At 42.5% G+C, this 71,067-nt stretch overlaps 1 protein-coding gene across 2 annotated transcripts; it reads left to right on the top strand.

The window, feature by feature from the left end:
• The first annotated feature begins 35,959 nt into the window (after positions 1–35,959).
• Positions 35,960–67,390, top strand: fkbp1b (FKBP prolyl isomerase 1B). Of its 2 annotated transcripts, none has more exons than XM_070885059.1 (5): positions 35,960–36,138; positions 36,791–36,838; positions 62,668–62,780; positions 63,425–63,583; positions 65,797–67,390. In XM_070885059.1, exons 1-4 carry the CDS (start codon positions 36,102–36,104, stop codon positions 63,551–63,553), a joined length of 327 nt encoding a protein of 108 aa, XP_070741160.1. In that variant the 5' UTR covers positions 35,960–36,101; the 3' UTR covers positions 63,554–63,583; positions 65,797–67,390. The 2 variants fall into 2 exon arrangements, with proteins under 2 accessions (XP_070741160.1, XP_070741159.1); XM_070885058.1 differs by lacking the exon at positions 65,797–67,390 and adding an exon at positions 64,995–65,784.
• Positions 67,391–71,067: the final 3,677 nt, after the last annotated feature.

Below are 71,067 nucleotides of genomic sequence, written 5' to 3'. Positions count from 1 at the left end.
AAGTAAGTTTTTGCTGGCCAAAGTGGCATAAATAGCCAAAACTGTTGTAAGTGTCTGGGAACGCCCCCTTTTGAAAAAAAAACTGACCTAAAAAAAATCGGACCTAACTTTTTGGGGAAATCTTTTGGGGAAAATGGCATTTTTTAACTAATGCCAGAAAAAACAATTTACTCCAAAAAAATTGATGCAAGTCATGGACAAAGTTGGTCCCTATATATCATTGATTTTGATGAGGGGACCAAATGTAATATATCCAAGTTTTCTGATGATACAAAGCTAGGTGGGAATGTAAGTTGTGAGGAGGATGCAAAGAGACTTCAAGGGCATATAGACCCAGGCTAAGTGAGTGGGCAAGAACATGGCAAATGGAGCATAATGGGGAGAAATGTGTCATTATCCACTTTGGTAGAAAAACTCAAAAACCAAGTATTTTTTTAAACGGTGAGAGATTGGGAAATGTTGGTGTTCAGAGGGACCTGGGTGTCCTTGTACACGAATCACTGAAAAGTTAACATGCAGGTACAGCAAGCAATTAAGAAAGCAAATGGTATGTTGGCCTTTATTACAAGAGGATTTGAGTATAAGAGTAAAGATATCTTACTGCAATTATATAGGGCCCTGGTGAGACCAACCTGGAGTACTGTGTACAGTTTTGGTCTCCTTACCTAAGGAAGGATATACTTGCCATAGCGAGAGTGCAACGAAGGTTCACCAGACTGATTCCTGGGATGGGGGGATTGTCTTATGCTCTTATAATCTCCTGTGGTGTTGTACATGGAGAGTCAAGACTAAAGGCACTTTTCAGGTCAAGCAGGGAGATAATTCCAGTCAGCGTGAATGGGGTGCCAGTTGGTGTTTTTTTAAGTCAGCAGCGGCAGTGAGGTCTGGTGTGCAAATGCTTCCTCAGTTCAAATTTGGTGGGGTCTGTTAAGTGTCCCTGTATTAAGCAGGCTTGGAGGTTGCCAGATCACACTACTTTACCAACTCGGACTCTAAACCATGAGATAATTCATAATTTATATTCTTCATCAAGTTGTCCATTAAAATAACTTTCTTATTCTCACATATTCTCCATATCTCTTCACAGGGAAAACTGTCTTCTTATGCTGACCTGGTGATTTCCAGTGATCCCTAGTGTTGGCTTTGTCTTTTTTACATTAAAGATGTCTAACCAGAGTCGCTCATCGTGTAACTTTCCACCACAGCATCAACTTCATTTACGTCCCAGTTTTTCTTAAATTAGATGCTACACCACCTTTTTTGAACATGCTATAATCCCTGAATGTTATATTTGTTACCATACTCTGGAGTATCATTATCAAAACCAGAAAAATGTCTTGGTTTTGGAATTCTAGTTACACATTAGGTGGCTCAACTTAATACTGAAAATCTAGTTCAGGTTTACAGTATCAGAGCCTTAGCTGGATTCACAACATTGACACAGAAGAGGCCCATCTAAGCTTGTCCATCAAAAATACCTTATAGTTCCCCCCAATCTCAGGATGAATCTATTTCTTTAATGATTCCAGGGTTTAGCCCCATTATCTACCATGAAAATCCAATCCATGTGGTAATCGCCTTTTGTAAAGAAGACCTTCCTCCCATCAGTCCGAAATTTATTTGAAATGGTTTGAACTTAAGCCCGCTTGTCCTAGTTTGAAGTTGCCCCCAGTTTTCTGATACATGCTGATGGCAGACAAGGTACCTCACTGCCAGTTCAGAATCTGATAATGTACTGCCCATTGTTCACATCCCTTTCTTGAACCAATTTCTGACTTTTTAACCTGATGTAAAGTTAAAATAGTAGTAGGGTTCTATGCTGCTTGGACTGTTTAGGGATTCATCTATATAGTTCATAGTACAAATGATATCTTATTATAAAACCTTTTTTTTCTTAGTCTCCCCCTGCCTTTCCGCACCACTTCTGCTTTGCAAATGCTTTGGCCTCAGTCACCACTTTCGACTCTAAAATCCCCATGAGGTTCACCACCACTTTCTGTATCACACTGCTGCTGACTGGAAACTGTTCATCAATTGTGTGGCTTACACAAAACACTACTCTGTTAAGGATCATAAACACATAAGACCTGGAAACTCCCTCGCACTAAAGTTAATATCCAGCTAATCCGGCAATGAAACAATCTGACTTGTCAGTTGATATATCATCAGATTCCGCTGAATGAGATTGAATTGGTCCAGTCGGAGGTTTCTTATTGCAGTCGGAGGTTTCCCGCAGGTGGATGCCTCCGACCGCAATAATTTCTACGAAAGTACCTGGTGGCCACGGAGTTTCGGCGACTTGCTGTCCTGGGGCTCTACGCGAACGCCAGCGTAGGGGCCCACGTATCCCAGGATCATATGGGTTTCTTACAGATCTCTGGGATCACGTGGACCAGACCAACCTATCAGAGTTGGGGACCCCCATTCATATTTATAGTAAATCCCCAAAAACACACAAACACTGAAAATAAATTTCAAAAACACATAATGTCGAAAATTGCGGCCTCGCCGGGTCCGTACGAAGTGCACACGGACTCTGCGAGGCCTCACAAAAGCCGGTTTTCGGGGCAAGATGCGCATGCGCCAAAATAAACAGCTTTTCCGATCTGTCAAGATTTCTCGAGACAGATCTCTGCCTTACGGAAAGAAGGACATTCGTGCAGGAGAGATTGGGCTATTTTCCCAACTCATGCCCAGCGAATGTCCTTCAAACTCTTACGCCTGGTAAAAGCAGCCGCATAGCTTACTTTTACCAGCGTAAGAGTTGTAAACATTCATTTTTATATTAAAAACCTTGTCCATAAAGGTAAGTTTATTTTTAACACTATTAAAACATATTTTTCTAAAAATCCAAAAAATATATATTTTTTCTAAAACATTTAATTACATTTAATTTCAATTCATTTTAAATATGTGAGGTGTTTTATTTATTTATTATGCTGTGTTTCTGTGTTTTAGGGGTTTTTCTCATTGATAGTAATGGGAACTCACAAAAACAGAGTTACCATTATTATCAATGAGAATTCTACCTAGTGATTGGTGGTCCAGGCCCACATTTCCATGGAAGTCAGGAGCAGGGTACCGCTGGTGTCAACCGTGAGGGACTAGCTATGGAGCGTCCTCCTCGGTTTCGGCTGCCCCCAAATGTTTGTCACCATCCTCTGCCTGTTCCATGATGACATGCAAGCCTTGATCCTGACCAGCGGATCCACCACAGACCCAATCCACGTCCGGACCGGGTCAAGCAGGGTTGCGTCATCGCACCAACGCTCTTCTCGATTTTCCTTGCTGCAATGCTCCATCTCACTCTCATCAAGCTCCTCGCTGGAGTGGAACTAAACTATTGAACCAATGGGAACCTGTTCAACCTTCATCACCTCTAGGCGAGATCTAAGGTCGTCCCATCCTCTGTCATCGAACTACAGTATGCAGACGACGTTTGCGTCTGCGTACATTCAGTGGCTGAACTCCAAACCATCGTCAACATCCTCACCGAGGCTTATGAAAGCATCCATAAGACAAAGGTCCTCCACCAACCTGACCCTGCCACACAGCACTGCCCCCCGGTCATCAAAATCCATGGCGCAGCCTTAGACAACATGGACCATTTTCCATTCCTCAGGAGCCTACTATGAGCAAGGGCAGACATCGATGACGAGGTCCAACACCGCCTCCAGTGTGCCAGCGCAGCCTTCGGTCGCCTGAGGAAGAGCGTGTTTGAAGACCAAGACCTCAAATCTGGCACCAAGCTTATGGTCTACAGGCTGCAGTGATACCCACCCTCCTATATGGCTCAGAGATGTGGACCATATACAGCAGACACCTCAAAGCACTGGAGAAGTACCACCAATGCTGCCTCTGTAAGATCCTGCAAATCCACCGGGAGGATAGATGCACCCACGTCAGTATTCTCACTCAGGCCAACATCCCCAACATTGAAGCACTGATCACACTCAACCAGCTCTGTTGGGTGGGCTGCATCGTCTGCATGCCCGACACGAGACACCCAAAGCAACCGCTCTATTCTGAACTCCTACATGGCAAGCGAACCCCAGGTGGGCAGAGGAAATGCTTCAAGGACACCCTCAAAGCCTCCTTGATAAAGTGCAACATCTGGGAATCCCTGGCCCAAGAACGCCCTAAGTGGAGGAAGAGCATCCGGGAGGGCGTTGAGCACTTCGAATCTCATCACCAAGAGCATGCAGAAATCAAGCGCAGACAGCGGAAGGAGCGTGCGGCAAACCAAACTCCCCACCTGTTATGTATTTAACCCTTGGCAACCTGTATCACACCACCACCAGAGGGCCTACCTGTTGGAGTCCCAAGCGATCCCAGCAGGCCATCCACGCGGTACCTGCATTCTGGAGTCGAATTAAAGGAGCTAAGGTCACACTTACTCATTGCTTACAGTACTCAGTTTCATCCTTCATTATGAGCATAATAATTGGCGATGAGGTAACAAACAATCGCGCAAAAATGCAAAGAACAGTTGGTATCCTGGAGAAGTTCTCAGAAGGGGACAATTGGGAGGCCTCCGTGGAGAGACTCGACCAATACTTGGTGGCCAACGAGCTGAAAGGGGACAAAAACGCTACCAAATGAAGGGCGATCCTCCTTACCATCTGTTGACAACAACCTATGGCCTCATGAAGAATCTTCTAGCTCCAGTAAAACCAACAACCAAATCCTATGAAGAATTGTGTACGCTGGCCCGGGAGCACCTAAATCCTAAAGAAAGCATTTTGATGGCGAGGTATCATTTCTACACGTGTCAACAGTCGGAAGGCCAGGAAGTGGTGAGCTACGTCGCCAAACTAAGGCACCTTGCAGGACATTGCGAATTTGATGCATTCCTTGAACAAATGCTGAGAAACTTTTTTGTGCTTGGCATTGGTCATGAGGTAATCCTTCGCAAACTATTGACTGTTGAAACACTGAATCTGAGCAAAGCCATAACGATAGCCCAGGCATTTATGTCCACCAGCGATAACATCAAACAAATTTCGCAGCATAAAGAGGTTTCAGCCAGTACTGTGCACAAAGTAATGTCGTTTTCGAGCAGGAATATACATGGCAGAACGTACACGCCGGCTGCTGCACGACCTCAGATGACCCAGAGTCCACCATCAATTGTTAATGAGAGGCAGTTAACACCTTGTTGGCGTTGTGGAGGTGATCATCGGATCCATCAATGTCGCTTCAAGCACTATGCGTGCAATGGCTGCAGAACAATGGGACACCTCCAGCAAATGTGAGGATGAGCTGCAAATCCTGCAAACCACCACATTTCAGAGGAAGATCGATCCATGGTGGATCAGCTTGAACTAGAGACTCGAACCGAGGAAGCAGAAATGTACGGGGCACACACCTTCATCACGAAATGTCCACCAATAATATTAAAAGTTGAACGGAATTCCAGTATCCATGGAACTGGACACAGGTGCGAGTCAGTCCATAATGAGCAAAAAAGCCTTCGACAGGCTGTGGTGCAACAAGGCACACAGGCCCAAGCTCAGCCCCATCCATACCAAGCTAAGAACTTACACCAAAGAACTGATCCCTGTAATTGGCAGTGCAGAAGTCAAAGTCTCCTATGATGGAGCAGTGCATGAACTCCCACTATGGAGCGTGCCAGGGGATGGCCCCACACTGTTTGGCAGAAGCTGGCTGGGAAAAATCCGCTGGAACTGGGACGACATCCGAGCGCTTTCGTCCGTCGACGACGCCTCAGGTGCCCAGGTTCTGAGCAGATTTTCATCGTTATTCGAGCCAAGCATTGGAAGTTTCTCGGGGGCGAAAGTGCTGACCCATTTGGTTCCCGGTACATGACCCATCTACCACAAGGCATGGGCGGTACCGTATATGATGCGAGAGAAATTGGAAATTGATCTGGATAGGCTGCAGCGAGAAGGCATCATTGCGCCGGTGGAATTCAACGAGTGGGCCAGTCCGATTGTCCCGGTACTTAAAGGTGACGGCACGGTCAGAATTTGTGGGGACTATAAAGTAACGATTAACCATTTTTCCTTACAGGACCAGTACCTGCTACCCAAAGTAGACGACCTATTTGTGACCCTGGCTGGAGGAAAGATGTTCACCAAGTTGGACCTGACCTCGGCCTACATGACGCAGGAGCTGGAGGAATAGAAACATAGAAAATAGGTGCAGGAGTAGGCCATTCGGCCCTTCAAACCTGCACCGTCATTCAATGAGTTCATGGCTGAACATGCAACTTCAGTACCCCATTCCTGCTTTCTCGCCATACCCCTTGATCCCCCTAGTAGTAAGGACTACATCTAACTCCCTTTTGAATATATTTAGTGAATTGGCCTCAACAACTTTCTGTGGTAGAGAATTCCACAGGTTCACCACTCTCTGGGTGAAGAAGTTTCTCCTCATCTCGGTCCTAAATGGCTTACCCCTTATCCTTAGACTGTGACCCCTGGTTCTGGACTTCCCCAACATTGGGAACATTCTTCCTGCATCTAACCTGTCTAAACCCGTCAGAATTTTAAACGTTTCTATGAGATCCCCTCTCATTCTTCTGAACTCCAGTGAATACAAGCCCAGTTGATCCAGTCTTTCTTGATATGTCAGTCCCGCCATCCCGGGAATCAGTCTGGTGAACCTTCGCTGCACTCCCTCAATAGCAAGAATGTCCTTCCTCAAGTTAGGAGACCAAAACTGTACACAATACTCCAGGTGTGGCCTCACCAAGGCCCTGTACAACTGTAGTAACACCTCCCTGCCCCTGTACTCAAATCCCCTCACTATGAAGGCCAAATGCCATTTGCTTTCTTAACCGCCTGTTGTACCTGCATGCCAACCTTCAATGACTGATGTACCATGACACCAAGGTCTCGTTGCACCTCCCCTTTTCCTAATCTGTCACCATTCAGATAATAGTCTGTCTCTCTGTTTTTACAACCAAAGTGGATAACCTCACATTTATCCACATTATACTTCATCAGCCATGCATTTGCCCACTCACCTAACCTATCCAAGTCACTCTGCAGCCTCATAGCATCCTCCTCACGGCTCACACTGCCACCCAACTTAGTGTCATCCACAAATTTGGAGATACTATATTTAATCCCCTTGTCTAAATCATTAATGTACAGTGTAAACAGCTGGGGCCCCAGCACAGAACCTTGAGATACTCCACTAGTCAATGCCTGCCATTCTGAAAAGTACCCATTTACTCCTACTCTTTGCTTCCTGTCTGCCAACCAGTTCTCAATCCACGTCAGCACACTACCCCCAATCCCATGTGCTTTAACTTTTCACATTAATCTCTTGTGTGGGACCTTGTCGAAAGCCTTCTGACAGTCCAAATACACCACATCAACTAGTTCTCCCTTGTCCACTCTACTGGAAACATCCTCAAAAAATTCCAGAAGATTTGTCAAGCATGATCTCCCTTTCACAAATCCATGCTGACTTGGACCTATCATGTCACCTCTTTCCAAATGCGCTGCTATGACATCCTTAATAATTGATTCCATCATTTTACCCACTACCGATGTCAGGCTGACCGGCCTATAATTCCCTGTTTTCTCTCTCCCTCCTTTTTTAAAAAGTGGTGTTACATTGGCTACCCTCCACTCCATAGGAACTGATCCAGAGTCTATGGAATGTTGGAAAATGACTGTCAATGCATCCGCTATTTCCAAGGCTACCTCCTTAAGTATTCTGAGATGCAGACCATCAGGCCCTGGGGATTTATCAGCCTTCAATCCCATCAATTTCCCATCTTCGAAAGGCCTCACCTGCATCAACACACACAAAGGTCTGTTCATCTATAACAGATGCCCGTTCGGGATTCAGTCGGCCGCGGCAATTTTCCAATGGAACATGGAGAGCCTGTTAAAGTCGGTCCCACGCACCGTGGTTTTCCAGGACGACATACTGGTCACTTGAAGAATCTGGAAGAGGTTCTAAGTCGACTAGATCGCGTGGGATTCAGGCTGAAATGTTCGAAGTGTGTTTTCCTGGCGCCAGAGGTTGAGTTCTTGGGAAGAAAAATCGCAGCAGACGGCATCAGACCCACCGACGCCAAGACGGAGGCCATCAAGAACGTGCCGAGACCACACAATGTGACGGAGCTGAGGTCATTCCTGGGACTCCTCAACTATTTCGGTAATTTCCTACCCGGGTTAAGCACCTTGGTAGAACCCCCTACATGTGTTACTGCGCAAGGGAGACGACTGGGTATGGAGGAATTCAAAAGAGGCTGCCTTTGAGAAAGCCAGAAATCTGTTATGTTCAAACAAACTGCTTGTTCTGTATAACCCATGTAAACGATTAGTGCTAGCTTGCGATGTGTCGTCATACGGGGTCGGGTGTGTGTTACAACAGGCTAACGAATCGGGGATTTTGCAACTGGTCGCTTATGCATCCAGGAGTCTGTCCAAGGCCGAAAGGACCGACAGCATGATTGAAAAAGAAGCTCTGGCGTGTGTTTACAGGGTGCAAAAAATGTACCAGTATTTGTTTGGTCTCAAGTTTGAGCTTGAAACTGACCATAAGCCGCTCATATCGCTATTCTCAGAGAGCAAAGGGATTAACACCAATGCCTCTGCCCGCATCCAAAGATAGGCGCTCACACTGTTGGCATACAACTATGTAATCCGCCACAAACCGGGCACAGAGAACTGCGCTGATGCTCTCAGTCGGCTACCATTGTCCAGCACCGGGGTGGAAATGGCACAGCCTGCAGACTTGCTCATGGTGATGGATGCATTCGAAAACGAAAAGTCACCCGTTACAGCCCGCCAGATCAGGATTTGGACCAGCCAGGATCCTTTACTGTCCCTGGTAAAAATAACTGTGTCCTCCATGGGAGCTAGTCCAGCTTCCCAGCGGAGATGCAGGAAGAGATTAAGCCATTCCACAGGTACAAAGACTAAATGTCCTTACAGGCGGACTGTTTTTTGTGAGGTAATCGCATGGTCTTTCCTAAGAAAGGCAGAGAAACGTTCATACGTGACCCATACAGCACCCACCCAGGCATTGTAATGATGAAAGCCATAGCCACATTCCATGTGTGGTGGCCCGGCATCGACTCAGATTTAGAGTCATGCATGCACCAGTGCAACACTTGCTCTCAAATGAGCAATGCACCCAGAGAGGCACCACTAAGTTTGTGGTCATGGCCCTCAAAACCGTGGTCTAGAATCCACATTGACTATGCGGGCCCATTTCTAGGCAAAATATTCTTGGGTTGTTGTGGATGCTTATTCAAAAGGAATTGAATGTGTAATAATGTCTGTAAGCACGTCCACCACCACCATCGAAAGCCTACGAGCCATGTTTGCCACACACGGCCTGCCTGATGTCCTAGTCAGCAACAATGGGCCATGCTTCACCAGTGCTGAATTCAAGGAATTCATGACCCGCAATGGGATCAAGCATGTCACATCTGCCCCATTCAAGCCCGCATCCAATGGCCAGGCAGAACAGGCAGTTCAGACCATCAAGCAAAGCTTGAAATGCGTGTCGGAAGGCTCCCTGCAGACCCGACTGTCCCGAGTTCTGCTCAGCTCCCGCACCAGACCCCACTCGCTCACCGGGGTTCCCCCATCTGAGTTGCTCATGAAAAGGGCGCTCAAAACAAGACTCTCTCTTGTCCACCCTGATCTCCATGATCAAGTCGAGGGCAGATGGCATCAACAAAGCATGTACCATGATCGTGCAAATTTGTCACGCGATCCTATGTTTATTCTCAATTATGGACATGGTCCCAAATAGCTCGCTGGCACGGTCATAGCCAAAGAAGGGAGCAGGGTGTTTCAGGTCAAATTGGCCAATGGACTAACGTGCAGAAAGCATTTGGACCAAATCAAATTGCGGTTCACCAACAGCTATGAACAACCCAAAGAGGACACCACCAACTTCGACCCTCCAACACACACACAAGTGGCAACCGACATCATGGTTGACCACGAAGCCGAACTCACCATCCCCAGCAGCCCGGCAAGGCCGGCTGCCCAACAGCCCAGTGAAGAACTAACCAACTCACCCACACTCGCATTTGTACCGAGACGATCGACAAGGGAGCGAAAAGCCCCATATCATCTCACCTTGTAAATAAGTGTACTGTTGACCTTACGAGGGAGTGATGTTATGTATTTAACCCTTGGCAACCTGTATCACACCACCACCAGAGGGCCTGCCTACCTGTTGGAGTCCCAAGCGATCCCAGCTTCCCTTGGTAGCACTGTATATAAGCAGGCCACCCACGCGTTATCTGCACTCTGGAGTCTAATTAAAGGAGCTAAGGTCACACTTACTCATTGCTTACAGTACTCAGTTTCATCCTTTATTATGAGCGTAATACCACCCACTCCTTCCTTCAACCACTGTCTGTCCTACCTGTGACAGAGACTATAATTTCCATATTGGACTGTACCTGAGAACTCACTTTTAGAGTGGAAGCAAGTCTTCTTCGATTTCGAGGGACTGCCTATGATGACGATGACGTACGGGGAAGTCATCTCCCCGATCGCTGCACAGCGAATCTTGGCCTCCGACCGGAATCGACGGTGCCTCCGGGACCACCAGGTACTTTGGTAAAAAAAAATTCAGGTCAGAGGCGTTCGTCCAAAGGAAGCCTCCGACCACAATTTTCCTCCCATTACATATTTCAAATTAATGAAAATGCAAATTAATTAAATATTTTTTCAAAATTTATTTTTTTTGAAATGTTTTTAATATGTTTTAACAGGGCTAAAAATAAACTTACCTTAATGGACAGGGTTGTTAATATATAAATGACTGATAACATTTTATTTTTCTATTTTTTAAAACTCTTATGCTGGTAACAGCAGGTCATACGGCTGCTTTTACCAGCATAAGAATTTGTCGGACATTCGCTGGGCAGGAGTTGGGCAAATAGCCCAACTTTCTGCTCGCCGAGGCCCCTTTCCTTCGTATGCGTGCGATCTGTCAAGAGATTTTTTGACAGATCACAAGTGCCGTGTTTAGGCGCATGCACTTCGCATACCTAAACCCGGAACTTGCGGGGACCCCACGGGCATGTGTGCACTTCGTATGCACCCGTGGGGAGCGCGATTTCAAGTCCATGTATAGCTTTTTATTAGTTGAAAAAATTTGAGCATCACTGTTAAAAACATGTGAGTCGAGTATGACCTAACTATAGCACACTCAGAGTGAGTCATTTGTAACCTTTATCAAAACTGTAAAATGTCATACAGTACCCACTCACTGAGAAATATGCATTGTAACTCCTACTTAAGTCATGAATTCATGATTCAGCTCATGGGATAACAATCACAGAATTATAATTTTACTCCATATGTCAGTCCATCAGAACACGGCCACCGTTGCCTAACAACTTTACTCATGAGCTGGAAAGAAGGAAAACACAATGAACAAACATTTCCTAATTGAAATGGTCAGAAAATCATATACAGCATGCACCCAAATTTCCAATATGTACTCCCAGCCAGAGGCATGAAGTTTCATATACCCCTGCAAACAAACCCACTAATAAGTCACTGCAATATCAGAACCATGTTTTTTGTTGATTTAAGGTATTATTTATGGGGTAATTCCACAATCTGATGCCTGGAGTAGGGAGCAACACTTGTAGACTGGATCACAGGAAATCTCTTGTGGCCACAGCTTCATCCTGGGAATACTGGATTGTGGAAACAGCCCTTATGTTCAACAACACTGCAGTTAGATTCTGTTAAATTCTATTCCTGTTTTCTGTCATATTCTAAGCTAATAGTTTGTCATTTCTATAGATTTCTCATTTTTATATATGTTTTGTATAATAATTATGTAAATTTATGAATTTGCACTTGTTGAGATTTACCTGCAGGAACTGTGAGTTAAAAATTTGGGTAATGAATTAAAAATTCCTAATATGCATTCCAGTGGGAAAAGCTCTGTGTCAGGAATGCAAATTCTTAAAATTACCTTCATGGTACAGACAGCAAACAACAACAACTTGTATTTATATAGAGCCTTTAATGTAGTAAAACATCCCATGGCGCTTCAGAGGAGTGTTATAAGACAAAACAAATAAATTTGACACTGAGCCACATAAGAATGAAATTATGGCAGATGACCAAAAGCTTAAGGAGCGTCTTAAAGGAGGAAAGAGAGGTAGAGAGGTTTAGGCAGGGAGTTCCAGATCTTAGGGCCTAGGCAGCTGAAGGCACGGCCACCAATGGTTGAGCAGTTATAATCAAGAGGGCAGAAGTTGAGGAGCATAGACATCGCGGGGGGTTGTGAGGCTGAAGGAGATTACAGAGACAGGGAGGGGCGAAGCCACGGAGGGATTTGTAAACAAGGATGAGAATTTTGAAATTGAGGCATTGCTTAACTGGGAGCCAATGTAGGTCAGCGAGTACAGGGGTGATGGGTGAGTGGGACTTGGTGCGAGTTAGGACACGGGCTGCTGAGTTTTGGATGACCTCAAGTTTACGTAGGATAGAATGTGAAAGACCAGCCAGGAGTGCGTTGGAGTAGTCAAGTCTAGAGGTAATAAAAACATGGATGAGGGTTTCAGTAGCAGATGAGCTGAGGCAGAGGCGGAGATGGGCGATGTTACAGAGGTGGAAATAGGCGGTTTTAGTTATGCCGCAGATATGTGGCCGGAAGCTAATTTCAGGGTCAATTATAACACCTAGGTTGCGAACATTCTGGTTCAGCCTCAGACAGATGCTAGGAAGAGGGAAGGAGTCAGTGGCTAGGGCACGCAGTTTGTGGCGGGGACCAAAGACAATGGCTTCGGTCTTCACAATATTTAATTGGAGAAAATTTCTGCTCATCCAGAACTGGATGTCGGGCAAACAGTTTGACTATTTAGAGACCATGGTGGGGGTCAAGAGAAGTGGTGGTGAGGTAGAGCTGGGTGTCATCAGCGTACATGTGGAAACTGGCTCCATGTTTTGATGTCGCCAAGAGGCAGCATATAGATGAGAAATAGGAGGGGGCCAAGGATGGGGGACACCAGAGGTAATGATGCGGGAGTGGGAAGAGAAGCCATGGCAGGTGAGTTTCTGGCTACGATTAGCTAGATAAGAATGGAACATACTAGAAATCCAATATGTACACATCATAACCTCTTATTTCACCTAAGTTGCCCATTGAAATGAGCTCCCCTCATGTATCCTATTCCCAGTAAGCACCATTTGTGATATTGTAAATTCCACTAAATATTTGTGGAGAAGACATCAAATCACATTGGGCAGTTTTCCATTGGAGCTTTGCATGAAGAAAATGCTCAAAGTGGAAACATTGAAATGAAGCACTGCATGGTGCAGTTGGAAGCAGGTTATCCTTTTACCTCTGGGACCTGAATTCAAAATCAGCTAAACCATGGGAGGAAAGTCTACTCGCTGTGCCAGTTATCAGAGTCCTACATAAAATGTGTAATCTTAATCTAAATCCTAATAGGTGCAGCCCATACATAAAACTGCTCACAATTTGGAACTGATTGTGGCATAAGCATAGCTGGTGTGAAAAGTGGAAGAATTTCCATTGATGCATTAAGTTGGTATCTGAGATTAGGGTTAAGGCATACCATTGAGGCAAAGTAGAGGGAATTTTAGTTTGCAACTCTTGATGCTGTTGCTGACACTGGATGCTCAAACGAGAAAAGTGCTGCATTCCCAGTACTGACACTGCACATGATGAGTGCAAAGAACAAATTCTAAACCCATAACTTACAACAGCATGTGGGGGAAATAATTAAAACTTGCTCTGAGTATGGATATTTATATTGATGGTTTCACAATCTTGTGATTACCAGAAATGGAATTCTATTACTTGTATCCATAATCAAATTCACCATTAAACCATTTTTAAACTGCTCTGTCTAATTCATTTCCAACATATTTAATAAAAAGAATACATCATCACCTGCACATTGGGGCATGGGCGGTAATTTCAACTTGCTGCCTGGGCATAAAACAGGTGTTGCTGATTGCCGCCCATTATAGAAAAGAACCAATTTTTATTTCTATTGGATGACTGTCCTGCAAGTCCAGTATTATATCTGGGTGGCAAATGGAAGATTTACCCCATGGTGTTCCTCGTTTACCTTTTTAACTGTAATAATCTATTGTCTTTTGTCTTCGGGTGTACAGCCTTATAGATGGTTCTAGATTGGACTCCCTCTCTGTTTCTGTTTTGTCTCATGAATGCATTTCTTTATTATGCTTTGGGGTTATCTACTTGTATCATTGGGCCCAAGTTTCCACAAGAAAAAAAACGGGCGCCCAGCGCCTAAAACGGCGCCTAAGAAAATCCTCGGTAGTCTGCACCTACTTACAGGTCCTCTGGCCCTTGGCGCAGTCAGCACGAGCTGTGGGGGGCGGAGCCAGGTCCCTGCGCTGAAAACAGTGCCGGGACCTCTGCACATGCGCGCTACAGTTGGCACGCAAGTGCAGTAGCTCCAGGCGCCGAACTGTGTGGGAGGGGCCCGAAGCACGCAGCCCCTAGCCCTGGCCCAATGGCCTCACTGGGGCTCCTCCCACGGCCAGCTCCTGTTCCCCGCCTGACCAGACCCGACACTCGCTCCCCCCCCCCCCCGACGACCCGAGCCCCGACACCCGCTCCCCCCCCCCCCGCACCGACCCGACACCCGACACCCGCTCCCCCCCCCCCACTGACCCGACCCGCGCTCCTGTTCCCCGACCCGACGCCCCCCCCTCTCTCCCTCCCTCCCTCCCTCTCTCTCCCTCCCCTCTCTCTCTCTCTCCCTCCCTCCCCTCTCTCTCTCTCCCCTCCCCTCTCTCTCTCTCCCTCCCTCCCTCTCCTCTCTCTCCCTCCCCTCTCTCTCCCTCCCCCCTCTCTCCCCTCTCTCTCTCTCCCTCCCTCCCCTCTCTCTCTCCCTCCCCTCTCTCTCTTCCCCCTCTCTCTCTCCCCCCTCCCCCCTCTCTCTCTCTCCCCCCCTCCCCCCCTCTCTCTCTCTCCCCCCCTCTCTCCCTCCCTCCCTTCCTCTCTCCCCCTCCCTCTCTCTCCCTCCCCTCTCTCTCTCTCCCTCCCTCCCCTCTCTCTCTCTCCCCCTCCCCTCTCTCTCTCTCCCCCTCCCCCTCCCCTCTCTCTCTCTCCCTCCCCCCTCTCTCCCCTCTCCCTCTCTCCCTCCCTCCCCTCTCTCTCTCCCTCCCCTCTCTCTCTCCCCCTCCCCCCCTCTCTCTCTCCCCCCCTCTCTCCCCCCCTCTCTCTCTCCCCCCCTCTCTCTCTCCCTCCCTCCCCCCCTCTCTCTCTCCCTCCCCCCCCCCCTCTCTCTCTCTCCCCCTCCCGCTCAGCGGCACGAACGGCTGCAGAATTCTCCCTGGCTGAAGCACTTTCACACAGGTAGGAAGATGGTTTATTTAATCTTTTCGTGGCTTATAAATGTTTATTCAGGTTGGATTTATTTGTATAATATTTGTAGAAGTATAAATAAGGATTTATTGTCGAATTTAATGAGTTCCCTTCCCCTCCCCTCCCCCCCACCTCGTTCTGGACGCCTAATTTGTAACCTGCGCCTGATTTTTTAATGTGTAGAACAGGTTTTTTCAGTTCTACAAAAATCTTCACTGGCTCCATTCTACTTTAGTTTGGAGTACATTTTCACTGTGGAAACTTTCAAATCAGGCGTCAGTGGCCGGACACGCCCCCTTTTGAAGAAAAAATTCTGTTCTAAAGTAGAACTGTTCTACCTGACTAGAACTGCAGAAAAAAAAATGTGGAGAATTGCGATTTCTAAAATAGTCCATTCTCCACCAGTTGCTCCTAAAAATCAGGCGCGAATCATGTGGAAACTTGGGCCCATTGAAACTACAATAAAAGTAAGGTTTTACAAAAAATATCATAATTTATTTCTGACTTCTTTAGAATAGAAACATCCAAGATGATGTCAGTGAAGCAGAACAACAAGACAGCACATCTTTCACCACCGCACCCATCTAAAATCCAGGAAGATAAGTAATGACAGTACAAATGCATACACAGGGCTACCTAGTTTTGACAAAGTAGTTTTGTAACATAGGAACAGGAGTAGGCCACACAGCCCCTCAAGTCTGTTTCACCATTTAATTAGATCATGGTTGATCTGTATCTCAACTCCATTTACTCGCCTTTGTTCTATATCCCTTGAAACCCTTACCTAACAAAAGTCTTATCAGTCTCAGTCTTGAAAATGTCAATTTACCCAACATCCACAGCCTTTTGGGGGAGAGAGTTCTAGATTTCCACTACCCATTGCATGAAAAATTGTTTCCTAATTTCACTGCTAAATGGCCTAGCTGTAATTTTAAGGTTATTCCCTCTTGTTCGAGAGGGAATGTCCCCACCAGAGGAAATTGCTTATCTTTATCTACCCTACTGAACCATTTAATAATTTTAAATACCTTGATCAGATCATCTCTCAACATTCTAAACTCAAGCGATTAAATGCCAAATTCATGTAATCTGTCCTCATAGCTCTTTATCCCCTGGCATCATGGAGGTTCTCCCTCCAAGACCAATATATCTGTCCAGAGATATAAACAGAAAATGCTGGAAATACTCAGTAGGTCAGGCAGCATCTGTGGAAAGAGAAACAGAGTTAATGTTTCATGTCGATGACCTTTCGTCAGAACTGGCAAATGTTACAGAAGTAACAGGTTTTAAGCAAGTACAGAGGCAGGGAAAGGGGGAGAGGAGGAAAGAACAAAAGGAAAGGTCTGTGCTGAGTGGAAGGCAGGAGTGATTTCAATGACAAAAGGGATGATGGTGCAAGTCAAAAGGGAATGGTAATGAGCCAAGTAAAGAAACAGATAATGTGTCTAGAATGGCAACAGCAGAATCATTACCAGCACCTGCTGTCTGAAAAAATGGGAGCAGTGGTTATGAACTGAAATTGTTGAACTTAAGCTTGAGTCCAAAGGCTGTAATGTGCCTCACCGAAAGAGGAGGTGCTGTTCCTTGAGTTTACATTGAGCATCATTGGAACAGTGCAAGAGGCCAAGGACAGAGAGGTCAGAGTGGAAGTGGAGCAGAGAATTAAAATGGCAAGCGTCTGGATGCTCGGGGTCACGCTTGCAGGCTGAATGAAGGATATGTTGATAGGGTTAGATGACGAGGGGTGGGAGGAGGCTTATCTGACATAAGATCATAAGAAATAGGAGCAGGAATGGCCATCTGGCCCCTCGAACCTGCTCCGCCATTCAATAAAATCATGGCTGATCTGATCATGGCCTCACCTGCACTTCCCTGCCCTCTCCCCACAATCCTTGACTCTCTTATCTTTCAAAAATCTGTGTATCTCCACCTTAAATATATTCAATGACTAAGCCTCCACGGCTCTTTGGGGTAGAGAATTCCAAAGATTCACGACCCTCTGTGAGAAGAAATTCTTCTTTATTTCCGTTTTAAATGGGCGATCCCTTATTCTGAGACTATGCCCCTTAGTTCAAGATTCCCCCATGAGAGGAAAAATCCTCTCTGCATTACCCTCTCAAGCCCCCTCAGAATCTCATACGTTTCAATAAGATCACCTCTCAGTCCTCTAAGCTCCAATGAATATAGGCCCAACCTACTCAACCATTCTTCATATGACAACCTCTTCATCTGAGGAATCAACCATGTGAACCTTCTCTGAACTGCTTCCAATGCAAGTATATCGCTTCATAAGTGAGACCAATACTGTGCGCAGTACTCCAGTTGTAGCAGGACTTCCTTACTTTTATACTCCATCCCCCTTGCAATAAAGGCCAGCATTCCATTTGCTATCCTAGTTACTTGACACATGAACACTAACATAGACCAGTTGGGCCAAATGGCCCGTTTCTGTGCTGTACATTCTATTTTATTTATAAGGGGTCATATTTACAAATTAAGGACAACAAAAGAAAATAGGAAACGCAGGAGGAATTTTTTTACTAAGTATGTGGCACAGATTACCAACACAGGAAGTGAAATAAGAAACAAGAAACCGCAACAGGTTTCAAGAAGGAACTAGATAGGTTCTTGTCAATAAATTGGATTCAGGGTTATTAGAAATGCATCAAAGAAATACTGTGGATAGTGGGCTAGATGGACTGATGGTCTTCTGTCTAAAACTGTTACTATAGGAGCGATTTTATCCCTGCCTGCCTGGCGGAAATTGGGTGGTCGGGCAGTTAAAATCTGCCGGAAGACATTACTGTGTCAGCTATGGTTCAGTTGGTAGCACATTCGCCTCTGAATCAGAAAGTTGTGGGTTTAAGTCCCACTCCAGGGACTTGAACACATAAATCTAGGCTGACACTCCAGTGCAGTGCTGAGGGAGTGCTGCACTGTTGGAGGTACCGACTTTCGGGTGAGCCATTAAACTGTGGCCCTGTCTTCTCTCTCAGGTGGATGTAAAAGATCCCCTGGCACTATTTCGAAGAAGAGCAGGGGAGTTATCCCCGGTGTCCTGGCCAATATTAATCCCTCAATCAACATATCAAAAAAAAGGTTATCTGGTCGTTATCACATTACTGTTTGTGGGAGCTTGCTGTGCGCAAATTGGCTGCCGTGTTTCCCACATTACAACAAGAGGCTCCCAAGGTATGGGAAATGGTCCACGTTGTCGAGGACCGTGCCGTCAATCTTGATGATTGGAGGGCAGTGCTGTGCGGCGAGAACAGGCTGATGGAGGACCTTTGTGACTAAGCTCCAAAATTACTGCATTGGCTGTAAAGCGCTTTGAGATGTCCGGTGATTGTGAAAGATGCTATATAAATGCAAGTCTTTCTTTTTCTTTCCTTTACCCACTGATATCCCGCTCCCTTCCTGCAGCCTTCAATTTTAACCTGCTCTTCTGACGTCATTCAGGGCCAACTGTTATTTTACCTGGTGGCCTGGGTGAGAAAACCGTTTAACTACCAGGTGAGGCTAGTGGGTAAAAGAGTTGGGGACAGAACCGGCCGAAAAAAATAGGTTTTTTAACTTATTTTACTTTTCTTGTTGAATATATTTGTGATGCTATGGGCTCGTCACCTGCTCTACATTATCCAGTGGGAGATTAGCTACAGAACGGCAAGTACAGTCCTCAACTTCCACTTTCTTCAGCGGCGCAGTCTTCTGCCAAACTTTATTCCATGCTGATCTCCACGTTATCCAGTGCCAGTCTTTGGCTTTACTCTATCCAGTACTGATCTCCTGCTCTACTTCTTACTCATTTAACAACATCCTCCTTCCCCACTTTGAGCATCAAACATTGTTTTATACACAAGTATGTACGGTAGTCATCTTCTTTTCGAATGCCCTAGGAATACAGAACTAAGGGCCCAAGTTTCCACACGCGCCTAGAACGGCGCAGTCCCGACCTGGACGGCCGTTTTTCGCGCCACAAAGTGCGCCTAAAAAAATCCTCTGTATTCTCCACCTCCCTGCAGGTCCTCTGGCCCTCGGCGCAGCGCAGCACGCGCTGTGGGGGGGGCGGAGCCAGGTCCCTGCGCTGAAAACAGTGCCGGGACCTCTGCACTTGCGCGCTACAGTGGGCACGCAGGTACAGTAGCTCCAGGCGCCCGAAACTGTGTGGGAGGAGCCTTATTCACGCAGCACCTAGCCCTGGCTGAATGGCCTCACTGGGGCTGCGTGAATAAGGCTCCTCCCACGGCCAGCCCCTGCTCCCCCCCCCCCGGACCAGACCCGACACCCGCTCCCCCCCACCCCCGGACTGGACCCGACCCGATTCCCGCTCCCGCCCCCACCCCCCGGACCGGACCCGACCCAACTGCCGCTCCCGCTCCCGCTCCGCCCCCCCCCACCCCCGACTGGACCCGACCTGACCCGACCCGCGCTCCTGCTCCCGCTCCCCCCCGACCCCCCCAACTGTACCCGACCCGACCCGACCCGACCCGCGCTCCTGCTCCCGCTGCCCCCCCTACCCCGACTGGACCCGACCTGACCCGACCCGACTCCCGTCCCTGCCCCCGGACTGGATCCGACCTGACCTCCCCCTCCCCGACCTGACCTCTCCCTCCCTCTCCCCCTCCCTCTCACCCTCCCTCTCCCCCTCCCTCCTCCCTCCTCCCTCGCCCTCTCCCCCCCTCTCCCTCCCTCCTCCCTCTCCCTCCCCCTCCCCTCTCCCTCCCTCCCTCCCTCTCTCTCTCTCTCTCCCTCCCTCCCCCCGACCCGAACCGAACCGAACCGAACCGACCCGACCCGACCCAACGCCACCTACCTGTAAATCTGGTGCTGGGGACGGGCTCTGCCCGAAGTCTCGGGCTGGCCCGTTCAGCCTTCGGTCCCGAAAGGCCTGCCTGAAGCACTTTCACACAGGTAGGAAGATGGTTTATTTAATCTTTTCTTAGCTTATAAATATTTATTCAGGTTGGATTTATTTGTATAATATTTGTATAAGTATAAATAAGGATTTATTATAGAATTTAATGACTTTCCTTCCTCCCCCCCCCACCTCGTTCTGGACGCCTAATTTGTAACCTGCGCCTGATTTTTTAATGTGTAGAACAGGTTTTTTCAGTTCTACAAAAATCTTCACTTGCTCCATTCTAAGTTAGTTTGGAGTACGTTTTCACTGTGGAAGCTTTGAAATCAGGCGTCAGTGGCCGGACACGCCCCCTTTTGAAGAAAAAATTCTGTTCCAAAGTGGAACTGTTCTACCTGACTAGAACTGCAGAAAAAAAAATGTGGAGAATTGCGATTTCTAAGCTAGTCCGTTCTCCACCAGTTGCTCCTAAAAATCAGGCGCAAATCATGTGGAAACTTGGGCCCTAAATGTTGGCAATTATCCTAATTGGAACCACTGGGAATCTGATCAGAAAACTGGAAGAATAAATTTGAGCAAATCTTTCTCTTCACTTTTTGGCAGATGATTAAAAATAGTCTTTGAATTGTTTTTCAGTGATGGAGAAACTGGAGGAGGACTTGGCATGCTGGAGGCTGTAGAAAGCTATTGGAACAGTGACAGTTGTTCTGTACAAATGTACTTAAGAGTATATTTGTGGGGAAGCAGTGAGAGGTGGCAGAGGAGGATACAATAAAATTTGCATAATGCATAGATTGGAGTAAACAGACACCTGGCTAGATAATCATCTGGAAAGTCCTCAGTGGGCTAATGTTATCTCATGGGCAAAGTGAGAGTAAAAGTGGAAGAAATTATGGTGTGACTAATAGTCCATCATTTACTCACTGCTTGTGTATTCTCCAACATGCCTCCCTATTGGCTGGAATACCTGCAACATTATGTTCCTGTGAAAGATAATTAAGTTTACCTTGATCAAAACTCCTGTGCTTTCAAGTTCCCACATATTTTATGTGGTCCCAGGCCATGGACCTCATTGAGCGGCACTGCCTTAGGAAGCTGTGCCTGAGCAGGGAGACAATCACTGATTAGTGCTCATATGAGGGGGCATTCCAGTATGGGCCAGACAGTTAATTGTAGTAGTGAGCTGTACTATACACAAAGTTGCCAATAGACAGAATCAGTACCCAGAAAAAAGTTGAGCAGGAAGCAGGATGTCATGTATCTTACATTATTATATATAACTGTATCCTAACATGCCATACATGACTGTAATAAGATATGACCTGTAACCAGCATACCTTACCACCAGGGGTACACTTGCAAGAGACAGGTATATAAGGACAGGTCTCAGGCAAGTGCAGCATTCCAGAGCTGTGAAATAAAAGGTGCAGGTCCAGAGTGACCTTGACTTCACTACATGCCTCGTGTGAATCTGTACTGAGGGGACAGGACTTTACACAGGAGATGTGCAGTGGAATGTTTTTATTGTTGTAATAATGCAGGTAATAGTTTGTATGATGTAATGTGGTGCAGTCTGCTGCTTGTGTGTGTTTGCCGTGTCTTGGGACCTACTCCTCGATGTGTCTATGATGGAAGGAATAAGTCAGTTGGCTGTCTGTTATGTTTTCAAGGGAGTCCCTTGGGATTGTGGTGGGCCTCTGACTCCATGTGTCACTGACCCAGACAGTCTTGTTGTGCCGTTAGAATCATAGAATGGTTACAGCATGGAAGAAGGCCATTTGGCCCATCGAGCCCGCGCAGGTGCTCTGCAAGAGCACCTCAGCTAGTCTCGTGCCCCCACCTTTTCCCTGTAGCCCTATAAATGTTTTTTTTTCAGGTACTTATCCAACTCCCTTTTTAAAGCAGTGATTGAGTCTGCCTCCACCACCCTTTCAGGCCGTGCATTGCAGGTCCTAACCTCTCGCTGCGTAAAAACGTTTTTTCTTTGATTCTTTTACCAATCACCTTAAATCTGTGTCTCGACCCTTCTGCCAATGGGAACAGCTTATCTCCTCTGACTAGACCCCTCATGATTTTGAACACCTCTATCAAATCTCCTTTCAATCTTCTCTGCTCTAAGCAGAACCACCCCAACTTCTCCAGTCTATCCACGTAACTACGTAACTGAAGTTCCTCATCCTCGGAATCATTCTCATAAATCTTTTCTGCACCTTCTCTAAGGCCTTCAAATCCTTCCTAATGTGTGGCACCCAGAATTGGACACAATACTTCAGTTGAGGCCGAACCAGTGTTATATACAGGTTCATCATAATTTCCTCGCTTTTGTACTCTATACCTCTATTCGTGAAGCCCACGATCCCATAAGCTTTTTTAATCGTTTTCTTAATCTGCCCTGTCACTTTTAACGATTTGTGCACATATACTCCTAGGTCTCTCTGTTCATAAACTCTCTTTAGGATTATACCCTTTAGTTTCGATTTCCTTTCCTCATTCTTTCTTCCCAAAATGTATCACTTCACACTTTTCTGCATTAAATTTCATCTGCCACATATCTGCCTATTCCACCAGCCTGTCTATGTCCTCTTGAAGTCTATTACTCTCCTCCTCACTATTCACTCTAGTTCCAAGTTTTGTGTCATCTGTAAATTTTAAAATTGTGCCCTGTACACCCATATCCAAGTCATTAATCCCTGGGGAACTCTATTTGAATATTTGGACAGATGTATTCAAGCGGATCGGTGGATGTCCACTGTCACTTGTGTAGAGGTGTGTGATGGCACAGGATTAGAACTGGCTTGTTCCTGTGATACCGGATACACATTACTGATCAAGGCATCCACTGCTCCATGAGGTCTTTGAATTCCTAATAAATGATTTCCTCCATCCGTTTGTTGTGAAAGGAATATAAATAATTGACTGTCTCGATGTAAAGGGAGTCCATGGTGGCTGCACACATATACCACGGGTATGAAATGGTTACATTTATATCAGATTATGAGAGTCCAGCTCCCAGCTGTGATCCTACTTCCGATCCAGAGACAAACGCACCAGAGCACAATGAGGCAGATTTTGCGTTGGGTATGATGCTGTACTGTAAGTGTACGCTGCCATACCGCCTTTGAAATGGACCACAAGGTTGGGAATTGTGCATGCGCTAAATCTCAAACTTGCGATCTGTCCAGTTACGACTTGACAGATGATCTGCACTGACAGGGAAATACTCGTTCCTGGTGCAGAGTTGGGCTAATTGCCCACCAACTGTCCAGCCATTATGGACAAAAATGTTATGGTTAGTGACAGCAGGCACAGGAGCTTGTTTCACTGCAAAAGGAACCAGCTTTCCGTTCTTTTTGATGATTAATGCGCGTTAATGGTGAAAATAATAAGTTTGCATCGAGCCAGAATCATCTCTGTAAAAGCTGGCAACCGTGTCAACAAGCTGTTGAAGCAGCCAATTGCATTGCAGAATTCTCACAAAACAGGAAATCAGGAAATGAGAAGCTGCTTTTATATAGACTTTAAAAAAATATTACAGAGACGACATAAGGATTGGGACTGTCATAAGGTAGAAGCTAAAATATCTAAAACGTAATTTTTTTTAAGTATTTTTAAAAATTTTAATTTTTATCAAAATGGAGAAATTTGACACTCCACAAATAAAAAAATAGTTTTTCAGAGGTAAAACTTTTGTTTACCAATCAATACACTGTTAAAACCCCAGTTATATCTATTTCAACAAGGCTTAATATACATTTAATGGGGTATTTACATAAGAACATAAGAAATAGGAGCAGGTGTGTGCCATACGGCCCCTTGAGCCTGCTTTGCCATTTAATAAGATCATGGCTGATCTGATCACGGACTCAGCTCCGCTTCCCCGTCTGCTCCCCATAACCCCTTATCCCCTTATCGTTTAAGAAACTGTCTATTTATGTCTTAAATTTATTCAATGTCCCTGCTTCCACAGCTCTCTGAGGCAGTGAATTCCACAGATTAACAACCCTCTGAGAGAAGAAATTTCTCCTCATCTCAGTTTTAAATGGGCAGCCCCTTATTCTAAGATCATGCCCTCTAGTTCTAGTCTCCCCCATCAGTGGAAACATCCTCTCTGCATCCACCTTGTCAAGCCCCCCTCATAATCTTATACGTTTCGATAAGATCACCTCTCATTCTTCTGAATTCTAATGAGTAGAGGCCCAACCTACTCAACCTTTCCTCATAAGTCAACCCCCTCATCCCCAGAATCAACCTAGTGAACCTTCTCTGAACTGCCTTCAAAGCAAGTATATCCTTTTGTAAATATGGAAACCAAAACTGCACGCAGTATTCTAGGTGTCGCATCACCAATATCTTGTATAGCTGTAGCAAGACTTCGCTGCTTTTATACTCCATCCCCTTTGCAATAAAGACCAAGATGCCATTGGCCTTCCTGATCAGTTGCTGTACCTGCATACTATCCTTTTGTGTTTCATGCACAAGTACCCCCAGGTCCTGCTGTACTGCAGCACTTTGCAATCTTTCTCCATTTAAATAATAACTTGCTCTTTGATTTTTTCTGCCAAAGTGCTTTCATACTTTCCTCATACTTTCCAACATTATACTCCAACATTATACTCCATCTGCCAAATTTTTGCCCACTCACTTAGCCTGTCTATATCCTTTTGCAGATTTTTTGTGTCCTCCTCATACATTGCTTCTCCTCCCATCTTTGTGTCGTCAGCAAATTTGGCTATGTTACACTCAGTCCCTTCTTGCAAGTCGTTTATATAGATTGTAAATAGTTGGGGTCCCAGCACTGATCCCTGCAGTACCCCACTGGTTGCTGGTTGCCAACCAGAGAATGAACCATTTATCCGACTCTGTTAGTTAGCCAATCCTCTATCCATGCTAATATATTACCCCCAACCCTGTGAACTTTTATCTTGTGCAATAACCTTTTATGTGGCACCTTGTCAAATGCCTTCTGGAAGTCCAAATACACCACATCCACCCTATTTGTTACATTTTCAAAGAACTCCAGCAAATTTGTCAAACATGACTTCCCCTTCATAAATCCATGCTGACTCTGCCTGATCGAATTTTGCTTTTCCAAATGTCCTGTTACTGCTTCTTTAATAAGGGACTCCAACATTCTCCCAACCATAAATGTTAGGCTAACTGGACTATAGTTTCCTGCTTTTTGTCTGCCTCCTTTTTTAAATAGGGGCGTTACATTTGCAGTTTTCCAATCTGCTGGGACCTCACCAGAGTCCAGGGAATTTTGGTAAATTACAACCAATGCATCCACAATCCCTGCCGCTACTTCTCTTAAAACCCTAGGATGCAAGCCATCAGGTCCAGGGGATTTAACAATGCTACTACCGTGGAAAAGCCCAAGTTTTCATAAGTTTCACTGGCTGCCGTCTTGAAGGAGTGGGGGGCTCCACAGCACAGCCAGCATCGGAGCAGTGAATAACTGACAGCAATTTCAGGATTTCTGTGTTTAGATGCGCATGTGCAAAATCCTGACGTTGCAGAGAGTTTCACAGGGGTAACAGCATTCGCCGTCATTACCTACTGCAAATTCCAGACCATAATTTTTTATATAGTGTGGCATTGTGTTTTACATGGTATAATGCTCTTGTCCTAATAAAACAGTAGATCCTTCAACTCCCAGTGAGTAACATAGAAACATAGAAACATAGAAAATACGTGCAGGATTAAGCCATTCGGCCCTTCAAGTCTGCACCATCATTTAATAAGATCATGGCTGATCATTCATCTCAGTACCCCTTTCCTGCTTTCTCTCCATAAACCTTGATCCCTTTAGCCGTAAAGGCCATATCTAACTCCCTCTAGAATATATCCAATGAACTGGCATCAACAACTCTCTGCGGTAGGGAATTCCACAGGTTAACACTCTCTGAGTGAAGAAGTTTCTCCTCATCTCAGTCCTAAATGGCTTACCCCTTATCCTTAGACTGTGTCCCCTGGTTCTGGACTTCCCCAACATCGGGAACATTCTTCCAGCATCTAACCTGTCCAGTCCCGTCAGAATTTTATATGTTTCTATGCGATCCCCTCTCATCCTTCTAAACTCCAATGAATACAGGCCCAGTCGATCCAGTCTCTCCTCATATGTCAGTCCTGCCATCCCTGGAATCAGTCTGGTGAACCATCGCTGCACTCCCTCAATAGCAAGAATGTCCTTCCTCAGATTCGGAGACCAAAACTGAACACAATATTCCAGGTGAGGCCTCAACAAGCCCTGTACAACTGCAGTAAGACCTCCCTGCTCCTATACACAAATCCCCTAGCTATGAAGGCCAACATACCATTTGCCTTCTTCACCACCTGCTGTAACTGCATGCCAACTTTCAATGACTGATGTACCATGACACCCAGGTTTCGTTGCACCTCTCTGTTGTAGGAGGTAGGCACCTTTAGATTATACCAGAATACTAGGCATTAGCCACCTGCTAGAAAAATCAAAACTCACATAAGCTTAAAATGGACACACACATAAAATAGCTGCCCAGGCATGATGGGAAATCAGGTAGTCAAGCTGTGAACTGTTGAACGTTCAATGACCAAGCAATAACCCTGTGAGGCCCACTGTAGGAATGCCTGGGATGCGGGAAGACAGAGATAAGAAGGAAACCATCTCCTGTGAACAAGGTCATAAACCAATTAATTCCCCAGGAAGAAAGATAAGAGGGAAACCATCTCCTGTAAACAAGGTTATAAACCAATTATTTCTCCCAGATGAAAGAATTAGGGAGAGAACCTATAAAGTCATCGATCAGCCCAAGCTGACAATAACCGAACATATGGTTCCCTGGATACTAGGGGAATTCTATTGGGTTAAAATAACCTATATGTAATCTATAATCATTGTGATTGGCTTGTGTCCAGCCGTGATGGGCTGTGTAGCTGTAGTAAACTGTTTTGTAACTGTTGTGAAACATATAAAGGTGCATGTAATCCTTTGTTCTGTGGAGAGAAACCTGGATACGGTCCTGAGTTTTCCCTCCCCGCTGAGCGTAATAAAAGCTGCATCAGCATTGGAACCGACTCTGAGTGTTGAGTGATTCTTCTAAGAAAACACTAACGCTAACAATGGCGTAGTCGACGGGATTTCCCGGAGTCGCTGGACGCCCTTGGAAAAAACCCGGGTGAGTATAAAAAACAATTTTTAAGTATAAAGGGTGCGGAAGGTGGAAGCTGGTTGATCGACATGAGGAGACGGTCTAATATCTCAAACGCCTAGCCTGAGCCTGAATTAAGAGGACTTTTGTCCCACGTGATGGCCAGGAACCAAGTAGGCGTAGGGAACACATTTAGACCGTGGGATCGTGATACCGAGAGACATCTTCCGGACCCAGTAGTGTAATTTGAAATACCCCGGGGTAGAACCAAGCGGTGTACAGCGGCTAACGGAATCCAAACCTGTGAACAGGGTCGGACCAACGGGCTGAGCGGTGGTAGGTAGTCGTTAAGGATACGTAGAGCACTGCGGGAATTGCTTAAACGCGTTTTTAAGAATTGTATAAGTTTGTGTAACAGCAGAACTTGTGACCTGACAGTAAGAGACAGTTTACTACAAGTCGCGCTAGAAAGAAAGCGGACCTCTGAGAGTAGATTCCTAACGGTACTAGTCCTACCCAGGAATGGCCATGAAAACAAGTAAACTCGAGTGGGGACCAGAAGGGTCGCTTACCCGCCACCTGGCGGAAAAACAAAAGAAGCTAATTGAAAAAATGATTAAAGCAGGGTGGAATCCTCAGGAACTAGTTATGTGAGGAATTATTTAGATAAAACTACGAATTCCCTGAAAGGTCATGGATCCAAAAATAGAGCCGGCCAAAACAAGAAGAGAGACTGTTGTAAATGTCTGATCGTTGAGTGAGAAGTGTCTGTGTGATTTTTGACTGCAGAATGAATTTTTTTTATGTTTTCATGTTCCGAAAGCCTGGTTGGAAGAGGAATGCAAGTGTCTGTTTATTTTAGAAACAGAGTGAAAGTCTTTTTTTAACCCTTTGTAATGTTGTCCTGTATGTGGGAAGTTTTAAGACATTTAAGTTAGAAACGCAGGTGTGGATTTATTCGGATGATAAGTTACGGAGCTAGGAAAATAAACAAATAAAGGATAGGTTTGTTGAGCAAAATATTTATTTGACACGCTCACTTACTTGCCGAAAGAAAACATGCAATGATTGATTGGGTTGAAAGACATAAATTTAGTCTCGGAATGAGATAAAGAATGCTTTAAAAAAAAAAGTTTTAAATAAAGATTGAAATTACAAAGTTTGAATTGGGATTTTGAGATATTCAGAGAAGGCACAGGAAATACTGAGGTGGATTTAAAAAAAAGAAAAAGATTAAATTAAATCTGATCAGGTCAAACTCCTGGGCAAGTGGCGAGCTATCTGCGAAAGTGTAAAAGGAACTTTTGGAAAATGTTAAAAAAACAGCAAGCTTTAGTAACGACTTTGAAACTGGAGCATTTTGAGATAACGAAAGGCAGCACTCAAACTCTCAAAGCTGGACTCCATTCCAGTTATGGAGAAAAAGAAAAAGATAAAGACGCCACTTTGAAAGTAAACAAATGATTTTAAATTAACAACTTTATGGAGTTACGAACCCTCCGTGTAAAATACAAAACCTAATTTGAAGAAAGGAAAAAAAGATGTAACGGACTAAATGGAAAAAGACATAACTTACTAAATACTAGTTGATGTTTGCTGTGAAAAAGATATTGGTTTAATTAGAAGAGAAAAAAAAAATTGGAATAAGTAAAAAACACTCTACATGGATTCGAATTTTCAATTATGAAAAAGTTTCAATGCAGTTTGAAAAGATTTCCAAAATGGACAGTGTTTATCAAAAATGTCCCGAACAGTCTAAACAAGCAGGAGGGTTTTGAAGATAACGAGGAGAAAGAGAGAAATAAAAAAAAAACAGAATTGAATTTCAGTAAACAAAATTGCTATTGTATGTGTGGTCTTGTTTTAAAACAATTTAAAAAAAAAAATTCTTTGGCAAGTACTTGAATTAGAAGTTAAGAAAACATTGGAGTTTACTCTAATGATTTATGCTGTTTAACGGATTCCTAATTTCGAAGCCAGTTTTGAAGGCACAAAGACTTTTTTTTCAGATGATTACGTGAAGTCACGTAATGACATCAGGTCTTCTTACAAACCTGGAAAGGAGTTAACCCTTTCCATTGACAGCCGTTTTATACTGAACATTATTAATTTGGATTTCTTAATAGGAAAAAAAAGACTCACCTAACAGAGGAAACAAAAATAAAAACAGAACTAGCTTATGTAATAATACTTGCCTGATACAATAAAGAAATAGATATTCAATAAAACAAATTGAAGAGTTAAAAGCTAAGATAAACAGGCTGGAAGTGATAACAGGACTAGACGGATAGTGCAGTGCGCAGCCATAGCACCATCACCTCTGGCAATAGAGCCAATGTACCCCACGGTGGGTAGGTGTAGTCCACAAACTTAACCTAACGGTAAAGCAGACAGCGATGTTTGGAGGAATAGCTTTGGCCTTGGTCATAGGAGTTTGGGTAATATTTAAGTGGGTAAAGACACGGGCGCACGCCCTACAGATTCAGCTCGAAATGGTTCGGTTATAACCTTGTGCTTCTGATTTTGCAGGGTGACAGGGACACTCGTAGAGCAAAAAACTTAACCCCTGGTGACGACCAGGCCGTCTGTTTAAAATTACAGATAATACTTACCGGAATGGGAATACGAACGGCGCTACTCGTAATATGGATAGCCCTGCGACATGCACGTACCCTGGGCAACACCGACGGACAGCAGAGCATGCTGGAAATAAACAACTATATGAACTATGGAGTCTTGTTTAAGTTAACGGACGGAATGTGCATCCCAGCAGCCAAGGACTGGAGCAAGGACAGGACTTATTTTAATGCATGGTTACAAGTGAATCCTAATAAGAATCCTAATAAGAATAAGAGTATGTGTACAGTGCTCCACGGGTATAAGGAGCAGATGCATTAAACGGAGGGATGTCAAAGGGCCTGATGAATGTACTTTCGGCATAATTTGCGCGCCTCCGGGACAATCCCAGCAATCAGTCATCCGCAAGAAGGGAATGGGGCTGTGTGGGTATTACGAGGAGGCGGGGGCGGCTGCAATATCATTGTATGTATGTTTCTCACCCCCTCCGACACCGCGCCCCATAAGAATCACTACATTGCCCGAGGAACTGCCTTGTCCCATAACTACGAAGGGACCAGAGAATGGGATTGTAATGTACAGCGAGGGGGAACTGTTGTATGATAATGTTAGACATGAAATTGTGCCTGTTCTGATCAATATTTCAGGCATCCAGATGCCGGAATACTGTACAGAACAGTCAAGGAAGATGTACAATGTATTAAGTAAAGTTGTAATGCAGCAGGCTGCAGATGCAATGGGTGCCAGTAGGTTCCGGGGACAGGGGTTAGCCCCCAGGATGAAGAGGGAAATAGTTAATGATGTTGCTACCGTTTTCAATACAGGGACCTCCGTAGTGAACTCGATAGACATACAAGGATTAAATGAGAGGGTGGAACAGCTTAGAGGGGTGATAAAGGGGTTATTGGAGAGGGTGGAGCAAAACCAGGAAGACCAAGCCAACCTAGGAAAGGAGGGTGCCAAAATCCAGCTGGATGGCATCTCAGTCCTGGAAGCTCACGCCAGAACCATCAATCACCTCATTGATAGAGAACAGGAAGATTTAGCTCAGTTGGCTAACCAAAGGGGGACACTGGATAATTGTACTCTGAAGGGACTGACCAGAGTATACCCAGCAATTCCAGATTGCCAGATGGGTAGGACTACCGGGATAGGGACAGTCCTGATGATCCCTATAGTCATGCCGGACTCAGGGCCGTTCCCCCTATACCAACGAGAGAATATCGGAATAATACGGGAAAATGTCTCCATACGCTACTACCTGACCACCACCTCTGCCGTTCGTCGAAACAACATACTTACCGGGATTTCCCTAGCAGATTGCAAGCAAAAGGGGGAAATCACAGTATGTCCTCACCCGGTGGGCAGAGGGGAGCGAGACGAGTGCGGGTTTAACCGAACCGACGGGTGTGTACTAGAAATAGTGCCCGCACACATGCACTTCGCGAGGGCAGGCTACGGAGGGATGGGAAGATACTGCGTCTCTACCACAGAGCGTTCATACCGGTATAATGACCTGCAGTGCCCTATACCGCAGCCAAACTTTTGCTTTACACCACTACGACCTGTCGCGATCGGGCAAGCGCATATCACCCAGGTTAGGCGCCGGAAGTCCGAAGTTATCGAGGTAACTGATCAGCTCCACGATCACTTGCAGGATTATGACGAGCCAGAGCAGGTCCCTATCCCACATCTGACCGAAGTATTACGAGAGTTGAGGCTCAGAGTGGGTCAATCTGTAAAACTATATCACCAACTGCAAACTAAAATCAAAGTACTGGAAGAAGATACCGAGGTAGACTTACAAAGTCAGAGTTGGTGGAGAAAGGTCTGGGACTGGGGAATAAATGTGAACATCCACCCATGGATTGGAATAATTTCACATATACTGGTCGGGATACAATTGATCTTAGCAATAACATGGGGCGTAATGGCCTGCCAGGCATGCAGACACCACGCACAACGAAGACGGACAAATCACCGTTCCCCGGATACTAAACAAGCCTGTTTTATAAGGGGGCAGGAGGATTTGGCCTTTGTCAATTCGATTTAAGCAACCGGGACTCCTATTATTCCTGAAACCGCGTGACTGGCCAGCACGTTGAGGCAGGGAGTACCGGGCCGTGCACAAAATCTAATAAAGGTCGAATGGTCGGTTAAAAGGGGACTAGGACTAGTCCCTTTACCGAAAGGGGGAGTTGTTGTAGGAGGTAGGCACCTTTAGATTATACCAGAATACTAGGCATTAGGCACCTGCTAGATATATCAAAACTCACATAAGCTTAAAATGGACACACACATAAAATGGCTGCCCAGGCATGATGGGAAATCAGGTAGTCAAGCTGTGAACTGTTGAACGTTCAATGACCAAGCAATAACCCTGTGAGGCCCACTGTAGGAATGCCTGGGATGCGGGAAGACAGAGATAAGAAGGAAACCATCTCCTGTGAACAAGGTCATAAACCAATTAATTCCCCAGGAAGAAAGATAAGAGGGAAACCATCTCCTGTAAACAAGGTTATAAACCAATTATTTCTCCCAGATGAAAGAATTAGGGAGAGAACCTATAAAGTCATCGATCAGCCCAAGCTGACAATAACCGAACATATGGTTCCCTGGATACTAGGGGAATTCTATTGGGTTAAAATAACCTATATGTAATCTATAATCATTGTGATTGGCTTGTGTCCAGCCGTGATGGGCTGTGTAGCTGTAGTAAACTGTTTTGTAACTGTTGTGAAACATATAAAGGTGCATGTAATCCTTTGTTCTGTGGAGAGAAACCTGGATACGGTCCTGAGTTTTCCCTCCCCGCTGAGCGTAATAAAAGCTGCATCAGCATTGGAACCGACTCTGAGTGTTGAGTGATTCTTCTAAGAAAACACTAACGCTAACATCTCCTTTTCCTAATCTGCTGCCATTCAAATAATATTCTGCCTTCGTGTTTTTCCCACCAAAATGGATAACCTCACATTTATTCACATTATACTGCATCTGTCATGCATTTGCCCACTCACCTAACCTGTCCAAGTCACCCTGCAGCCTCTTAGCGTTCTCCTCACAGCTCACACCGCCACCCAGCTTAATGTCATCCGCAAACTTGGAGATATTACACTCAATTTCTTTATCTAAATCATTAATGTATATTGTAAATAGCTGGGGTCCCAGCACTGAGTCCTGCGGCACCCCACTAGTCACTGCCTGCCATTCTGAAAAGGACCAGTTTATCCCGACTCTCTGCTTCCTGTCTGCCAACCAGTTCTCTATCCACGTCAGTACATTACCCCCAATACCATGTGCTTTAATTTTGCACACCAATCTCTTGTGTGGGACCTTGTCAAAAGCCTTTTGAAAGTCCAAATACACCACATCCACTGGTTCTCCCTTGTCCACTCTACTAGTTACATCCTCAAAAAATTTCAGAAGATTTATCAAGCATCATTTTCCCTTCATAAATCCATGCTGACTTGGACCGATCCTGTCACTGCTTTCCAAATGCGCTGCTATTTCATCTTTAATAATTGATTCCAACATTTTCCTCACGACTGATATCAGGCTAACCGGTCTATAATTACCTATTTTCTCTCTCCCTCCTTTTTTAAAAAGTGGGGTTACATTAGCTACCCTCCAGTCCATAGGAACTGATCCAGAGTCAATAGAATGTTGGCAAATGATCACCAATGCATCCACTATTTCTAGGGCCACTTCCTTAAGTACTCTGGGATGTAGACCATCAGGCCCCGGGGATTTATTGGCTTTCAATCCCATCAATTTCCCTAACACAATTTCACGCCTAATAAGGGTTTCCTTCAGTTCCTCCTTCTCACTAGACTCTCGGTCCCCTAGTAATTCTGGAAGGTTATTTGTGTCTTCCTTCGTGAAGACAGAACCAAAGTATTTGTTCAACTGGTCTGCCATTTCTTTGTTCCCCATTATAAATTCACCTGAATCTGACTGCAAGGGACCTATGTTTATCTTCACTAATCTTTTTCTCTTCACATATCTATAGAAACTTTTGCAGTCAGTTTTTATGTTCCCAGCACGCTTCCTCTCATACTCTATTTTCCCTCGCCTAATTAGACCCTCTGCTGAATTCTAAATTTCTCCCAGTCCTCAGGTTTGCTGCTTTTTCTGGCCAATTTATATGCCTCTTCCTTGGATCTAACACTATCCTTAATTTCCCTTGTTAGCCACGGTTGAGCCACCTTCCCCATTTTATTTTTATTCCAGACAGGGATGTACAATTGTTGAAGTTCATCCATGTGATCTTTAAATGTTTGCCATTGCCTATCCACCGTCAACCCTTTAAGTATCATTCGCCAGTCTATTCTAGCCAATTCACTTCTCATATCTTCGAAGTTATCTTTCCTTAAGTTCAGGACCCTAGTCTCTGAATTAAATGTGTCACTCTCCATCTTAATAAAGAATTCTACCATATTATGGTCACTCTTCCCCAGGGGACCTCGCACAACAAGATTGCTAATTAGTCCTTTCTCGTTACACATCACCCAGTCTAGGATGTCCAGCCCTGTAGTTAGTGCCTCAACATTTTGGTCTAGAAAATCATCCCTAATACACTTCAAGAAATCCTCCTCCATTGCATTGCTACCAGTTTGGTTCGCCCAATCTATATGTAGATTAAAGTCACCCATGATAACTGCTGTAGCTTTATTGCACGCATCCCTAATTTCTTGGTTGATGCTGTCCCCAACCTCACTACTACTGTTTGGTGGTCTGTACACAACTCCCACTTGCGTTTTCTGATCTTTGGTATTCCGCAGCTCCACCCATACAGATTCCACATCATCCAAGCTAATGTCCTTCCTTACTATTGTGTTAATTTCCTCTTTAACCCGCAATGCCACCCCACCTCCTTTTCCTTTCTGTCTATCCTTCCTGAATGTTGAATACTCCTGAATGTTGAGTTCCCAGCCTTGGTCACCCTGGAGCCATGTCTCCGTGATGCCAATTATATCATATTCGTTAATTTTTGGCTGTGCAGTTAATTCATCCACCTTATTACGAATACTCCGCGCATTGAGGCACAGAGCCTTCAGGCTTGTCTTTTTAACACACTTTGTCTCTTTAGAATTTTGCTGTAATGTGGCCCTTTTTGATTGTTGCCGTGGGTTTCTCTGCCCTCCACTTTTACTTTTCTTCTTTGTATCTTTTGCTTCTGTCCCCATTCTACTTCCCTCTGTTTCCCTGCATACGTTCCCATCCCCCTGCCATATTAGTTTAACCCCTCCCCAACAGCACTAGCAAACACTCCCCCTAGGACATTGGTTCTGTTCCTGCCCAGGTGCAGATCGTCCAGTTTGTACTGGTCCCACCTCCCCCAGAACCGGTTCCAATGTCCCAGAAATTTGAATTTGTGTAATACCATGGGTTGTCCCCGAGTAATTAGTTGGGTACAGAACTGGATTGAAGCAATGATGAAACACAGCAATAGAAGTTCTGTGCTTTTTTGTAATGCGTAAATAAAGGTGGCACTGGGAAGAAAAGCTAATAAGTATATTGTGAATAGCAGATTCTCATTACAGATGTGATTGGAATTATTTGCTTGCTAACAGAGATCCAAAATGTACCTCTACGATAACTGGAACGACCAATATCTCACGGATTGCGGGGCGATGGATGTAGCACTAGGATAACTGAATTATTTGTTATATATACATATATGTTTGTGTATATATATATATGTGTGTGCGTGTATATATACACTGCATTCTGTTCTGTCACGTACGGTATTTAGTACCCTCTGCAAAGGTCTTAGCCTGGCAATGTTCCATAAGTTTTAAATAGGCCCCCCCTCTCTTTCTCTTTATTAATGAAGTGGCAGACTGCAACTACAACCGAAACTCAGCTCCGAGCACCGCTGCAGCGGGCGGCTAGGGTGGGGCCGGGAGCGAGACAGACAGACAGACAGTGTCCGCTTGCTCGCTGCTGATTGGCCCACAGGCGCCCCGACCCTCCAATGGCGCCTGGCGAGGGCGCGCGCTCCGGGTGATTGACAGCTGGCGGCGACGTCACGCGTTCATTGACGGGCTCGGGCCACGCTGGGCGTGCGGGGAGAGGAGACGCTGCTGCAGCCTGCACTGGAGACTGGGGGGCAGTTTCTTTGACGAAAGATACATTTATATATATATATATATATTTATATATTTTTTTAAATTGCTATTGTTTTTAAAAGAATGGGTGTCGAAATCGAGACGATATCTCCAGGAGACGGTAATTCTTCTTCTTCCCAAGGGATATTTTATTGTGTTTAACTGGCTTTGCAGGGCAGCAGCCTTGTCTTTCAGCAGTCTAGACAAATTTGGTAGCAATGCAGTGTCTGTGGATTTTTAAATGGCATTTGCTGACAGCTGCGTAAAGGCCAGTACTGTACTGTAAAGGCGAGATAACCGGCGGACTGCGGGATTTCCCTCTACTTAGATTTTCATTCGGAGTATTTCTTCTGTTCCTATCCGTGGTAAAGGGAAATGATTAGGCGTGTTCCTGTGAATACTGATTCTACAAAACGTGTGCTTGAAAAGGGATTTAAACCTTGGTTCAAGCAGCAGAAATTAAATCCTTGAAAGGCCTAAAAACTAACCACTCATTGTGAAACAGTCATAAAATGCAAAACCGTATATCTAATGTAAAAACGGCTTCTACATTTTAGCAACTAATTTGGCACCCCATTCTGAAAGTTAACGTGGATTTATTTGTGCTATCCTCTAAAGCCATTGTAAAAAAAATTAAATTGGAATATCGTACAGTTGCACTGGTACACCTGCACTTAATCTAGTTGTGCAATCTAGTACAAAGAATTGTGGCACTCCTTACTCATCATAAACACTAAATATAAAATACACTAATTTCATGTCTTTTTTTTTAGGTAGGACATTTCCAAAAAGGGGACAGACATGTGTTGTTCACTATATAGGTAATGTATGATTCATAGTATACATTTCAGTTTGATATGAAAAGAATGTCACCAGTGGGAGGGAATGGGCATTGCAGCTTTCTGAAGGTAGTATCTCTGATGGTGTTTTTGGAGCTCCCTCCTATTTCAGTATAGAATGATCGGACTCTGTCTTATATTTGCAGTCTCTCCCACACACACAGTTTTCTTGATTTTGACCATGTTACATGGCAAAGTGCTGAAAAGCAGCCAGGCACTTTCCCTCTGGGAGGAAGGGAAAATTGTAGGAAGAGTTGCTCTCAGCTGCTCTTGTGTACGTCTTGGTTGCTGATTTCAGAATGGCTGGCAGATTCCCAGCAGAAGTTCACTCATCCAACCAGAGATAGTGAATGGTATGAGGTGATGCAACAAAGGAGAAATGCCTTGAGAAAGAGAGTCTTGTAAATGTATACAGGCATCAGGTACATTACTTCGCAAACTATTGATGCCACAGGTATTGATTGCACTTTTCCAAATAACTGTGAAAGTGTGTATAATTCAACTCTCAATTATTTTTTGTGTCTCAATTAATGTGATGCTCTGTGTCTGAGGGTAAAATAAGGCTGCCAATCTGTGTGACTTTCAAAGAAATATATAATCTGAGTACCAACTGCTGCAGTGCTGCTTCCTGTATGTGTAAAATAATTTGCTTTGTAATTGATAGCTAAAATATCTAAATGGATTAGTTGATTAAAACAAATAAATGTACAAAATGTAAAATTCAAATAATTTCTTATTAATCCACCATACAGTAATTAAGCACTGAAACATTTAGAACATAATTGCAGTACTTTCACAATGGGGCATATGGCTTATGTAACTATTGTACAATTGTTTGATGCACCTGCAGGGTGTGTTGGACTTCTTGCACCTATATTTCGTGGTGTAATACAAAGTTCTTCAACATCAGCTTAGATATGTTGACAAATGGGATCTTTCCAGATGTTTTTAGCATTCTGCTTTTCAGATCTAAGGTATTATTAACCTTGGAAGTGCTTCTTCTTTTGTTTTGGAAAGGTGGTCTTATCAGGTAAGCTACTGCTTTGTTATAAGCTGTAAAACTGATGATTACTGTCTTGCCTGGCTCACTTCTCTTTCTTTACTCTATTTTGCCACTTGATCTTAATTCTTGGAGGACCTTTTCCCTGCCCTTTGTAATAAATAGAATTGAAAAATAGATGATAAATAAAAGGACAATATAACTCTAGACCTTCTGTACTGTCTGAAGTATTTCCCAACATCTCATTTTGTATACAAATCTCAAATCTGGTTAGCTCCAAGATATGACTTACCTGGAGATGGGTGATTTGAACCGTCAATCCTCTGAGGTAGACTTGGTAATCGCTTACTTGAGCCAGGCAGGTCTATCGCATGGCTCATTAATGAGACCTGGATGGGAAAATCTGTTACTAATTGTTGGCATTCTTCCTATTGAATTTATATAATGCTGCAAGCTAACACTCGATCGGTCCAAGTAGGTTAGAAACCTAGAAATTTACAGCGCCGTGTGCGTGTCGGCCGACAAAGAGCTACACGACCCTCTGTCAGCAGCCCTAAAGGTAACATATAAACCTATGAATAATGAACGATGGCGGAAAGGCAAAGAGTATCCAGCCCAACCAGTCCGCTCCATACAACTGCAACACCCCCTGCACTGCAACATTCTACACTCCACCCCAACTGGAGCTATGTGATCTCCTGGTAGAGGCTAAAAAACAGATAAAAACCCAGGCCAATTGGGGGTGGTAAATCTGGGAATATTCCTTTCCAACCCATCGAGGTGATTGAAACTCGTCCAGGAGATCACACTGACAGTTATCGATTCCCTCCGGTACTTACCATCGTATCTGCGCCAGCCAATGAGGTTATCCAGTCTAATCCCATTTACCAGCTCTAGGTCTGTAACCCTGCAGGTTATGGCACTTCAAGTGCCCATCCAAGCACCTTTTAAATGTGGTGAGGGTTTCTGCCTCCACCACCCTTCCAGGCAGTGAGTTCCAGACCCCCACAACCCTCTGCGTGAAGAAGCCTCCCCTTAAATCCCCTCTAAACCTTCCACCAACCGCCTTAAAACTATGCCCCCTTGTAATTGACCCCTCAACCAAGGGAAATAGCCCTTGCTATCCACTATATCCAGGCCCCTCAATTTTATACACCTCCAGTGAGGTCTCCTCTCAGCCTCCTCTGTTCCAATGAGAACAAACCCAGCCTATCTAATCTGTCCCCATAGCCAAGATTCTCCATTCCAGGCAGTATCCTAGTAAATTTCCTCTGCACCCTCTCTAGTGCAATCACGTACTTCCTATAATACGGCGACCAGAACTGCATGCAGTACTCCAGCTGTGGCCTAACCAGAGTATTATACAATTTAAGCATAACCTCCCTATTATTGTATTCTATGCCTCGGCTAATAAAGGCAAGCATATTCTGTATGCCGCCTTAATCACCTTATCCACCTGGCTTGCTGCTTTCAGGGATGCGTAACTGACCTGACAGGGGAGTAGCCACCATGACCTCCGGGTGGTTCTCCCTGGATCAGGAAGGTATATGCTTGTTTTTTTGGAAACAGGAGGTGGGTGGGGTGGCTTGACCCATCCACCTCCACGGAGGTGTGTGGGGGACCTGACCCATCCACCTCCATGGCACGAACCTGGTATTGCAGTACTTCCAGGAACGGTGCAGTGGCTCTAGGCCTTTTGGCTAAGAGCATTGGCGCAGAGTGATCCTTGGCGTGTGCAAGGTGACCTCTGGCGTTTGTGATTTGACAAAGATTTGGAACGATTGGCTACGAATTTCTGTGGACAAGCACTCCAAGGTCCCTTTTTTTCATCTACACCTTTAAATGGCCTATCATTTTAATGTGTATACCCTTATTAGCCCTCCCCGAGTGCATAACCTCACACTTCTCCAAATTAAATTCCATTTGCTGCTGTTCTGCCCACCTGACCAGTAGATTGATATCTTCCTGCAGTCCATGACTTTCCTCTTCATTATAAACCACACAGTCAATTTTAGTGTCATCTGCAAACTTCTTAATCATACTCCCTATATTCAAATCTAGATAATTGTTGTATACCACAAAAAGCAAGGGACCCAGTACTGAACCCTGCAGAACCCCACTGGAAATATCCCACCAGTCACAAAATCATCCATCAACCATTACCGTTTGCTTGCTATCTCTAAGGCAATTTTGGATCCAACTTGCCACCTTGCCCTGGATCCCATGGGCTTTAACCTTCGTGACCAGTCTACCATGTGGGACCTTATCTAAAGCTTTGCTAAAGTCCATATATGCTACATCGTATGCACTACCCTCTGGGTAAATGCATTTTTGGAGTATCTTAGCCCTAACTCTTGCTAACCTGGATTTAAAATCTCTCACACGAGAGAAATGGTCAGTTAATTTGTTTTTAGTGATGTTGATTGAGGGAGCAAAGTTGCTCAGTCATCACAGAGCTCCCTGCTCTGCTTTGAACACTGCCACGGTATCTTTTATGTCTACCCAAATAGACAGACTGGGCCTCGGTTAACATCTCACCCAAATAGACTGACTGGGCCTCGGTTAACATCTCACCCAAAAGACAACACCTCTGGTATTGCAACATTACCTCAGTATTGCAATGAAATTGTGTGCTGAAGTCCTTTCACTGAGGCAAGATTATAACTGATCTAAGCTAACATTTGAGTAAATTGGTCAGATTTCACATTTTTTGCTTTTGTTGCTTTTCTCTTTTGTAGTGATGTAATTCTTGTCCTAGACAAGAAGTAGTTGTTCTGAATTCTTATCTGATATAATCTTTGCTGCCATGCGTGTGAGCATTTAGTGAGAGCAGGATCAGACTAGGCTCTAATGTCCCTTGGGATTGAATAACTTTGACATTCACTGTCATGTCTCACTTGTGAGTAATGGCCACTTGAGTGAGGTAACGGAGAGTCTGGCACCTGTAGAAGCTACCTCTGCAAGGAATCAGTGTGTTTGTGGATGGGGGAGGAAGAAAGGAAAAACAGACTGGGAAAACCAATCTTTTTGATCTCTTTGCCAATGTTGCCTATGCTTTATAACTCAAAGTAATTATTTTTGTTATGTACGCCACACTTCCTTATATCTGTAAAGTTTCTGATGCATACATGTTTCAATTCTCTTCTGTATTATTAAACCATTTCATCTGCTGTTGCATTCTGAAGCTCTACGCAATGGTTCCAGATGCCATTGTCAACCAATTCCTCCGAAACTTCATATTCCCTGGCTATCTTAATGGTTCAGTGGAAAAATGCTGTGGTGATGAGCTGTACAGATCAAGAAGGTTCCCATATTTTAATCCTGGGCTCTGATGAGGTAGTGGATCTTGTCCAGAAAGGAAGTGGAAGCACTATAGCTGCAGAAGCACTACAGCTGCTTTTAATTGATTTGGAGCATTATCCATTACTGACAGTTTCCCTGCAATCGACTGCGCTCCTCAAAGTAAACTGACAGAACTCTGCTGAGCAATGGTAGCAAAGACCCACTTTTTCTTCGACTTCCATATTTTTTGTCGCATCAACAATCTCCTCCTCTGCCCGCCTGCCAGCTAAATGCACTGAGTCAATGCAGTATGATATCTTACTTGTGTTATGATACAAAATAACTTCATAATATGGCCATCTTGACACATGGTACGGGCACAGCATTAATTTTCAGGCCTCCTGAATCCAATTTTTGCTCGTAGCCCCACCAGATTCAATTCTAAAACATGTTGTATTGTACTATGCCATTGGAGAATTCAGAAACCAGAAACCTAGTCTTTTGTCATGCGCAAGACTGGACCTGCTTTGTAAATCAGTGTGCACCTGGCTTACAGAGGCATATGTCAGCGTGCAGTACATAGAGAATTCTTTGGCATTGCTCTCTGAAAATCAGGCTTTTAACAAAAGACTTTTAGCCTCAGTGGCCTGGGCTAGGGAGAGGAACATTCAACTAGGGCTTCATTCTTTTTGTCTGTTTATTGACATCTGCTTAAAAAGTGTCTGTGGGCACTATGCGAGGGTAGGATAAAGCTCAGCTGTGGATTTTCTCCATAGTTGAACAGCATATCTAGAATTACACGTGTGGAATGGCCATTTTGGTGAGCTTGTGAAGGGCTGTTGTGATGGTGGAATTGTATCCAATCGTGTGTCACTAGCTTCGGGAAGTGGGAAAAAACAAACCAGATCGACCAAAAATCTTCACTTGAAAATTGTGCTTTAATATTGCCCATTTTGTTTACCTTGAAGCACTTGACTCTGGGTTGAGGTGGCTTAAATATCTTGGTGTAAGTTTAACACCTGTTCATGGACCAGTCCAACAGTAACAATGTATGATTAATTGTGTTCATCCTTTGTCATGGCCTAATGTTAATCAAGAGGATAGACAATGACCTGCTCTCAGACTTTTTCCAATGCTATCCCTGAGCTAATTGCTATGAAGGTTCCAAGTCTTGTCCCTAAGGGAATTGCCTGAGCTGCATTCTGCATCACTGCCAAAGGTGGGTTCAAAATTTAGAAATTGCCATGTTTTGAATTAGGATTTTTGAAAGTTATCTTCGGCCAAAAAGTAGTCCAAAATGTCCTGAATTAAAAATTATTTTAATTATTCTGCCTTTTCTATATTTTTCAATACTTATTTTTGTCCCATTTATTTTATTATTATTCCTATGTTTACCTTGTTTTTCATGAGTTCCTTTTATGCTAAGTCCATGGTGTTTTATTTAATTTTCTTTTCATTTCTTTTCTACATTCGCCTACTTCCCTTTTTATAAGAACATAAGAAATAGGAGCTGGAGTATGCTATTTGGCCCCTCGAGCCTGCTCTGCCGTTCAATAAGATCATGGCTGATCTGATCATGGACTCAGCTCCACTTCCCTGCCCACTCCCCATAATCCTTTACTCCTTTATCGCTCAAAAATCTGTTTCTCTCCACCTTAAATATAATCACTGACCCAGCCTCCACAGTTCTCTGGGGCAGAGAATTCCATAGATTTACAACCCTTTGAAAGAAGAAATTTCTTCTCATCTCAGTTTTAAATGGGCGGCCCCTTATTCTAAGACTGTATCTCCTAGTTTTAGTTTCCCCTATGAGTGGAAATATCCTCTCTGCATCCACCTTGTCAAGCCCCCTCATTATCTTTTTTGTTTCAATAAGATCACCTCTCATTCTTCTGAACTCCAATGTGTAGAGGCCCAACCTACTCAACCTATCCTCATAAGTCAACCCCCTCATCTCCGGAATCAACCTAGTGAACCTTCTCTGAACAGTTTCCAATGCAAGTATATCCTTCCTTTAAATACAAAGACCAAAACTGTATGCAGTACTCCAGGTGTGGCCTTGCCAATACCCTGTACAGTTGTAGCAGGATGTCTCTGCTTTTATACTCTATCCTCCTTGCAATAAAGGCCAACGTTCCATTTGCCTTCCTGATTACTTGCTGTACCTACATACTAACTTTGTGTGTTTCATGCACAAGGATCCCCAGGTCTCTCTGTACTGCAGCACTTTGCAATTTTTCTCCATTTAAATTATAATTTGCTTTTCTATTATTTCTGCCAAAGTGGATAACCTCACATTTTCCCACATTATACTCCATCTGCCAAATTTTTGCCCACTCACTTAGCGTGTCTATATCCCTTTGCAGATTTTTTGTGTCCTCCTCACAATTTGCTTTCCCACCTATCTTTGCATCATCAGCAAACATGGCTACATTACACTCTCCCTTCATCCAAATCATTAATATAGATTGTAAATAGTTGAGGACCCAGCACCGATCCCTGCTACACCCCACTAGTCACTGTTTGAACTGGAAAATGACCCATTTATCCCGATTTTCTGTTTTCTGTTAGCATGGATAGAGGATTGGCTAACTAATATATGTACTTCCTGCTATTTGTTTCATTTTTTGTTTTTAATTTAGGTGCTCTCATTTTTTCCTAAAGCTATGTCTCCTATCCGATGCCTAATGTTCTTTTTCTCTTGCATTTTTAATTTAATTTATTCACTGCGATGGCAGGGGATTATTGGGGTCAGACATTAATATTGAAAAATATGCACTGAAAAATCTCTTATGAATTCCAAGCTTTATGTAGTGCATATTTTAGAGCACTCTATATTCATATACTACTTCAGTTTTTTTTTCAAATAACATTAGATTGAATTTGAAGTAATGGCCAAAATTTTCCCAAGCACTAAAACTAGGTGCAGCAATGAGACCAAGTAGGATTGCACTCAAAATTCCCCTTTTTAAGGGGACATTTTCTCCTGCCCTGCCCCATCATTCCAGAAATCCTTCTGGGATAAGAAACTCATCATGTATTGAGTTTTATGGATAATCTGAATCTGCACTGTATAGCAGAGCATGCCAATACATGAGGCTCCAGTACTTATGATTTTAGGGTGTTCAGATTCAAATATCAATGACTTTGAATCAAATACAGGATATTTAGTAAATTATTAATGTTACAACCTTACACACTTAATCCTTCATGCTCACCCTCATTCAAGAGTCATATATAGTACTGTGGGCACACTGAAGTGAAGAAAGTAGCAGAAGCAATAACTCCATTCTTACACTCTTGCCCATATAAGGTAAAATACTGCAAAGTCTGTGGGAAACAATGTTACTCTGAGTTCCTTGCTTTGAACAAAAATGGATTTAACAGGAGGACTTGTCACTACTGGACTACTTATAAGATAGTGATTTCCGACTTCAATGTAATTTCAACTTGTAATACAGTTTCTATTGAAAATCTCCATAAAACTATTGTGCAAAGCAAGTATGCACATTTTTGTCATTATCACTGTTCACCGTGTTTTAATGTACTTTTGTCCAACTTTCTTTCCCACCTTGGAAGCACTGATTCTGGTGCCACAATTGCTGGTTGCAATCTAATGCCTCATCAAAATGGTTATTCCTCATGTGTGAACCTCAAAGCTTTTTGGTCGTGACTTTCAGCAGGATTGATTGGATAGAAATCAGGAATGGGAAATCTAATGATTCTCCCTCTCCCTAGGGGACTATTGTAGCATCCTAACTACTGTTCTGGTCAAGATCGCTAACTTATGATCAAACTTGGGACTTTCTATGCTATATGACTTCTTGCTACGTCAGACAGTGCCTTTACCCACTAGGCCATCAGGGAAGCTGCTTAATGTACATTTTAATATGCTTCTCTATTTAATGTAAATGTTTGTTGTCTTCCTTTTGTTGGATTCAAATGTTTGTTTTGCTCTCTGCCTGACCTAATCAGGAATAGTTCAGAGTAACCTTTCTCTGCTGTGATATTTTAATACTTTATCATGCTTTGTCATGCAGTATGCAATTCATAAAATATATTCACATATGCGCCTGACCTCTGTATAGAATCATAGAGTAGTACAGCATTTGTCTGTGATTGCAATCACGTACTGGATTTTCACCAAGCTTGATCATTGACTTTCTGTCATCAGATTCTGGCTTCCTTTTAAAACTGGGATGTTGGAAATTGTATATGTACCTGCACGTACTTTGCTCAAGACTCTCTGTGATCAGTAATGTTTCTAACCAATAAGTTAAACGTTATTCATCAGATTTGATCACTCACTTTCAGTTGTTATCCGATCTCCATAAATACTGATTGTTACTTATTAACATTATATTGGATAGTTAACATACTTAATCAGTGGTTTTGTTTTGTAAGACTTCAGTTGCCACCAAAAATGGCTATAATAGAAACTCTTGAATCAATTCCTTCATCTATAAGCAATAGAGACCCACCTCTAATTTCCAATAGCAGTTTTTCACAGTATTACATAAGCTGTTTCCTCCAAGATTGAGCTTTTATAAAAGTGGGTTGAATGGAAATCTGTTTGTAAATATCATCCTTTGAGAGTGTACTGGTTAATGTGTTTATAAAATATTGCCTTGTGCATAAAAAATTGTCCATATAAAATAAATGGTGAAAATCATGCACAAAGGACTTTGTTTAACCTGTTCTCATTAATCAGCTACCAGAATAACTAAATCCAACAAAGTCACCTCATTGGGTTAAAAATGAACCCATTATCAGATTTTGTGATTTCAACCATTCATCTTTAGTTGTCTTTTGAAAATGATGCATAAAGGGGAACTGCATGCTATTAACCCCAAGACTGTTAGCAGGTGGAAGGAAATGACTTTCATTGGGCCACCTGGGTTTGCATTTATTTTGCAGCTCACCAACTGTTTTACTACAAGACATGTAGATTGATTCTAAGCAAAATAAAACCAATTACTGTTATGACAGTTCCTTGGGAACATTCAAATAATTTATACTGTAAAGGTATGTTAATACTGCTGTACAATGTACAGTGAAGTTTCATCTGAGTTTTTCAATTCACAATATAAGGATTGTTCTTGGTACTTGCATGTATTTGGCAAGAATTAATATATACACATATATACATATACATAGTTATTGAATTGGGAAGACAGTAATTTATCTTTACTGAAAGTACAATTACCATTTATCTGTTTTGAATAATTAAGGATTAATTGTAGACATAAGACATTTGTGTGGATGTGGAATTTGAGATGTGTATTACAGTCACAGTATAATTTCTTTTTGGCTATATATGTTTCATTATTCCACTCCACTATTCTGTAAGGTAAACCAGTTTGCTTACAGAAGACTAAATTGGTCTCTGAGGTTTTCCTCAATGTGTAAACTAAATCTGTTAACTTTCATAAATTCCCTTGCTGTGTGATCCCTGAAAGTGATTTCTTACTGTTTGTTAAATACTGATGAGTAATGAATATAGAAGCAAAACAAATTTGTAAAATGTTAATGTCAATAAAGTATTGCATAGAAACATTTGGTACTTTCCACAAATTAGTCTTACAAACTAATCAAGTCTTAGAATCGAAGAAATTTACAGCACGAAGGAGGCCGTTCAGCCTATCATGTCCGTGGCGGCCGACAAAGAGCTATCGGCCTAGTCCCACTTTCCAGCTCTTGGTCCGTAGCCTTGTAGGTTATGGCACTTCAAATGCACATCCAAGTACTTTTTAAAAGTGGTGAGGGTTTCTGCCTCTATCACCCTTCAGGAAGTGAGTTCCATACCCCTACCACCCAATTTTTATATCATCTGTTAACTTCTTAATCATAGCCCTTGCATTCAAGTCTAAATCATTGATATATACCACAAAAAGCAAGGGACCTAGTACTGAGCCCTGAAAAACCCCACTGGAAACAGTCTTCTAGTCACAAAAACATCCATCAACCATTACCCTTTGCTTCCTGCCTCGTAGCCAATTTTGGATTCAACTTGCCACTTTGCCTTGGATCCCATGCGCTTTTACTTTCGTGACCAGTCTGCCATGTGGGACCTTATCAAAAGCTTTGCTAAAATCCATATACACTACATCAAACGCACTACCCTCAACCCTTGTTACATCCTCAAAAAATTCAATCACGTTAATCAGACATGACCTTCCCTTAACAAATCCATGCTAACTGTCCCCGATTAATCCATGTCTTTCTAAATGAAGATTTATCCTGTCCCTCAGAATTTTCTCCAATAATTTTCCCATCACCGAAGTTAGGCTGACTGGTCTATAATTACTTTGTCTATCCCATTCTCCCTTTTAAATCAAAGGTACAATGTTAGCAGTTCTCCAGTCCTCTGGCACCACACCTGTAGCCAGAGAGGATTGGAAAATGATTGTCAGAACCTCTTTTGTTTCCTCTTTTTTGTTTCTCTTAACTGCCTGGGATACATTTCATCTGGGCCTGGGGATTTATCCATTTTCAAAGCTGCTAAACCTCTTAATACTTCCTCTCTCTCTGTTTGTTTATTTCATCTAATATTTCACACACCTCCTCCCTGATTGCAATGTCTGCATCACCTCTCTCCTATGTGAAAACAGACGCAACGTTTTTATTAAGAACCATACCCACTTCTTCTGCCTCTATACAGATTACCTTTTAGGTCTCTAATGGGCCCTACTCTTTCTTTAGTTATCCTCTTGCTCCTAATGTATTTATAAAACTCTTTTGGTTTTCTTTGATTTTACTTGCCAAAATGTTTTCATGCTCTTTGTTTTCCTAATTTCCTTTTTAATTTCACCCCCACACTCTCTATACTCTAGGGTTTCTGCAGTATTGAGCTCTCAGTATCTGTCATAAGCTTCCCTTTTTTTCTTGGCAGACCCAACACCAATATTCAAATAGAGGTTCAGCTATCCAAAGTATTTCTTCCCCTCTGTGTAAGGCTGAGGGGGAGGGGGAGGGGGAGGGGGAGAATCAATTTATTAAATCATCGTTATAAACCAATAAGTTTATTTTAACAAAAACGACTTTACTCTTTAATGAGCATTTGGTTCAACAATTTATCTCTACATGTATACAGACATTTTAAAATCTTTCAACAATTAAAACTGAAGGAATGAGATGCCACGTATTAAGTTAATTTTCAATGCCTGTGAAGTTGACTGTCTGTAATTAACACTTGCCACGCCATTAAAAGGTTAATTAGACTGAAATGGACAAGACCTGACTTTCTGTGGCAAGTTTAGTTTATTTCTACCATGCAAATATAGCAACTTCCCGTCTTTCAAAACATTTCAGTGGTGAAGCAGATAGTGAGATGCCGTTTTCGCGAAGCTAACGGCAGAACGGTGCATCTCGGACAGCAACTTTTGGATTTCCACATTTAAGCGCGCATCTGCCCTCGGTTGAAGTTTCTGTAGCATTTGCGCATAAATAACAGCGAGTGCCATTAACCTCGCTGTTATTTTGACATATATAAATCGCCATTCATCTTTTCTGCAATATGTTGTACAAAGGTACTGACTGTCATACTTGTACACTTTAAGTAATGTCATGTAATCATGCTCCATGCCTCATCTGTGTTGTTCCTTGCAGCCCATTTCTGTTGAATGTTTAGCTTGACTGCAATAAGAATTGCACCAAGTTGTTTTATTTGTGAAATACTTTACTGCCCAAATCAAAGGCGGGCAGTTGAACTATGAAGAATCATGTTTATGAATCCAGTACTTGCACATTTAAATGAATGAAGCTTTAGTCTGTGATTCTTTGCTTCATACACCAGGTCCTTTTTTGAAGTTACAGTTGCTTTTCCCCTTTTGGGCAGCATAGCTGCATTTAGCTGATTGAGCAGCTTGGTTCACTTCTGCTGATCACAAAGAATAATACTTTACGAGTTGTGGATTTTGTGCATCATATGCTGACAATTCTGTTTCCGGTACGTATTCTCTAGCAGCCGACAAGGTTATACCTATCAGGAAAGGATGACCAGGCTGGGCCTCTATTCTCTTGAAGAAAAGAGGCCCAGCTTGAAGAAAATAGAAGGCTGAGAGGGTCACCCAATAGAGGTCTTTAAAATTATGAAGGGTTTTGATAGAGTAGACAGCTTCCACTTGTCGGGAAGAGCAAAACTAGAGGCCAGAGGCCATCAATACAAGATAATCTCCAAGAAATCAAACGGGGAATTCAAAAGAAACCTCTTTACCCAGAGAGTGGTGAGAACATTGAATTTGCTCCACAGGGAGTGGTTGAACCGAATAGATGCATTTAAGGGGAAACTAGATAAGTATATGAGGGAGAAGGAAATAGAGGGTTATGTTGAGAAAGTTAGATGAGGAAAGATGGTAGAAGGCTCGAGTGGAGCATTAACGCTGGCATGGATTGGTTGTGCCAAATGGCCTGTAAGTGCTGTGTATAAAAAAACATCAGTTACATTGTAATGTCAGTACAGGACTATGTCTATCATTGGAAGACGACGATTGCAATGTTTTAAGCAATCAGATTTAAAAATGTGAATGCAACAGAAAATTTGGCAAGATGCGCTACTGATTTGAGGGCTTGCTGAAACTGGTACATGGGAATTAGAAATAGCTCTATCAACCCACTTCCTTCCATTGAAGTTCTGTACGGGGAAAGGCTGCTGCATTTGTGGCTCCATTTCTGCATGACCATGGAGCTATCTTCAAGTTATGGTCTTCTCCTCGAGTCCTTTCATGCTCTGTGGGTTTCTGAGCTGATATTGATGATGCTCAGCAATCAAGATAGCCTTGACTTGAACTCGGCTAGTGGGCCACCTTACTTTAAAGATCCTGAAAAGATATTAATTGTCATGCATGTAGCAAAGCTGGTAAGATCTGGGTTTCCAGATGTTATGTGCAGCATTGTCTCTGCAGTCTGCTTTCCTCACTGGGCTCAAATTTCCCCAGGAGTTGTCCCGCTTTTTTTGGAGCAAGTAGCTTTTTTTTTGGAGTAACTTTATAATCGCAAATTTCCCCATTTAACTTGCTCCAGTGTAAGTCAGTTAGGTTTTTTTTAAGTTTCGTTTTTTTCTCCAAAAGGGGGCGTGGCCAGCCACTTACATCTGTTTTGGCCATAGAAGCAAATTTGGCCAGCTAAAGGTTACTCCAAACTAACAGGCCAGTGTATCTGGCCACTTTTGTAGGCACAGAAAAACTTTACCTACATTTAAGAAATCAGTGTAGGTAGCCAGAGATGGGGGGGGGGGGGGGGAAGGTGAGCTAGAGGATTCTAAAACACGAAACACCTTCACAGCATCAGCACAACATCATCACGACATCATCAAAAATATATGAAAGATAAATCAGGTACTGAAAATAGAGAAGTCAGTCCTGCCTTGCCGACAGCAGAACGCACTGGTTAGCCCTTCAACCATGACTAAGGGTGAGGGATTTTTTTTTTAAATAATTGTTCCTTAATGTTGTGTGGTGATAATGGAATATGATTCAGTTTTAATGAAAAAAATCTTTTATTCGAAAGTTTACAATGCACTTCCACAACAAGAACAACAACAGCAAATAAAGGTTGCACCCATCTCTCAAACCACATATTGGGAAATGTGCACTTCCTCATAGGGGCGTGGGGGTGGGGGGGCTGGGGGGTCTGCTTGGGTCTCGAGGCTGGTGTGGGGATTGCAGTGGGAGTGGCATTTGATTGTCAGGCCTGTGTGCTCTTATTGCAGCAGCTAGTTCCCTCATGGCCTCTGCCATCGTTTGCACTCCCTCTGACATGCCCGCCCTCAGTTCCCGTCTCAGTGCTGATATTTCTCCCGACAGTGTCGCAACCTCATCACGCACCCCACTGATGGTGGCCACGAGTGATCAGGTAATGGCATTGATCTCCTCACCCAATGACATAACCTGATGAAGGCTGCATCTCAGGAGAGACTGGTCGGCTTCTCCTTCCCCTCGCCGTGGGTCTGCCTAGTGGCACCCCTCCAGTGTGAGGCGCAGGCTGGGACGGTGGGGGACTGGGTGTTCCAACCTGCATTCCACTAACACCACTGGGACCCGCAACCTCGGAAGGTGTGAAACCAAGGAATGTCGTGGCTGAGCTTATGGAGGTGTCTGGCAAAGCGATGCCCTGTACCATGGACTGATCCATATCATGATCAGCATTCTCCCGTGAACACAGATCCATGGACCCCTCCTCCCCCCACTCACCTTGGTCTGGAGCGGACACATCTGGATCTTCTTGTTGATGTTCAGGATTATCATCATCATCTGCAAAATACAACAGATCAGTCAAATGGTTAGCAGGAAAGAAGGGAGCAGGATGGGTGGAATGAGTAGCCTCATGCGTAGCAGGCCAGTCAGCAGGTTGATTTGAAGGGCGACGATGCATTTTCATGATTGACCCTCACCCTCGCATGTGGGCCCAGCTTGTGCAGAGCTGATTCTTTTTCTGCAGGTGCGACTCAGCAAGACAGCGACTCTCTGTTCCAGTGGTGATAGTTGGTGCAGATTTGGCGGCCCTCCTCTTGTTCTAGTTCTCCCTTTTGTTGTGGGCCAATTTCTTCTGCAAAGATGAAAATATAATTTTTGCCACATGGTGAGCTTCTGATGGATGGGACATATACAGATGATCACAGTGACAATTGCAATTCCATTTAAAACTCAAGATAATACTTACACTCACTACTTGACCAATGTCCTGCCATTTCTTTTTACACTGGTTTCCAGTTCCTGCAGTATTCACCCCTGCGGAGAATTCTTCTGCAACTAGGTTCCAGCGTCTCCTCATTTCTTTGGGTGGAACTTTTGTGGGACTACTCTTACTGATATCCAGCTCCTGCCATCTGTCCTCAATGACAGTGACTAGTTTCTCCACTTCCTCATGCAAGAAGTTCTTCGTTCTTGTTGCACGCTCTTGCGTCATTGGTGTATCGGATTCACACTCTGGTAATGTTGAAAAAAACACAGTTCTCACCTTGCATGCACCTATGCAGCACTCCTTTCCACTCCCTCAGCCACCCAAAAATCAACATTAACACCTTGCTTTCCAATATAGCCCACTGCTGCTGATACACTGAGGACACTCTCCCTTTAAATGGCGATTGCCAAGGTTCCTGGCCCAGTGCGCATGCGTGCACACTTCAACGCTCATAGCGCATGCGCGCACGCACAAACAGACATGCGTCCCCTTGCCGGCACTCGAAGACACGCTGAGCCCAAGCCCCGCCCCCCCCCCGCCGGCTGCGCTGAACAAGCTCCGCCCCCCCGCAGGTTTTGCAGCCACGCCACGGGCCTACAGGGATCCAGGAACGGCCAAATTATCCCGGCAAGTTTTCTCCACCACGAAGTCGACGCACCACGTCTAACTACACCGCTCTAAGCGGCTGGCGAAATTTGGGCCCTATATCTTTATAATCTGTTCAAAAATTCTAGTGATTATACAGCTCATTAACCGTTTGAGAAGTATTAAAAATGAGCTTCAGTAGAGGTATTTGCTGATTGGTTGGGCAAGATTATCAAACTAGTGAGGCACGAATATGACTAGGAAACCCAGATGCATCTGCCAGCTTGATATACAGGTCCTGCTCAAACCAAAAGCATTGGACCTAAAAGATAGAAAATAATCGTCAATAGGTTAAATCAAATGTCGTAGGCACATTCAAAATGTAATACAAATTACAAATGTCTGATATAAGCATTCCATTTCTTGGCAAACAAAATATATCAATCATGGTAAAAATATCTTATTAAAATAACATTGCCTTTCTCTGGACAATAAATAAATATAAAATCAGTATAGTCTAAAGAGTGTAAAGGTACAGTGTGTTCTAATTAATTTGTTATCCTTCACACACATACCAGAGAAAAGCTAAAGCAGGAGAGAATCATAGGGACATTTCTTTTAAGTCACTTGCATGGCTTGATGGATGACATATGACCACCCTCTTCCATGTATTGTATAGAATTCCTGCCCTTTGGGCACTTAAAGCCCCTCAGTTATTTTCTCATTACCTCGGCTTCTACTCAACTTCACAGAAATATCTTTGTAGAGACAGACTAAAAGATTCTAAACATTTGTCAGTTGAATCCGCTAGACCCAACATACTTTTTAAACTAAAATTTTCTCTCCATAGCTGAGTTATTGGCATCTGTTAATTAGAACATAAAACTGCTTTTCTGGCTTGAGTATACAGAAACTTCAGGTGACTTACAACTGGATAAGTACCTGATTAGGAATTGGTTTGAAGTTACTAATTTTTTCCCCAATGATAATTGAGGATATGCTAGTAATCTTTTTTGCCTGCTTGGAATGTTTTGTGTAGGTTTTTGCACACTCTTTTTTGAATTAAAATGATTAACTGGGTTGTGGCACATGTGCAATATTACAAATTTAGTATTCTAAATAAGTCCATAGAACTTTGGGCACAAACAGTCATTTCTTGGTAAACTAAATATATTTATCAGGATTAAACTGTCTCATACAGTTAATCATTTAGTATCGGCCATTACCAAGTCTCTGGGCAAGTTCCTGAGTGGTTGGACAGAAATAAGCGGAACTTTAAATACAGAGTTCTGGATGCACACACAACTTCTGGAGGGTGATATTATCCCATGTTGGTGCTTAGCGCACATTAAATGTGTGTTAATGTAGTAATTTGGTGAGTTAATATTAACGGATATTTGCTTATGCTCCTAAAGTTCCTCTGGGGAGTAATCTGGTTTGATGTACCTTAGGCACAGGCCCACTATTAACTTTTTTTTTGACTTGTAGAGCACGAACAAAAAGTGAGCATGGAAATCTGCTCCTGCTTGCTTTCCAGCTCTCATCAGTTTAAAACACACCAGCTGTAAAGGTGATTAATGCTGAGGTAGGTGAGCGAGTCTGCACAGATGTAGTGTGGAGCCTCCGATATTGTGAGGAGAACCATGACTGTTTCAGTCCAATCAACAAGTCTCCCTATGCTAGGCATGTTGGGTGAGGAGAATATGAGCAGCCGCAGAGGAAGCTCCGGAACGTACAAGGCCATAGTAGGAGGACCACCAGGATCCACTACTACTCAAGGTAGCATGCTTACACTGCATCCAGCCCGCCGACAGTGCAGGCAGCACATCTAGACTGCATCTGGCAGAGCAACTGCTGCACTTTGTTTTAAGGTCGTGGTGAAAATAAAGCACAACATTATTTCCACAGGCAACAACAGGATGAGCTCGTTTATGGTTTTTTGCTGTTAACCAGTGTCAAAGATGTCCACGTGCTGTACAGTAGAAAAGAAAGACTTGCATTTATATAGCGCCTTTCATGACCTCCGGACGTCCCAAAGCGCTTTACAACCAATTAAGTATTTTTTGAAATGTGGTCACTGTTGTAATGTAGGAGATGCATAGCTACATTTAATTCATCCTGGTAAGGCAGGAACAGCAGAGGCAAATGTGTTTTTGTTTAAGATTTGGCATTTCCAGAGTATATAACAGAACCCATTCAAACTCGATGGTGTTTATCAAAAGAAAAGCACATCTCCCAATAAATGTTCACATAATCTGCGCTCACCATCACATCATTTGTGTGCCATGCACAATTTGCAGGGAATCCCCATGACGCCTATATCCCAAGAGAATCCTGGGTTCCTCACTTATTCCAGAGTGATGACATGTTGACTCGAGGAGATGTGGGTTATGTGGCTCATTGCACCGCGGAGAATGCCAAGTGAGTAGATGTAGAGCAGCCATCTTTTTTTTTTAAAAAGCAATCTTGATTCATCAGGCGAAAGCTCAGGGTTTTTTTTTGTTCTGAGTTTTGCATTTTGAAACTTTTTTAACCAACATTTATTTATTGCTGCTGTTTATCTGGAAGAGATTAGGTTATGAGAAAAGTGAATTATCCATATGTTAACAGTCTTTTTTGCTTCCAGCAGCCAATCAAATTCGAAAGATGTCTGTCCTTGTTATGGTTGCTGCTTCTTGCTATGTGCTGTTTATTGCATAATATACCAGAGGGTGGGGGAGAATTCCATTCTCCTGTCTTTTGGTGTTTGTTTCCCTTTATATCTGTATGACAGTTTAGGGAAAATGTTTAATGAAGGTTTGAGATTACATCAGTCAAGGAATTCAATCTGCCACTTTAGATAAAAGAATTAAGGAAATGGCCCTAATTGATTGGTTTGTGAACGGTGTGGAAAAGGAATAGTGAGATTTACTTTTGTGGTTTATTCCCTTTCTTCACTAAAGATACTTTACCTAACCAATGTTTAGATATTTATTTATTGTTGCACATAGCCATTTCATATCTTCAAAAACAAATGAGGGAAAAGATTACATAGAATAAGAATAGTAGAGATAACATTAAATGTTTATTTGACATCCTTCTGCAGCACACATTAGCAGTGTATACTAAACGTGCTTATACTTTACTGGATATTTTTTACAAATGTGTAATAGCAAATCACCAATACCCTTCATGCAGTTTACTGCAGAAATGTGGGAAGGTCAAATAACAGTGCTATCGAGAGGAAAAACCCTCGACTTTGAACACTATTGGAGATATTTTTAAATTCACTAATAGAAAAACAGTAACGTACCAAAATAAAGTTACTGACATTACGGCTACAGCTGAAATCATCATAATTTAAAAAAAAACTCTACTAATAATATCTATCATAAGTCTAACATTTAATGCGCCCTAAATCCTGTCACTATTTTGCCATGTTATTGTTGTAATGGTTCAGTTTCCTTTTTATTTTAATGGTGCTGATTCAATCCTATTATACTTGCCTGTCATTGGCTGGCGTGGATCATGGGATGTGCACCATGACACCCCAAGTCTTGGCCCCATTGTGGCTCCGAAAGCCTTGATGTGCCACCAGTTCATAGCTTTGCTCCTTCTATACATGGAATTTTGTGTTTTTTCCTATCTTGTTGACTTCTTTAAAAAATTAAACTATTTTTCAAGACCCATTGCCTGTTTTTTGATTTCTTCACCTTTTTTCCCAATTGTCTGTGGCTGTTCACTTTTCCTTGCAATTGTTAAAGCCCCCAGTCCCAGCTGTTCTCTTTCTCCCTCCCCCCCCCCCCCCCCGCCCCGGCCCTCCAAATATCTCTCTTAAACTCCCACTGTTTTGTTTTCTGGTTCAGCCTTTTTCCCAAGGGTCCTTTGCTGGCTTTTTAAGTTCAGAGTTCTATTTTCTTTTTTCAAATGGGGAAGGGGGCCAGGGGGAAAGTAGAGTCAGTATTGTAAACGTAGTTGGGGGAGTAAGCTGAAGACACTTTTATTAGGCCCCACCCCCTCAAACTATTGCAGCCTGCCTGCCCAATGCTAGCAGACGATATACCCCTACCAGTGCCTTCTGGAACCCTCTCCCTAGTCCTTGCAGATCCTGGCACCTCTCCATTCCTCTGTATCCCTGCCTTGGGATCCATAGCTCAGTAAGCATCCCTCTCCCACTGCAATGAAATTGAAATGGCCATTCCCAGATTCTGAGACATATATCCCACCACTAACAGATCAAAAATACTACTTCCCAATACACTTATTTCACAGGATACCCCCACCGCAATTCTCCTATTGACCAGAAATGCCCTCTCCACTGTCTCCCTCCCCCTGCCCACTCCTCAGTACTCAGTACTCAGATCCGAAGACTGCAGCACTGCTCACAAAATCTGGAACCCTCTCTTCTCCAGTACTCTGCTACTGGGAACTTCCCACATGCAGCACCCTGCCTTAATTTTAACAAGCTCACACATGCCCTTCAGTGCTACCTAAATCTAGGACTTTTCTCTCTCCTCCATGCACCCCCTCTCCCCCCCCCCCCCCCGTACTCCAACCACCCTCCAGTGCTACTTAATACTGCGTAGTTATCTGTAACCTGTTATATTTTTCCTAACATCTTCCTCTTAATCCTTCAAAATGGTAAGCGATAAAAAAGTTTGTAAATAACTAAAACAGCAGCATATAATGATCAAAGCTACTGATTCACATTTTTTTATGTAAAAGACCAATTTAAAAATCCCAGAATACCATTTAATAAAAATGATTGTCAATTACTAAGTCACTGCCACTCAAAACACTTTACATTGGCAGACATCACAACCCTATTATAAAACACAATATCCTCTGACTGACCATGAGCAACACCATGGGCTCAACTTTCTCCAGTGATTTGCGCTGTTATTTTGGCGCGGGCTGCTTTTTTTTGGCCTAAGTTTTTTTTTTAAATCCCAAGTTTCCCCAATCAATTTGCACCAGTGTAACTCAGTTAGTTATGTTTTTTTTTAAGGTTAGCCTTTCGGGTATAGTTGGGTGTGGGGATCGGGAGACCACTCGGCCAGGGCTAGGTGCAGGAACTGGGGAGGGATGAGGCCACTCGGCCAGGGCTAGGTGCAGGAACCAGGACCAGGAGGCCCTTCGGACTGGGACAGGGGAGGATTTTAATAACTTAATGGTGGTAAGTTGCTGCAATGTTCAATGCGTTTGTGCAGGTTGCGAACTGGCTATATGTTTCACTTTCCAGCTTCCTCCTGCATTGTATCCCTGGTTACCATGGCAACCCGATAATTTTGGCGCAGATCAAGGCTCCACCCCCAAAACTAAAGGACAGGCTACGCTGCACCAAAATGAAGAAATCAAACGGGGAAACTTGGAACATTTTTTTTTTGGTGTACTTGGTGGGGGCCCCCAAAAAACGGGCGTAACTCTTCAAGTACGCAAAAAAACAGCTTTGCAGAAAATTGAGCCCCACGAGTTATCTGTAAAGAAACTTCAATAGAATAGAGTCATTTCTGCTGCAGTTCAAATTACAGATGTGAACGTAACTAAAATGTTCTCTCTCTACTTTTGATTTGAGTACTAAAATTTTACAAGATGTTTTCATTACATTCTTTGATTTTATTTTTCTTTCTGGAATAGACAGCTTCAGGTCAGGTCACCTGCCCATGTTATTCACTTTGATCAAACATCATCTTTTCTATATCCAGCTATCTCTGGTTTGTGTAATGTATATGTAATGAATACCCTTCTCTCCAAAGGGCTAATAATTGGATTGGAGATGTTATCTTTGAGCTGGTGCCATAACAGAAGAAACAGGATTTGTTTTAGTTAATTTGCACTGATGATGTTGAGGGAATTTTGAGTTGTTGACATACAGTTTGCCCCTCGCACAGACATGGAGTTTTATTTTTCCCATCCATCAGTGCAAGGGCTTTCTGTGGAAACAGTTCCCAAGAATAATTTTATTTTTTATTTTTTATTCCCAAGATTTTAATCCCAAGTGACACCATGTTTTCCACAATGAAAAGGAAGTTGTTCAAGCACACCCAGGATAATGTTTATAACAATATTTCTTGTATAAACACACTTTCACCTTCCTCTTCATACTTACTGTATACAGAATTTATTTTTAAATAAAAACTGCTCGTGGCAGGGTGAACTGAAAATGGACTGTTTACTGAAGCTTCTCTGTTTATGGGTATCAGACACACACATCCTTTAGGCAAATGCAGGTGTTTACATTAATTTTCAAAAAGAAATTACCCCTGTCCACTTCAGTATAAAATCCAATAAACTTGGGTTGGAGTGTTTTAAATAAAATACATTTTTGAAAAGTAAGGAACAGTAATTGACCTTCAATGGAAACTACAGAAATTGTTATTTCCATTCATTCTCTTGGCCATAGCCATACAATTTATTCATATTTTATCTGAAATGTACAAATTGAAAAGTGCATTATTGCTGATTGCACCTGAAAAAGGAAAAAACAGAGGCAAAGATTGCTATTAGTAGTTTGTAAACAAGTGCAGAATGTAATTCAGCAGTGACATGCTTAAAGTTAAATGAATACATTTTTAGTAAAATATTGGAAAAGGGGTTTGGAGAAATGGTGGTTATTGTCAGCAAGACCACTGCAGCAGTGTTGGCTTGCTGCAGGTGGTCATGTCATAAGAACTGTTTTGCCCAATTTTCCTTCCCTATTTTGTATCTGGAAATAAGTTCATAAAATGGTAGATTAATTAATTATGATGTCACAAAATCTTAATGTTGCAAAAGCTGTAGCACAGAGTACCAGTATATGAAGTCTTTGCTGGAAATTCACCACATTACGGGTTCCCTATTGTGGCGAGCTTGTGGCAACCAACACCAATTCTCATGAGGAGGAGAGATGAAAAATTGAAAAATAAAGTTGGTTCATGACCTCTTGCCCAGCTCCCAAGGGCTGGCTGTGAAGCAATATATCCCAGGGATGTTGTGTATGATGCAGCAGAATTTTTTTCAGAAGGAAATCATTTTATTTTTAAATGAAGAATAAATCTCAGGATTATTCAGCACATTTGGCAAATTGGGAAGATCATTTGTCTTTGTCTAATGAGTTTTGGAGGAATCTTTTATGCACATAATCTGATATTTATCAACATACTTCTCAAGTAACATACATCTAATGGATTCATTAGTTTCTTACTATTGAAATACATTGTAAAACTAATTGGTTTCAGGCTACAAATATTTTTCATTGCAGAATATATTGTCATTTTTTTTCCTGAGTGTTACTATTTCAGTGAAATGTGTTAAGAACAAGCTAATTTAATATAATTGTCAAAAGATATATAAATTGTCTAAAATTAAATGACTGTCAGTTACTAATAGTAAGTTTATTTTTTATTGGTAAAATTCCATTTTGTTATTTCCTTTATGTAATCTGTGGACTTTTTTGCTTTCATGATTTAAATGACTTGCAATGTAAAATGGATATTTATAGAATGCCTTTTGAAAGATTTGTTCGCAAAGTATACTGCCATAAGGAATTTCTTTAACACAGGATTCATGGTGACGTTTATTTTCTGTGAATTTGTGGAGCCGCTGTATTGCTTTTGAATAGTATCTAATGCACACTGTCAGACAACCAAAGGCAAAACTATGACCTAGATTTTATAGCCAGCTCTGCAGAAATAGGTCAGCATTTTGCAGTTCCTCTAATGTATTTTTGTACGATGCTTGTGAACCATGTTGAATATCATGCTAAATTTATTATTTGTGAACAAATTCTTCTGTAATTTGGGTAGTCACTATGGGGCCAAGTTTCGGCCTGAGTTGCTCCTGTTTTTTTGGAGCAACTGGTTTAGAATGAAGTATCTTAGAAATTGCAATTCTCGGCATTTAGTTTGCTCCAGTTCTAGTCAGTTCAAACAGTTTCAGTTTGGAACAGATTTTTTTCAAAAGGGGGCGTGTCCGGCCACTTGCGCCCATTTTGAAAGTTTAGGCAGTGAAAACATACTCCAAACTAACTTAGAATGGAGTAAGTGTAGATTTTTGTACGCTCAGAAAAACCTTGTCTACATTTAGAAAATCAGGTATAGTTTACAAATCAGGCGTAGGGAATGGGGGGTGGGGGTTAAAGGGAAGTTTACAAACATTAAACACTTCAGTTTTACAAATAAAGAGCCATCAATAATAAATGATAAATACATCAATAAATCAAGCAATAAATCAATCAAAAAAAATTAATAAAAAATTAAAAATCAATAAATAAAACATTTTCTACTTACTGACTGCAGCACCGGGAGCCCTCCAACAGCGTGCTGGGACGGCCCACCCCCCAGTGTGTCTGTCAGTATCTCTAGCTCTCTGTCTGTGCGTGTCTGTCAGTGTCTTTGTTTCTGAGAGAGAGAGAGAGAGAGAGAGAGAGAGAGATCAAGCCCCCAGCACCGGATTTACAGGTAGGTGGCATCTGGTCCGGGGGGGGGGGGGGGGGTCAGGTCAGTGGAGTGGGGGGAGGGGAAAGCGGGGGTCTGGTCCGGGAGCAGGGGTCGAGTCGAGTCCGGTCGCGTCCGGTCGGGAAGAAGCAGGAGTTGGGCGTGGGTGGCAGCCTTATCCACGCAACCCCAGTGAGGCCATTCAGCCAGGGCTAGGGGCTGCGTGCTTCGGGCCCCTCCCACACAGTTTTGGGTGACTGTAGCACGCATTTGCAAAGGTCCCGGCACTGTTTTCAGCACGGGGACCGTGCTGCGCCGCGCCCAGCTCCAGAGGACCTGCAGGGAGCCGGAGAATAGGTAAGTATTTTTTTGGCGCACTTTCTGGCGCGAAAAACGGGCATCCAGGTCGGGGCTGCGCTGTTCTAGGCACGGCCCGAAACTTGGGCCCGTAATCTATTTAAATTAATATTTGAAACATTTTTGGCAAACAAGTGATGAGCGTACTAATGATACAAAACAATTTGCTGCTAGAATGTTATAGCAGTTGAGATTAGTTTGTGACTATAGCTGGTGCACTTTCAGTGTCCTGTAATTACATTCTGTGTACATTGAGCTGATAGTGCCTTTCCTGTGGGCTGCTGAGGTGGGCTGAAGGGGGTGGTGGAAAATAAATTACATTTTAATGAGATGTGCTTTGAAAATATTTGCATTTATTAGCATAAATCACTAATGGCAAAACTATTTTGTATTACACTTTTTTTTAAATGTGAATGCTTTTTGATGTGTTTTAATTCCAGTGTTGTCATTCTAAATATAAGTTGTAACGGAATCAGCCTGTTCCGTATCGTAAATTGTAATAATAGTACGATGCTTACCTGTCATCAAAATGTAGAAATTTTATAATTTGACACTTGTCATATTTATTTAAAAAAAATATTGGGGCTAGTATTTTGCAATGGGATATTCAGTAAATTTACCGTTTTTCTGAAACTACTCTCTCTCTGCTATTCTGGTGAGGCCATTAGCCCGTTTAAAATAATTATTAATGCTTTTTTGCTAAAAGGAATTTCAAACATTGAATTAAGCATTCATATACTAGTAACCCACAGCATAATATTAGGACCACTGAGAGTAACCATCTTTTTGCCATAACCTCAATGAGATTTTTTTAGAGGAAAATTACACCAAGGATGAGAATAACAATTCGACCTATCGAAGCTAGTCTCTGTTACACTCGAGACATCCAGCCCAGCATCCAACTGTACTTTAAATGTTCTGACTATTCCAAACATCTATCACCTTTTGAGTAAACATTTCTTTCTAATTTGTTATACTTTTCATTAATTTAAATTTGTGTCATCTTGTCTTACTCGGCTAACTTGCCTTAAAATAATATTCTGGGTCCAACTTATCTGCATCATATAATTTTGTATACACATTTTGGCAAATAAAAGGCTACCCTTGAATGACATAAAAGCCGTTAAGCTCTCACACATATACTGTTTCAAAATTATTTTTTTTATGTGAAAGTTTTGAACCAGAAGTATAGCGTAATGGTTTTGAGCAAAGATTTATTGAAAAAGAAAATCATATGAACCTTGGATCTCCTCGGATATGTGATGGTATAAAATAATTACTCATAAATAATCTTTCACTCCATACAGAAGGTTTGTGGTATCAACTTGTTTGTGTAAAGCAAATTCATTTATAAGGAAACACATTTTTCCAAAAGTATTTTGGCATTGGTAATTATACAGCATTTTATAATGCCTCGGTTTGTAATTTTATTTAAAGTAGTCTTGAACTATTGGTTTTGTTTTTTTGTTATTCTGTCTGTCATTGCTTCAAAGAGGATTTTGTGGTATTTGCAGGAATGCTGCAGAATGGAAAGAAGTTTGATTCTTCCAGAGACAGGAACAAGCCTTTCAAGTTCAAGATTGGCAGACAGGAAGTAATTAAAGGCTGGGAAGAAGGTGTAGCACAGGTATTTATTGCTTAGTTCTATACTTAAAGATTTATATTCTACCAGAAATACTTATTTTTATTGCAAAAAACATAGCTGTTATGGTAGCTGCAGCTTATAACTGTAATATACCTCTCTAAAGGCTGTATAGTAGTATTTTTCATGGGTTGTATCAGATGAGTCAAACTATATATGGCATTAGCTATGATTATGTATATTTCTAGCACATTAAATAATAGCTTTAAACATAGGCATCCAACTTAAAGAAGCAGTAAGATCAAGTGTCAAGTTTGGATAAAAGGGTTCTTTGGTTACAATGACTGTCTGGGCAGAAGGCTCACTAATCAAAGTGCCATTCTGTGCGAGGCCAGCACAGTTAAATGTACAGTCTGATGTAGTATTTTCAAAGAGATTGATGAAAGCGCATTGAAATGATAGATGCAGTTTGCTGTGGGCCAAGGGAGCATTTACAACAGGGAATAACAAACTAAAAAAAATTAAATCTCAACATGTCTAACTTTAGATCGAGCAGTACAATAAAATGGAGGAACTTGTGATAATGTTGTATTGTATCATTATGTAAATAACTCAAAGGAATAAAAAAAAATGAATGGAAACTAATCAATACAAATATAATCAAAATGTGATTTGTTTTTCAATAACAGATGAGTTTGGGGCAAAGGGCAAAACTGACCTGTACCCCTGATATGGCATACGGCGCAACAGGCCATCCCGGGGTCATCCCAGCCAATGCTACCCTTATCTTTGATGTAGAGCTGCTGAAGTTGGAGTGATGAAGTCCTTAATTGATATTTAGTTGCAAGGTACAGAAACTTGCTTAAGATCACTACAGTTATTGTAGAAAAAATTGTCTTTTGAGAGGTTTGATCTGAAACTTTAAGGAATTATAACCTTAATCCATGTGTCAGAATACTTTAAAATATGCCAAGGCAGTAGCCAGAGAGGATAAGATAAGGGTTACAAAGCACATATTTAGGACAAGCGCCAGGAGGTATTTACACTGCAGCTGTTTTTCAGCCTCTAACTTTCTGGGAAGAATGCTTGAGGCCAGGACATTGGATTAATTTAAGAAGCGGCTAGATTCTTTAATGGGAAGACAAGAGGGTTGGTACTTTGGAAGGATGAGATCAAGTGGGCTGAAGAGCCAACTTCATCTGAGCCTTCATTTGAACCTATCTCGTGAACCAAGATCATTTGAGGTTGGGATTAATCTCATGAACCTCTGGACTGGATGCTCAACACTACCATTAGAGCTACTGGTGGTTCCAAAATGCTGATGCTCCCCCTATTTTTCTTTGTTCCTTATCTTGAATAACAGCTACAAGGGATAGAATACTTCACATAAGTGTAATTCTATGATATCCTTTCAGTGGTAAATAAATGCATTATTACACTACTGAATTTCGACAAAAATTAGTGAGTGATTGGAACATTAAAACGAGGATCTTGCCTGTGAACAATCTTTAACTGCAGTAATACAGAACCATTGCCTGCAAGTTTCGCTATGCTAAGTGCAAAAAAACTACATGTACAGTAGTACATTGGTTTGGTAAAAGTATGGTGATACAAATTTATACTTACTCTTCAGGCAGCCAATATTCATGAAATAATAAAAATAAATTAGTAAAGTAGTAATGAATTCATATTTTGCTCTATTTCACATCAGTTTCCCAATAAATTTAATCCATGTTGGCTGTGGACGATTGAGCATATTTGGTGAAGCTAAAAACCTCAAACTAATGAATTTAATACTAGTCTGTAGTTCATCCCTGTAATCTGTTATTTTAATTAATAGCTACATCCCTTTCTCTGTCCACTTTCATTGTGCATCAGAGTGAGATAATAGTCATTACTGGCCTACTCTCCCATACAATCATGGGGTGTGTAGCTTCATTAGCTTCAAGAGAACAGTTGGCATATTTCATTACAGATTCAGAGTTTACAGGAAAGTTTTTTTTTAAACCTGCAAGTTCTGACAAATGGGTACATAGTTAAACTCCCTGCTTTTCAGCTGAAAGTGCACAGGCACGAGATACTGTAACATGCTTTGTTGACTACTCCATCTTGATTGCTCAATTAACCACTTGTTTACCAGTAAGATTGCAGTTATTCTACTTTGAATAAAATCTGATGCTAAAAAAACTTGTAAAAATAAATGAACAAGAGTTCATTGACTTGTATTTAAATTGTAATTTTATTTTTCTCTTTTTAAAGGGATGACATAGGCAGTCCTGGGTTTCAATACTGTGGAATAGATCTTCAGTGGCTCTCAGAAGCCAGTTAGAAGAGCTTTTGTGATATTGATTAAAAAGACCCAATCCTACCTAGCTACCTACATCCTGTTTGTTTTGCTCTTGATACTTGGAAATGTTAGTTTTGACTGCCAGTGTTGTTGATTTGTAGATCCTGTGCTTATGGGATTCATATTTCATTTTTTTGGTTTCTGGTCTGTTTAATTGCATGCACTATTTAATGAATTTAAATAATTTCTCAAATTATTTGATAAAGTTGACCTGACTGGGGTCTAACCTAATTTTTGAATAGCAAAGACGTTAAGAAAGGCAAACAAAGATTTTATGGAATTAAAATAAATGGGCATTCATAAGAAACTATAGGACCTGTGTTGTCAGTCTTACACTGAAGCAAGAACTGATGTAAAACCTAATTGCTTGTTTAAATAAAAAAACAACTTTATGTTCACCTTTCAAAAAATATAGTCCCAGCTAATTGTATGGTTTTCTCTCTTATCTGTTGAGACAAATATCATTATTGTTGATTTTAATCTTAAATTCTGGAAACACCCCATGAGCCATAAGCTTTGTAATGCAACGTGTACAGGCAGATCTAGAACAAAGCAGAAAAATGCAGCATTGCAAACTGATTTTACAAAACAACTGGGTAGCTCAAGTAGTCAAGTACGTGACTATCAACCAGAAGTTGGTAAGTTTAAATGTCAGGGCAACATGCTACATTGATTCTGTGCTTTAGTCAAATTGAGTGTTGTGTTTTCATTTAGGCTGTTGAATGGAATGCCATGTGATAATGATGCATCACACAATGACACGTCTGAAATGCAGACAAAGTGACTTGCTCTACTTCGTATCAACACATTTTATAATATGACCTGCTCTCCTTGAATCTTGACTCTGGAAACCAGAGCAATTGGTAACCTCAACCATTTCACTTTCCTGACCTAAGGAAATTACATGGAAACCAGTACCATATCGAAAGGAAGAGGAGAGGATTACAAAAACTGGAGAAAAAAATGTACATTTAAACTAGTTTGTTTCACTTTGCAGTTTTTCATCTTTAAACAAAAACTTAATACAGTTGAGCAATTGCTGGATTATACTTAACATTTCAAAGCATGAAAATTTAGAAAATGACTAGCAATTCCATCAGTTTGGATGTTTGCAAAATGTATTTTACAAGCTTATAATGAACAATTTTTTAAAGTAATTATATACATACATTATATCAAATGACATCCACCAAACCTCTTGAACAGTTACTCAAAACATTTGATGACATGGAGGAGTATAATCAAATGGATCGTTTAAAGGAACAATTTTATTAATGTTTGAGTTATTGACATTGGATGTTAATATGTGGGCATATAAAACTTAATGGGAATTCCCATTGTGATGAAAGCAGAGCTTTGGTCTGGTCAAATAAGAAAGAACTTGCACTTATTTAGCAGCTTATCACATCCTCAGGATATCCCAAAGTCCTTTGTAATCAATTAATTACGTCACTGTTGCAATGTAGGAAAATGCAGCAGCCAAGTTACACATAGCAAGATCTCAAACAGCAAATTAACTTGATCTGTTTGTGGCAATGTTGGTCAGGAAATCGTCTCTGCTCTTGGAATAATCCTATGGGAATTTGTCTTAAACATCTAACGAAACATACAGACAAGTTTAACATCTCATCTGAAAGACAACCCTCTGGTAATGCAGTACTTACCAAATACTGCACTGAAGTGTTAGCCTAGATTATATGTTCAACTATTGGCGTTGATTTGAGCCCACAACCTTCTAACTTTGAGGCGAGAGTGCTATCACCTGAGCCAAACTGACACTTTGATTAGTTGGTAGCAATTTCTTTGACACTTAAGGATTTGTTTTGTTTTTAATGACTTTATATAAACTAGATTAAATATGATTTTATAATTGGTTCTAGCTAGCCTGATCTGAAACTGAATCCCCTTTTCTCTGTTGGGATTGGAAAATGCAGAAAACGGAACTGACCTCCCTTTTTGGACTTCAAGAAAGATTCTGTGCCTGGAGTTGAATTTGCTATGGTTTGTTTCAACAAGCCAGGTTGATTGCATTCTGGCTGTATGACAGATCAAAAACTTGACCTCCAGGCTAATCAAATTATACATAGTCAAAACATTAATAGATATGTGTGGCCTATTCAAGGTGTGAATATCTGCCTATCAATAATTCTGTGTTAACTTAATTGATTGGAAATTCTTTATGCATAACTGTTGGCGATTTCTCTTGTTTTTGGTGTTAATTTGATCTAATGGAATGCTGGGCTCTGTGTTGGCAGAGTTTTTATAATCATTATGTAATAAAGGTCTTTGTTTCACCCTGTGTAAGAAATATGTTCTCGTAAAGGTATATTAATCCTTTATGGACTGATTTTATCTTTGTTGTTTCCTAAGCGTTTGTGCCATCAGTAAATTGTGTATCCTATTGCTTCTGTACATCATCATATAACTAAATCCGACCATTCGCTTTAGCCTGAATGTTGTGGTCCAATAGTGTGATATATACCACTTTTCAGAGTGGAAGGAGAACACGGTGAGCATTGTGTGTGGTTTCTGGTGCAATCTTCAGCAGTGAAGGGGTAATTGTTAGTCCTGTGGTAGGCTATCTCACTCCTGGAACATAGAAGGGCACAGGTTCTATTTCATAAGAGAACTGTCTCGAAGCCTAATTTTTCAGCCTAAACTTTAAATTGCTAACCATCAATAATATATTCCAAATTTGCCAATATTTAACTCGTAGTCTGGTGCATTATCATTAAATTGCCAAATACAATTGGTTTATTAATGGCCCTTGGCATAATGTGTAGCTGTTATTATTAACCAATTCCTAAATTATAATATACTTGTGTTTATAGCACTGCTCATGTAAAAACACTTGAGTTGCCTTCAAGGGGATGATGTACATGCCAAGCAGGAAGTTTTTTTTTGGGGGGTGGGGGGGGGGGGGGGGGACAGGTTGCAGTGTGCAGGGAATGGGTCAGGAGACCAGAAAGGGAGGTTAGAAATAAACCTGTAACATTGTAAGACTATAGGCAGATGTTCCTGTTACGCCTGGACATCTTTTAGGCAGTCCCCTAGAGTCGAGGATGACTTGCTTCCACACTAAAATGAGTTCTAAGGTGACTGATTAGACCAATGCGGGATCTACAGTCTCTGTCACAGGTGGGGCAGACAGTGGTTGGAGGGACGGGTGGAATGGGTACTTGATTTGTCATACATTCCTTCTGCTTTTTGTACTTTACTTCCATCTTCTCCCGGCGAAGAGACTCTAGATGTTCGGTGCCTTCTCAGATGCTCCTCCTTCACTTTTTGAGCGGTCTTGGGCCAAGGATTCCCAAAAGTCTCTGGGGATGTTGCATTTTTTTTCAAGGAGGCTTTGAGGGTGTCCTTGAAGCGTTTTCTCTGCCCTCCTGAGGCTCACCTGCTGTGACGTAGCTCAGAGTACAGTGCCTGTTTCGGGAGACTAGCATCGGGCTTAAGATCGGGCATGCGGACAATGTGGCATGCCCACTGGAGCTGGTCAATGCTGGGGATGTTGGCCTGAGTGAACACGCTGACTTTGGTGCATCTAACCTGCCAATGAATTCGCAGGATTTTATAGAGGTAGCGTTGATGGTACTTCTCCAGTGCTTTGAGGTGCATACTGTACATAGTTCATGTCGCTGAAGCATATAGGAGGGCGGGTATCACTACTGCTCTGTAGACCATGAGCTTGGTGCCGGGTTTGAGATCCTGGTCTTCAACACTCTCTTCCTCAGGCAGCCGAAGGCTGCACTGGCACACCAAAGGCGGTGTTGAACTTTGTCATTGATGTCTGCCCTTGCTGACAGTAGGCTCCCAAGGTATGGGAAGTGGTCCACATTGTCCAAGGTCTCACTGTGGATCCTGATAGCCCGGGAGCAGTAGAAACATAGAAAATAGTTGCAGGAGTAGGCCATTCGGCCCTTTGAGCCTGCACCACCATTCAATGAGTTCATGGCTGAACATGCAACTTAAGTACCCCATTCCTGCTTTCTCGCCATACCCCTTGATCCCCCTAATAGTAAGGACTACATCTAACTCCTTCTTGAATATATTTAGTGAATTGGCCTCAACAACTTTGTGTGGTAGAGAATTCCACAGGTTCATCACTCTCTGGGTGAAGAAGTTTCTCCTCATCTCGGTCCTAAATGGCTTACCCCTTATCCTTAGACTGTGACCCCTGGTTCTGGACTTCCCCAACATTGGGTACATTCTTCCTGCATCTAACCTGTCTAAACCCGTCAGAATTTTAAACGTTTCTAAGATCCCCTCTCATTCTTCTGAACTCCAGTGAATACAAGCCCAGTTGATCCAGACTTTCTTGATATGTCAGTCCCGCCATCCTGGGAATCAGTCTGGTGAATCTTTGTTGCAATCCCTCAATAGAAAGAATGTCCTTCCTCAAGTTAGGAGACCAAAACTGTACACAATACTCTAGGTGTGGCCTCACCAAGGCCCTGTACAACTGTAGCAACACCTCCCTGCCCCTGTACTCAAATCCCCTCGCTATGAAGACTAACATGCCATTTGCTTTCTTAACCGCCTGCTGTACCTGCATGCCAACCTTCAATGACTGATGTATCATGACACCCAGGTCTTGTTGCACCTCCCCTTTTCCTAATCTGTCACCATTCAGATAATAGTCTGTCTCTCTGTTTTTACCACCAGAGTGGATAACCTCACATTTAGCCACATTATACTTCATCTGCCATGCATTTGCCCACTCACCTAACCTATCCAAGTCACTATGCAGCCTCATAGCATCCTCTTCGCAGCTCACACTGCCACCCAACTTAGTGCCATCCGCAAATTTGGAGATGCTACATTTAATCCCCTCGTCTAAATCATTAATGTACAATGTAAACAGCTGGGGCCCCAGCACAGAACCTTGCGGTACCCTACTAGTCACTGCCTGCCATTCTGAAAAGTACCCATTTACTTCTATTCTTTGCTTCCTGTCTGCCAACCAATTCTCAATCCACGTCAGCACACTACCCCCAATCCCATGTGCTTTAACTTTGCACATTAATCTCTTGTGTGGGACCGTGTTGAAAGCCTTCTGAAAGTCCAAATACACCACATCAACTGGTTGTCCCTTGTCCACTCTACTGGAAACATCCTCAAAAAATTCCAGAAGATTTGTCAAGCATGATTTCCCTTTCACAAATCCATGCTGACTTGGACCTATCATGTCACCTCTTTCCAAATGCGCTGCTATGACATCCTTAATAATTGATTCCATCATTTTACCCACTACCGATGTCAGGCTGATCGGTCCATAATTCCCTATTTTCTCCTTTTTTAAAAAGTGGGGTTACATTGGCTACCCTCCACTCCATAGGAACTGATCCAGAGTCTATGGAATGTTGGAAAATGACTGTCAATGCAATATTTAGCCTTGTTCGTTTAAGGCTACTGCTCGGGTACTCTCTATAGGGAGGCTTTCTAAATAGATCACGAAATCAATTGGAGGTTAATTATTATTTGAAGTTTCTCTGGAGTGGCAACTGCTTCACTTCTGGTTATCTCCAAGTCCCCAAAACACAGCAGGAAGTGACTTGCTCATTTTGTATTTTTTTTTAAGATTGTGATTTATTGTTTGTACAAAGTGTGACCGATGCGCTCAACTTTAAAAACTTTGTAATCTAATGCATGTTTGTGTATTTGAGGTTTGTATACATGTGTCTAGCACACATTTTGTTCAGTCACACTTTGCCATCATTCCTTTGTTTATACCAATTTCTTACAGCTGACTGGATCAGATTTCATAATCATAAAGCATCAACAACTCAGACTAGGGAATGTACAAAACAAAGCACGAAAAATGAGCAGCAAAAATCCCAACAAGGAACAAGTAAGGAGCAGAAAATTGTTCATTTATTTTTAAAGTTCCTGGAGACGAGCACATTCCATCACTCCAAAAATGTTGTGAAGTTGGTTTGAGTTTCCATCAAATGGTACAGGGATTCAATAGGGTAGATACAAGGA

Source organism: Pristiophorus japonicus, chromosome 7 (assembly GCF_044704955.1).
Source record: "Pristiophorus japonicus isolate sPriJap1 chromosome 7, sPriJap1.hap1, whole genome shotgun sequence".
Taxonomy (NCBI): Eukaryota; Metazoa; Chordata; class Chondrichthyes; family Pristiophoridae; genus Pristiophorus; species Pristiophorus japonicus.
This window is presented reverse-complemented; position numbering and strand designations above follow the sequence as displayed.

Coding starts and splice junctions, on each gene's coding strand:
- fkbp1b (XM_070885059.1), top strand. CDS start 36,102: ATGGGTGTCGAAATCGAGACGATATCTCCAGGAGACG. Junction 36,139..36,790: donor GACGATATCTCCAGGAGACG/GTAATTCTTCTT, acceptor CTTTTTTTTTAG/GTAGGACATTTCCAAAAAGG. Junction 36,839..62,667: donor ATGTGTTGTTCACTATATAG/GTAATGTATGAT, acceptor TGGTATTTGCAG/GAATGCTGCAGAATGGAAAG.